Genomic DNA, 68,490 nt, shown 5'->3' with positions numbered 1-68,490 from the left:
AGGTTGGATCAACTAGATCAACTAACCCAACTATCCACCTACCACCAGTATTGCCCACTAAATCGTGCTCCTTAGTACCACATCTCCACTCTCATCTTGCTGTGGGTAAAGGAGGGCGATGAGCAGGGTATAAAGGCATTGATCCTGAGAATGGAGGAACAGGCATCAGTGTGGGGTGAGAGCAGACTGTGCCCAGTTCTGGGCATCTTGAAGCCCATCTGGAGGAGGGTGCAGCTGGGAGGAGCCCCGAGCAAAGCTCCTTCCCTGCTTTGACTCAGGCATGGCATTCTGCCATTCCAGTTCTCCCACACAGCTCCATGGATGCCCTGAAAAACTGACCTGCACCACTCCCCGGCCCCCTCGCCGCTGCCAAACACACCCCTTCACCCTGACCTTCACCAAGGGCCCTGCTCTTCCAGTTCTGCCACAACCTTCTGCCAAAGCATCTCAGTTCACCTATCCTGGGCTGCAACACGGCACGCTGCGCTGGCACTGCCCGCTCATTGCATCCACCCTGGGCAGAGCTCGACCACCACAGCCCCTCCATGTGCTGCAGGGATGAGGAGAATGATGCTTGCCTGTGTGTGCACCCCAATACCATTTGCAGCCTGACTGCAATAAGACAGGTTACCCCCAGCTGTATTTTAGCATGCCAAATTGTGTGCCAGCCAGGTGATGGCACTGCGTGAGCCTGAGTAGCAGCACATCCCCATGCTTTGTTTTCCTTTCCCACCTCCACATTCTCTGTAGGAGGGGGAGATGCCAAGCAGGAGGAGAAAAGGAAGGGGAAGAGACTTCAGATCAGTGGCAAGAAGCAAAACCACAGTGACCATGTGAAAGATGAGGCCATGGAAGCACCCAGCGGTCATGGAAGCAGGTTGGCATCCCCAGAGCTGCAGCACACAGCCTCTGAACCCTGAGGATGTAGGGATCATCCCTGTCCATCACTCCTTGCTTCACTGCTCCAGATCCTATCCACCCTTACACTGAAAAGAGACACAGCATTGCTCTGGCAGACCACACACCCCTTCCCATGGTGGGGAAGGGCAGGAGGGGATTTTACCCACTGAGGAGCTGAACCCACAGCAGCACTGCCATGTGATCCCAACAGGGAGAAGAAGCCCAGCCTGGGTGTGAGCCCTCCATGGGATGAATCAGGATTCTGAAGCAGCAGCCCGGTGTCAGAGCTAAAATCACCCAGAGCACAGATGGGAAACACGAGTGGGATGGCCCCACACAGGGCTGGGGGCAGGTGGAAGGGGGGCACTGGAGGTGGAGACCCTTCCCTAGTTCATAGGAGGGACTGGTCTCTGCTAAGGCAGAGGGAATACAGGACATGGGTGATGCCAGCAGCATCCCCTCGCAGGGGAATGCCTCACATCCTTTCCAATGGTCTGTGCTGCATTAAATCTGGGCAGAGGTTGCATTGAATGCATCCAACAGACACCAGGATGGGCTCAGGGCTCATTCCTGGTCCCAAACAGAAACCCTGAGATCCCCCCACCTGCTCTCACCCATCCATGGGAGGAAACAATGCTTTAAAACATACGAAAGATGGATTTTTGTCTGTCCTCCTTCCCCCAGCTCCACCCCCCCCGCCTCCCCCCAGCATTCACAGTCTGTTCCTGTTTTTAATGGGATTATTACACCCAAACACCTTCCAGGGTTTTCTGCACCCCTTTGCAAAAATCTCCATTTCACGGAAAACAACAATTTCAGCAACTTCTTAAGGGCTGGTATAATCCCTGCACGTTTGGAACCAGATTTACCTGTCGTGCCTATTATGGGCTGCGTTACGCAGACGATAACACAACTGTGGCTGTGCCACACTCGTTCCCCAGCTCTGCCAGAAACAGGAATTTCAGTGTCGGGAACAATATCCCCACTCTTACATTGACTGCATCTCCTTATGGCCATGCACGGTGCTTAGCAGTCAGCCAACAGTGGTGGTTTCCATTATCAGCTGTCTGGGTTTTAAGAACACATAGATACACAGTCAGGCAAAACACATAAATACACCCTGACACACCGTTCTTGTCCATATGTGCCGTAATTAAGGGGTGGGAATGGATGCAGATATTTCCTAAATGTACCTACAAGCAATTTTTTCACACTAAGAAGATTATGCAGGTTGTTTCTCATCCTCGAGCATCTCTTCCATTGGTCGGTAGTTACTGCAAAGCTTTCAGGATTTCATGTTTTTCTGGCAGGGAGGAAATACTCAGCCATTTTCACATGTTGTGACAGCTCAAACCTTACGTGTTTATGTGCACCAGCGGCCCTTATTTTGTGCAAAGAAGGTCTGCAGAGACTGTTTGTGAATCACTTGGTGTCCATCAGGCTGCTGAAAGGGCAGGGGTGGACCAAGTGCTTGAGAAACAATGAGATCCAATGGGAATATCTCAAGCAACCAAAGGTTTTCAATGTGTTGCATGGGGCTGAAGCACAGAAGAGGCTGCCATGGGACAGTCCCTGCTCACTCCAACACCACCCAGGTGAAAAGTGCTGATGTTTGGGATTGTGTCCCTTCTGAGAGTGGGCTGCTCTGCAGCCTTCAATGCTTTGCTTACAGCCATGCTTTCCAGCTTCACAGGGAAAGCATAAGGCTGCTTTTCAGCTGGAGAGCAAAGCAGAATGCTGCTGGTTGGAAAGAAGATGATGGATGAAAAAAGGCAGAATGACGCAGCGCTGCAGAGATATTGCAAAACTGAGTGCTGCCAGAAAGTCAGAGCAGCACAGGACAGCAGAGTCCCCTCCAGGAGCAGTGCCACTGCTTTGCTGCAGAGCACAGAGCATCCAGAGACCAAGGTAGGATCTCCACAAACCACCAACAAGCAGAGACATCCTCCCTCTGCATTAGGAGGTACCCAAGGCTCGCAAATAAATAGAAAACTTCCAGTGCATCCTGCAAGGATGGTGCAGAAAACCTGCGTGCAGGCATGGCACAAGCTGGCATGGGTGTTGGCATGAGTCATGGTACAACCCGTACTAGCACCCATCTCCTGCTGGGCACAGAATCCAACCTCCCCTCCCACTCAGCCCCTGCCCAGCCCATGGATGCTGAAGTGCTGCTTTGTTCCGAGACAACAGAGAGCTCACAGCCACCCTTCCTGTTGTCAACAGGCAGCACCCCAGCTCCACAGCCTCCGCCTGAATATCAGATGCTGCCATTTGTGTTTGGGTTGCTGGCCACATACCAGGGTTTGTCTGGGGTTGGACAGAGCTGAGCAAGGAAGCACTTTGAGTCAGGTTGTGGTGGATGTGGGGCACTGGGGCCCTGCTTGGTTCCAGCAGTATGCCTAGTCCTTGTGATTGCATGGGTGGGATGAGGACATGCAGCACTAGCACTGGAAATACAGGTAGATATGAGTACAGCACCTTGAAACTCCTGCAGTTATGGAAAAGATTGGAAGGACTTGTCCAGAGACCAAGTAGGATTGAAATAGATCTTCATGGAGTTGCAGTTCCCATCTCAACACCTCCTACAGCCCAAAGGGCCTCTTCTTGGCAGAGCTTAAAGTTATCAGCGCCATTGTGGGACTGGAGAGGATGGGCTCAGCACACCCCGAAACCCAAAGCAGCACCCATGGGTGCCCAGGGCACCTCCTGCTGCCCTCTGCTGGGATGCACCAAGGAAATGGGAAGCAGCACCTGGAAATCCTCACTTGAACACATGGAAAATCATAATGCTCCCATCACAAAGCTCAGGCAGAGACCTTGTGTGAGAGCAAGGCTTCCTTGCCTGGCATGTGGGAGCACTGCCTGGATCATGGCTGCCTTCCCTGTGCCAGCATTCCTCTTACTCACAACTTTGGCCTCAGCTCCCCATTATATCTCCCACTGCTGCTCCTAATCTCCTTTTTGCCACCAAGCAAAGTCCGGTGATATAATGGGTCCTTGTGTTGCTGGGCGGTGGTGACATCAATAAAATAATGAGTGATAAAGGAAAGAAGGGAAAATAACAAAGCAAACCTCAGCCCCAAGGTCTGTCTGACAAAGAGGCTTTGTTAGGAAAGGTCAGCCCAAAGCCAGGAGGGTTTCCCCAAGCAATGAGGATGCAAAGACTTAGCAAACAAGGAGAGGATTAAATGCATCTTTGTTACACCACAGACCCAGAGAGCCATCAAGCTCCCATCCAAAGAGCAATACATGCTCAGCATTTAGGTTTGCAGCAAAGCAAAAGGTTTCCCAGGTCAGCGCCTGCCCTCAGCCTCCAGCAGCACAGCATTTTGGGATGATGAAGAAACAAAGAACAAATGCAGAGCTGCACACAGGGGCTGGGAAACCAGCTTCAAACCCACCCTGAGAAGCAGCCATCAAAGCAAAGCCTCTGGCACACATCCTCCAGGATACTCTGCTGGCACAGCAGTAATCCTGCTTGGCACGCCAGCAAGAGCTCTGTGCCCATGAGCAAGGTGCAGCTGCAGGTTTGTATAATGCCCTCTTGTGCAGCCTGGAAAAAAAAAAACCTGGATGAGAACGAACTCAAAGCATCCTGCACAATTCACCCTTTAATGCGAGGCCACAAATAAATCGATTCCCCTTCCCCAGTGGTTCCTTCAGCTTTTGGCAGCTGCGATTTTCCGCCTGTCCCAGGGCGGCATTTCCTTGGTGGCAGAGCAATGGAGCTGCAGGCAGCGAGTCCTGGCTCTGCTCCTTTAGGAGTTATTACTTTTTAATCTGGTTATCAAAAGCGGCCAATTGCTTTCCCACACCGAGAGCCGTTGCCCACCCCTCCCCTCCAAACTCAGAGTTCATATGAATTATGGACTCTTTAATCAGCGCTAATTGCCATCAGAGAGGAAAAGGATATAAACGCTATCAGCTTGCTTTGTTCCAAGGGCATCAAAAAAACACTTGTCGGGTGTTTCACAAAGAAATCCCATAAGAGCACTTAATCAGCAGCTAAAGCCTCCCATTTAAGTGGAGTGTGTAAATATGCACCTATTACCACCGCTGACATCAGCAGGCTTGTTTTCCATACGGCTTTGCCCTTGTTTTTGCCACGGTGACCATCTCATGATTTTGCTTTGGATTTTGAGCAAAAAGCCGCTGCTGAACGTCAGCGCCCCGCAGGCAGCATCCCTGTTCTCCAGTTTACTCATCCCTTCTGTATCATCCAGCCTCAAAATACTCTTTTTTTAAAAAAAAAACATGGAAATAGCAACGCACCCAAAGAACGCATCTTTGCAGCGGCAACCGGCGCATCTCAGCAGCACGAGCTCCCCAGCAGTTCAGCAGAGCAACACATTCTGCGTTAATAAGGCTCTTCCTCACCGCAGCGCACATCCACCCACATCAAAGCGTGCTGCAGGACTGTCTGTAAATGAGACTTCCTTTGGCACTAGCATCACCGAGAGCTGATTAGCTGCTGGGCTTCAGCTTGTGTCATTGCCACTTAGCACTGGTCCTGATGTCTCAGACACAGACCAAAGCAGACGAAATGGGTGTCCGTGGCCTCCAGGAGGGCACAGGAGCTGCAGGTCTGGAGGCGACCATTGCCTCCTACCTCCCTCTGCTCAATTCCTTCTGCACAGGGCTTGAGCACGTGTGGAGTTTGGCAGACAATAAGCCCCATGCATTCTCATTTGTCTTCAGAGGGCTGGGGGTGGCTGGGAGTGGATTCTGAGCAAAGCCCAATTTGGGGCACAGGGGTATCATGGGGGATGGAGGGGACCTCTGGAGACCGTTGAGTTCCCCTCCTGCTAAAAGCAGGTTCACTCCAATAGTTAACACATGAAAGCACTTCAGATGGGTCTTGACTATCTCCAGAGAAGGAGACCCCATCGTTTCTTTGGGCAGCTTGTTCCAGAGCTCTGTCATCCTCACAGGAAGGAAGGTCTTCTGAGTGTTTGTATGGAACTTTCTGTCTTCCAGTTTCTGCCCATTGCCCCTCATCATGTGCCCATCCACACCTCTCACAAGGGCCTGGACCAGGCTGCCCTGGGCCCCATCCAAGTCTGGCCTCAGATCACAGGGATGTTGTGGGAGACAGTGCCAAAAGCCTTGCTGAAGTCAACTATCGTGATTACAGATTCGCAAATAGTGCACTGCCCGATCCATCTAGCCTTGTTCCAGTGGGCTTCTCTCAATCACCCTTAAGGAGTTTGGCCATGCCCAATGAGATCTCTCATGGCTTGATTAGTGAATAATGCATTTTATTAAAGCAACAGAATCCACATTGTTTTTACTGTCAGCAGAGCATGTGAAGTTAACCAAGAACATGAGTAATACGGCTGACTACAATCAATTTAAACCATGGAATAACTCTACAGAGATTTTTAGGTTCTCTGGGGGAAGCACTCAGCATAACTGAGTAAGCAAATCTCACCTAATAGCCTTCCCTATAAGGGTGAAGAGAGCTCAGCCCATTGGCAGGTCCTGGAAGTCAGCAGCGTCCTCCCAGGTTGTACGTCCTTCCAAAATCCCTCTCTTAAGCCATTTTACACCATTTCTTACTTTCAGGTGGAGCTTCAGTGACTCCATTCAAACATACCTTTGTCTTGTGAAGTTTACTTGAGAACGTGTTTTTTGAGTAGGTGGAAAAGTGCTGGCTCAGGGCTGGCTCAGAACAACAAGATAGTTTATCAGTTCCAATGGCCCCATCACGGCCCCATCCCTGCAGCACCTCCACCCGCCCCACGTTTCGTGTTGGCTTTATCTTCTAGTCAGCACACCAGGCTCCCAGGTGTTTGCTAACAGCAAGGTCGCAGGTCATGTTGCTTAGGGAACTATCACAGAATGGATTATCCCCTGCATTCCACCACGGAAGTTTACCTTCTGTTAAGAGATGGACGTAGGAATAAGTCACCTCCAGGAAATGCTCCTGGATTTCATTGAATCATTAAGGCTGGAAAAGACCATTAAGATCACGCATTCTGCACTCACATCATAAAGGAAAGCTCAGCTATGCTGGTTATCCGAAGCAGCACCGATGCTTGGTGCAGGCAAACCTTGCACTGATGCTTGCAAGCAGACAAACCTCCAGTCTGCAGGGCAAGGAGATGGAGCTCTGAGCTCTGAGATGCTGCTCCCCAAGTTTATCACTCTGCATCCCCTGGGGTGGATTGAAAGCCACAGCCAAACATCCCTGGCTGAGCAAACACAGCTTCCCTATCTAAACAAGCAAGTGAATCTCGAGGCATAATTTGTCATCTAATTGCACAAACACACCCAGGATTAATTGTTACATTTGAATGCGAGAAGTTTTGATTTATGGCAAGATCAGGTTTAATCAGCTGGTTAGCAGAGGAGGCTGCCAAGCTGGAAGCTGCACTGCAAACAGCAACAGGAGGACTTCAGGAGGTGTATTTTTGCAAAGCTGAAGGGTTATTGAATCACACACAGCCTGCGAGGGGCACATAGAGACCAAAGGGGTGAAATTAAAGCCTCTAATGCATTTGTTACAGACTCCACTGTGGACTTTTTAACCTGTGCACAAAGGTAAACTTCTCTTGTTAGCTTATATAAGATTTTGATAACATTATGGACAGAAATAGAAAGCCAGTAAGAGAAGGCTGCCAAAGTTTTCCACATATCAAAGCCATTAACCACCACCCCTCTGCCTCAGATAAGAAAGTGGAATTAAACAAGAACCTGCAGCCCTAAATTGGGATTTTGGCTGCAGGCACACAGCCACTGCAGCGAGCCAAGCCCCACAGCCTCACAGCCCCAGGAGCACCCAGCCCCACGCGCAGCTCCCCATGTGCTTTGCACTTGTCCAAATGCAACAGGGAAGCACCCACCTTTCAGTGCGTTGCAGGGCGTCGTGCTGAATGCCCACTGATGCATGGATTCACTCAATAGCGAGGACAGAGCCTCTGACTTGGGCTTCACGTGGCCCCCAGTGACCATCACTTCCCACCGATGAGAAGGAGCAGAGATGCTGTGCAGGAGGTGCCACTGGTGTGGGATACACAGTGGGTGTCCATCTCCCAGCTGTGAGCTCCCTATGGCCCCTGCTTACAGTTCTCCATTAGCTCACCCATCCCTGCTCGGTTTTTGGGTACAAGCAACTTTCTCCTCCCTCTACCAGCTACCAAAATCAATTCCACTTCTCCAGGCTTCCATCCCCATATGGAATGCATGCCCTTGGCCATGACAACCAACAGCATTCCTTTCCATGCATGTGGTCTTTTGGTGCTCGTGGAAGGTGCTCAGGGCTAGGAGAGCAGTGGGAGCTGGGAGATCCAGAGATCTCACCCAGTTTCCTTCTGCTTTGTTGGCACTGAAGGGAGAAAAACTACAGATTCATCCAAAATGGGGATCCACCTTGAGGGTGGATACAGCCTGGGAGTGCTTTTAGGAGGGGCTACACAGCAATGATCCCCCGTTCTTATGGAGTTATGGTTCCCACCCAGCTCATCATAGCCTGCCCCACAGCTCAGCCCCATCTCTGCCCCCTGTTGTACTCCTCCTCCTGGCAGTGAAGGTCAACTGTGAGCAGGAGGCTGCAGCATCAAAGGCAGATACTGGGTTCTGCCCCAAAAAACATGCATGAATGTGAAAAAGGGGCAGCAAAATAAGCCAGGATCCTCAAGAGTTGCCAACATACCTTGCTGGGAACACAGAGTATCTTTTTTAATGGCTTTCCTTTTGCTTTTAAAGAACACTTGTGAAGGAAAACAGGTGAAAAAGTCCGAAACGATGCTGAAACTGAAACCATGACCTCAGGGTCACCCTGAAGGAGATGTTTCAGGTGAAAGCACTGACCCAAGGAGGGCTTTCTGTGCTCTGTTATGCCTTGGCAGCAGCAAGCTCTGACAGAACGGGTATAAAATTGCCTCTAATTGTGGCTGGGGAGGGGGAGGCCAACGGCACCTTCAGCCACAGGGGCAGGGAGAGCACAAAGCTGATTCACGGGGCTCTCTGGTGTGGGTTAGGGGCTGCATAGGGATGGGCTTCCCATTCTCTGCTCTTTTCAGCTGGGTTGGACCCGACATGCTCCCCACAGAGCTGTGTGGAATGGCAGAGGATCCAAGAAGGCGAATCTCAGCCTTTATTCTTTCTTAATCGCAGTAAATCCCTCCAAAATTAACCACTGCTCAGTTTGGCTGAGCCTGCAGCTACAGGATGGGAGTATCGGGGTGGTTTGTTGCTTTTAATGTGCCTTCATGGTCGCCTGCGAGCTTTTGTAAAGGATGCCATCCTCATCCATTCGCTCCAGGCAGGGAGTCCAAGCCCCAGAGCTGCTGGCAGTGTGATATTCAGCAATATTCAGCATGTCTTTGCTGCACTTCAAGCCAAAACTTATTTAGCTTCTGGCCTGATTTTGGACAACCCTATAAGACTGTGTCCCACTGTTCCCATTGGATCCGCATGGCTACTGCTGCTTCTCCCAAAGATGCAGATACCAAAGCTGGTAGATCAATCACATGCTCAGTCCTAGGGGAACTTGATGGGAAAATGCCCTTCTTCAGAGGATGGAAGAGCTGATCCAAGCACCGATGAACCTGAGGTGTGCAATATGGCCCAGGCGTTTTCCCAACCCTCCTTCTTTGCAGGCAAGGTGCAGCAAGCAGGACAAGTGTGTACTTTGAGATCCATGGAGAGATGGTGGCAGCGAGGCAGAGGAAGGGCAGATAGACAAAGGGCAGGCAGAGAGAGGCTGCCACCTGCTGCCCATAAAAACCTCTCCGAGCCCTAAAGAAAGTGCAAAATCCAGATCTGTGCGTGTAACTTAACACACGGCTCTGTGCCCCCACAGTGCCATCGTCCAGCATGGGAGAGACACTCATTGGTGGGCTAAAGATGCCTAGAAAGGGAAGACTATCATAGCAGTTGGACTCAGTGATCCTTATAAGTCCCTTCCACTCGAGACTCTCCATGAATGCGTCCCAAAGGGCCAGAGAAAATTAGCTGTGGAGGGGAGAGGAAGAGTCCCATGGGACACAGCACTCTGACACCTGGAACCCCTGTGGAGAAAACTGAGACACACCATGGAAGCGTTGCATGGACTGAGTTGGATTTCTCTGCACTGCCACAGAAATCTCGTGCCCCTTCCCAGGGGCACCACAAGCAGTGCCACTGAGAGCTAATTTGGTGGCATTAATGAATGTTCCATCCAAGTGATGGGTGGGACATCCGGACCTCTCGTCTGAAGGTTGAGCTAATTAATCTCCTACCTTTCTCCTCTGATGTCAGGCTTCCTCGTAAGGCCATTGCTGGCCCTAATTAAAAGGCTCTTCGAGCTGAGTGTCCCCTGAACACCAGTCGTATTTTGACAGTAATAATAATTACAGAAATCTCTTTGGTAGAATAATAATAACTACCCAACAGTGAGAAGAAAGGTCCCAGAAGAGAGACAGTAAGCAGTGGGGAAGTCAGGGATTTGAGCCTTCATGCCCTGGTGGTGCTGGGTGAGGGAGAAACGTGGCCCATCTCCCTCAGGCCTGCTGTTCTCTGCACCTGTGAAATGGGCACTTGGGCTGAAATGGGCACATTCAGCCCCTGAGCACTGAAACATGAGTTCCTGGGTTCCCCCAATGCTCCCTCAGGAACCCCCGCCCTGGGATGGCCATGGAGCTCAGGGCTGTGTCGGTCAGGGGCTGTCAGCACCCCACAGCTGGCAGCTCTGCTCCCCTCCAGCCTCGTTTCCATGGATTTTAAAGGGATGAGCCCAGCTCTCAGGAGACACCCCAGCAGAATCCATTGTCCTTGTCCTGATGAGTTCCAGATGTTCCCCAGCCCCTGGTCTGAGCCCAGATGTCCCACGGGATAAAGCTCTGGCTCAAATCTGCAGCTGCTTCCACTCACCCCCAATGGGAGAAACGGTGGTGAACGGCCCCATACCTGACCTGGCCTTAAGGGACAGCACTGGGCTTGGATTGAGAGAGGTGTCTGCCCATCTTTGGAGCTCTGAGCCTGAATTTCACCTTGCAGAAAGCAGCAGCGAGTGCTCGTGCACCCAGATGCTTCATTTACTTTTCCACTCCCTTTTATTTTATTTTTTTTCCTCCTTTCATTTTTAATGTTTTCAACTCATACCAAAGGTGTTTGGAAGGGCAGTCCTACAGGCACAGAAATCACCTCCATGTGCACGATGTGCTGTGAAAATGGTGACCGGTGCACCTGGAAGCTTGAAACCCGTGGGTCACTCTGTTGGTCCAAGCTATGAAAGAAAAAAAAAAAAAAAGAAAAAAAAAGAAATTCAAAGATAAGAGAAAAAGAAATGACCAAAAAAATGAAAAGAATAGAAGAAAAAAAAAAAAAAGCAACCTAATCAACTCATTGCTGAAGGCGTAAGCTGAAAAATATGGCAACAACTATATTTTTGCAACGGCCCCTCTTAAAAAATCCTGTAATGATTCATAATGACCCATCCAACTAAAAAGAGGAGCACCGATGACCTACCTGTCAGCTTTTAGCATCCTGCTAACAAGCTTAAAAGCACCAGGAAGGAGTAGAGTTGAGCCACAACCAGCAAAGGAGGGAAATAGGATCTTGCTTTTAGGGGAGCGGTTGTCCTCGCAAGAAGGTAAGTGCCTTTCGCTCCCTTCTTTCCTACCAATCTCTGAAGAAATTAAAGTAATGATTGCCTGATGATAGACCAAAAATCTAATTTTCTGCAAACGAGAGGTGGGGGGGGGAGGGGGGGGGGTGTATTTTAAACCCTCTGAGCCGTGCAGCCCCGTTAGGAAATGTAGAACTCTAATTAGCCAACTCTTTGTAACGCGGCTTCTATGAGCAGCTGGTGGTGGGGAAAGTCCCACAGTATGGTGGTGATGAGTGTGAGGAAGGAATATTGCTGCTGGGTAGGAAGGGGGTGGGGGGTGGCTGGCAGCAGAGTTGAATTTTGTCTTTGGATCCTACAAACCCTGTGTGCCTACAGCCAGGACCGTGTGCTGATGGATAGCGATGGGAATGGGTTTTCAGCTGAGCACCCACCACAATGCTGCCGGCACTCCTGGCAGGGATCTCTTATTCCACATCCATCCTTACCACGTTGGAAGGGTTAGAGGGGTTTCCACAGCGATGGCAAGCTGTACTTTTCTATCCGAATTCCAGGAGGAGAAATGAAGCTCATCCGCTGGCTGTACCTCTCCGGGCTGGTGTTGGCTGTGCTGATCCCAGCAGCGTGGCAGGTGGTTCCGAGGGACACAGGAGATGCACTCAGGTATGGCATTGGGTGGTTGGCTGCAGGCAGGCTGCAGGCTGAGAGCTGAGCCCCTCGCTGTTGAGCTGTGCCTGATCCCTTTGGATTCATCCTTTCTGCCAGCCCGCATTGCCACGTCCCACAGGGGTTTCACGTTGCCCAGACCCAAAGGTTGTGTTGGCAATGTGGCGAGCAGGGCTGGGTGCCTCTCTCCTTCCCATCCCTATGGGGACAAAGGCAACTGCCCCCCCCCCCCCCCGCCCCGAGGCCAAAGGCAGCATGTGTCAGGAGCTGTTAGCTATGGCAGAACACCGCAAAGAGCAGAGATTTCTGCTGCATGGGGAGATGCAGAGGCAGACACCCAGAGCGGTGCTGAGCCCGGCTCCACACTGTGCAGATGGGAAACCCTCTGTGGTCTCTGTGCCAGGAGGGGCTGGCCCTTCAGCTCCCCGTCTGCAGAGGGCTGAGAGCAGCAGTGATGAGATCCCTGGAGCTGAAGGTGTCCATAAAGATGCAGCCAAGTGAGGTCCAGGGCACAGAACAGGACGTCTCATGCACTTAAGGGACAATACTGGCCGGGCTTGTCAGATCCCCACCGTTATTTTTATGTGTTGTTACAGATTTTCTAGACGCTGCTCCGCTCGTTGCAGCATTTTGCAGCCTCCTGCAGGGAGGGCACAGGAGCCCTTCTATTCGATGTGCATTAATCCCTGCATTTTGCCCCATTTTTGCCCTCAGATGGACCTCATACGAAGCACCATCCAACACGAAGCGGCACTCGGAGGGCACCTTCACCAGCGACTTCACACGCTACCTGGACAAGATGAAGGCCAAGGACTTTGTGCATTGGCTCATCAACACCAAACGATACAGGTAGAGGGGAGAGGGGAGCAGGATGATGCAGGGAAACACCCCAGTGCAAAAGGACAACAGTAATAGAATCATAGAATCATGGAATCATTAGGGTTGGATAAGAACTCTAAGATTACCCAGCTCAACCAGCCACCTACCACCAATACTGCTCCCTAAACCAGGGCTCTAAATAAAGACATAGAATCACTGAGATTGGAAAAGACCTCGAAGGTCGTCCAGCCCAACCTCAACCCGTTCCACCATCCCCAGGTGCCACATCTCCATGGTTCATGAGCACCTCCACCACCTCCCTGGGCAGCCTGTGCCAATGCATCACCACTCTTTTGAAGAAAAAACGTCTCCTAACGCCCAACCCAAGCCTCTCCTGATGCAACATGAGGCCAATAATTATCTCTGCTTTTACTGATGCCATTCTCTCAGCAGCCCATATTTTAAATTTTGCCCGTGACCAAAAAAACAAACTTCAAAGTGCTGAAACCCAACAAATACCAGCCACGTTGGATACAGTTGGATTTCTGGCTACACATCCTCCTTCATCCCATTTCCAGAGGCAACGAAAAGCGTTTTATGAAGTCCCCAGCACATTCTCATTGGAGCATCCTCGTGTTGTGGCTGCTATGGCTGTTGTCTTATTTCCACAGCTCCACCAAGAGGTACATGAGGGAGCAGCCCCGCAGCGTCCCCTTCCTGGCCATGCTGCCAGCAGCGTAAGTCATCCAACCCCAAAAAGGATCGTTTCAAAATGCATCCACACACTGGGTGCAAAGCTTCCCAACAACACCTCTTCCTTTTGCTCTCGTGTGGGTTTTATCCAGTGCTTATTGGCAATAGAGGACAATGAGGAAAGTGAAGCAGCTTTCGGGGTGGGGGGGGAGGGGTTAAATAGTTTATGAAATCAAAGAATGATAGAATCATTAAGGTCAGAAAAGACCATCAAGATCATATAACCATCCATGCAGCCCAACCATCAACAATGGGGCAGGAGCGGTTTTGCACTGAGCTGTGCTCAGCCATTTTCACTTTGTGTGTGGGAGAGTTTCTGTTCTGTTAAACTGTTTGGTGCTCAGTTGCTTCCTTCCTTCCTTCCTTCCTTCCTTCCTTCCTTCCTTCCTTCCTTCCTTCCTTCCTTCCTTCCTTCCTTCCTTCCTTCCTTCCTTCCTTCCTTCCTTCCTTCCTTCCTTCCTTCCTTCCTTCCTTCCTTCCTTCCTTCCTTCCTTCCCTTTCTTTCTCTCTCTCTCTCTCTTTCTTTCTCTCTTTCTCTCTCTCTCTCTCTTTCTTTCTCCCTTTCTTTCTTTCTTTCTTGCTTGCTTGCTTTCTCTCTTTCTTTCTCTCTCTCTTTCTCTCTCTCCATTTATTGACTTATTATTTCGTTTTTAAAAGGTACAATTAAACAGCAATCCCAGGCTTTCCAGCGTGCACCCATGGCTGTGGGACCCCTGCATCACCAGCAGCAATCTGACCCTCTGCAGAAGGATTGATCCATGGAACCACTGCACGAGCCCGCATGGTGTTTCCCAATCCCCTGCTGAAATCAGCGCTGCAGCTCAGCATCTCTGCCCAATTTATTTGCTCTTTACCCCCCGTTCCTGCCGTGCTGCCCTTCCTAATTCTGGTTCTGGGTGCTCCAACCCACCCCAGCACCCCATGGGGATCCTGCATGCTGCTGCCTGGGGACTTTGGGAGAACCAATCTCTGACCAGGGGCCCCGTTTTTCTCCAAATTCCTTCAATTTTAGGTAGATGGTAACCAGGGTGCCCCCTCCTGACCCCCCTGAGTATCCCATCTGCTCAGACCTATGGCTCTAAGATTAAATAAAGGAGTATGAAAGACGAGTCGAACATACTTTGTTTAATTCTGCCCTGTTTGTATTGAAAGCAGTACCAAAAGAAAACCTCACACGACAGAGGGACTGCTCTCTCTGGGTGGAGTTTTGCTACAGATCAAGGACACAAAGTGATGTTGCTCAAAAAAAACCCCAATAATGTCACATCTTTCCCACCAGCTCACAAGCCCCAACGGGGATGGATTTCCCCCAGATCAGTGCTGCTCACTCCCCCACCTGTGTGTAACATCCATAAACATCTCCAGGAACACCTCCAACCCTCTCCATCAGCACCACAGCCCTTCAAAAGACACCGGAGCACCACAGAGACACAAACAGATTTTATTGGGTTGTTTTCCCATTGTGGTCAGTGAACGACAGAGAAAAAACCCAGCAGATGGGGCTGGGATGGTGGAACATGTCCATAGCAGCAACAATTTGAGACAGGAACCACGAGACAGCGACACGGAGTGATGGCATTTGGGTTTCACAGAATGAGCCCTAAATAAATCGAATTCTTTAAAAACATATAAATTAAAATTCGGAACTGGGAGACAACACAGATTTGGTCGGATGTTTTCTTTTCCTCCCCGTTTTATTTACAACACTGTGCGTTTCCAAACTAGATCATCTCTTGCAACAAAAATAAATTCATTTCAGTATCTCCGGAACAAAAATAATTCCTCTATTTCTACATTCAGAATGGCAGAAGGGAGAATATACCGGGACAAAACAGAAGTGCCAGCACCAAGCTTATTACCCTCTTACTTTCCTCCCGCCCTTCTTCACTTAGGGCTCTCCATAGGATTCATTTGGGATTTTTTTATCCTATGGGAGAGGGGAGCTTTGCTTTTTGCACTGCTGGTGGTGATCCTTCTTCCTTCTCCTCCTCCTCCTCCTCCTTTTCCTCCTCCTCCTCGCACCCCCAGTGCTTCCAAAGCCCCCTCATGTAACAGAGCCGCCTTTGTGCATGGCCCCAGGAGCTGCTTTAAGGCACCAGAGATGAGGATGAACCCCAGCACCCATCCTGCATCGGGGGAATGGAGTTTGCTGCCAACCGAACCAACACGGCACGTTGCAAGGAAGTGATTTTAATCCCATGCTGATTCCAGGGCTGCCTTTGGGATGCTCCCTGCCCCCTACATGGAAATATCAAATCCTCCCCAAATCGTGGAATCCTTACAATTGGAAAAGACCTCTAAGATCACCAGCCCCAATCAAGTCTGCTCATACAGAGCAATCCATGGGTTGGTGGTGAGCAAACGAAGCAGCAGCACCAAGAACTGCAGCTGCAATTGCAATAGTGGCATTAAGAATTAGAACTCTGCTTCCTTTTAAATAATAACTTAAAATGAAGGAGAGAAGACTAGGCCTGCAAACAGGGGAAAAAGTCATTTCAGATCCGAATGTTTGTGAATCCTGTGCCAGGGCACTCTGAGGAAGCCTGGTTTGCTTTTAACATAAGGAACCAACAATATTTGCCTTCATGGCTGGGACTTTTCTGCTCCTTCAATGCCAGCTGTGGGGCACTGAGTGCATGTAGAAAACAATCCCATCCCCTGGCCCCAGTCCCTTCTGGGGCGAACAGGAGTGGAGACCGACTTTCTGCTCATAATCAGAGGCTAATGGACAGAAAGCAGCTGTCCTGCAGACAGAGGGTGAATAATTCCAAGGTCAGAGCTGCACTGCTCTCGTGCACTGAGCAAACCCAGGCTTTGCAGCTCTTCCTTCCTCCAACTCAAGTTTATTTTCCCCTGCAAGAAGTAAATCCCTTTCTCTTTCTCTGACAGCCACCAGCCACCAAAGCACGGTTTGCAAATCCAAATCAGTGACTTTCTGCCCCGTTTGCTGATGCACCACTGACATCCTTACAGAAGATTATTTTCCCCCATCCATTTATGGGTTCTGGGTTTGTCTGAGGCATGGAAAGGTTGAACCGATGGATGGGACAGCAAATGCGATGAGGAGATGGCAGCAGCTCCAAGTGCCTGGAGCCACTTCACATGGGGATGGGGACAGGACAACTGTCCCTTCTGTGTTCCCTTTCCTCCCAGGCTCCGTGGCCACCCAAGGGAGTCTGTCTCAGGGGTCAGAGCACAGCCCAATGGCTCCCAAAATGTGAGGAGCACATGGGTACCATCCCTGCTCAACAGCATCTTCCTGCAGGGCAGCAGGGAAAGCAAAAAGGAAAAACCTCTTCCTGCTTCCATAGCATCACCGAATGGTTGGGTTGGAAGGGACATTGAAGATAATTCATTTTCCTGATGCTCCATGCTACCTTGAAAGAGAAAAGGCTTTTTGCATGGGGTGGGGGGCAAAGAAAATGAGCAGAGTATTCTTGAGGATGTAAAGCAAGGAAAGCAATGGATGTGGCTGGCTGCTCCCGTGACTACGTGGTTTATTCAAAGCAGTGGGTTTTAGGAGTTTCCTTATATCCAACTCACAGACAGGGACAAGAAGGTGGCATTTCAGCTTTTTAGAATCAAAGCACCACAGAATGGTTTGGGTTGGAAGAGTCCTAAAAAATCATAGAACCTCAGAACGGTTGGCTTGGAAGGGACCTCAAAGATCATGGAATGATATGATGGTGGAAACGATCTCAAAGGCTATAGAATCATAGGAAGACTGTGTTGAAGGGACCTCAAAGATCATAGAAGCAATGATCTTTGAATGATCAATGATCATAGAACAATCCGTTGAGTTGTTAAAGATCACTCAATTCCAAGCCCTTCCATGGGCACCTGCTGATTCTGGGGTCAAAGCAAAAAAATGATGGCAAAACTGGAACAAACACTTCTCCTTTCTCTCTGCACTTCCCACCACAAAGGACATCTCTCCCACACCGGTAAGAGATAGAAGGGAAGAACGAATCCAAGCAGGGACCCCGAACCAAGCCCAAAATCTGGCAGTGACGAAGAAGTGTAGAATGCGTCAAATATAACAGAAAATTCTTTTTTACATTCAGAGTTTATATTTGGACAGAAAAAGGGAAATGAGGGGGGGGGTAGGGGGAGAGATTAGATATTAAAAAAAAAACTAGATAGCACTGAATGACCAAGCGGTAGCTGCCCCTCTACCACCACAGACCGCGACAACACACGCACACACACACGTACACACAGAGGCTGAGCAACACCGAGCTCCCACTGACAGCGAGGTGCACCTCAGATTGCTGGTCTAGAGATACTGAATGCCTGAAGCACACCAAGGATAACTGGAAACGTCTTAAATGGCTTTAATGGGAATCCTGCTACTCGGAGGAGAGAACCAGGGAGGGTGCGTGTTTGCTTCCTCCACCCAGCATAGCTGCACCGGCTCATCCCTGAGTCACGTTCTCGCTCCTCTCCTTCAAAGCCAAGATCCCTAAAGAGGACAACTGAGGGGAGAGAAAAGAAAAAGAGGGAAACAGAATCATTAAAGTTGGAAAGGCCTCTAAAATCATCCATCCTCCAATCTCAATTTCTCCAGTACTTGCTGCCTGATGCTCTTTGGCGCTGTGGCTTGCAGAGCAGCACGGTCGCATTCACCATTACCATTACCTTTTACCTTTTTCCTCCTCGGATTCAGAGTTTCTCTGCATTCATGGTGAGAGCCTTCCACACAGTTGTCTTCGACATTTCATCTGAGATGTTGATCTCAGAAGGGTCAGTCCTGCAATCATAGAACCAGTTTTTACAGTTGGAAAAGACCTCGTGAATCGTCAAGTCCAACCGTTGACCCATCCCCACCAAGCCCACTCACCGAGTCCCTGAATAGAATCACAGAGCACTGAGGTTGGAAATGACCTATAAGATCATCCAGTCCAACCCCAACCCATCCCACCACGCCTGGCATGTGATGGGTCTTTACCTGTCCCTGCTGTTCTGCTTGGGGACACCCACGTAGCTCGTCTTCCCCAGGCTCAGCTGGACTGAGTTTGCAGCAGCAGCTTCCATCATTTGCTGAGACTCCTGCAGCAGAAGGGCAGATCAACCTCCTGTCTTTGAGCAAAAACCCCACACAGACATTGCATGCTGCCCCTCCTGCTCCTCGGCAGCTGTAGCAGGAGCAGGAAGAAAACCTTTCGCTCCAAACATTTTGGGGGTTTAAAGACCCATGATGAGCAAATCTTTCCAATAATAATAATGATCAAAATAACAACAATAAAACAATTTTATTTTAGAAGGCATTTTAAAGTTGTATGATTGTTCAACAGTTAAGCTTAATGTATGTCTGTTCAAGTGATGATTTAGGGTAAAAAAATGTTTGCCAAAAGCCATTGGAATCTCCTTCTGCTTAGTTTCAGACTCCTCACACCGTTTAATGACTGGCTGTGATAGAAATTTCACAGCCCCCAGGCACCCAGTAGCATTACCTCTTCTTCTTTGGCTTCATTTTTGGCATCGTCCAACTTCTTCTTCTTGCTTTCTGGCATGAGGTCATCCAGCCAGCTGAGCTCTCGCTTCGAGAAGCAAAAATCCAGGACTTTCCGGACAAAAACGAGAGCCAAAACCTTCAGAAACAGAAACATAGGATGGTAGGGCTGGAAGGGTCCTTCAAGAATGTAGAACCATAGGATGGTTGGGCTGGAAAAGCCCTTAGAGGTCACAGAACCATGGAATGGTTGGGTTGGAAGGGACTTTAAGGGAAGCCATGGTGAGACCAGAGGCACGACTACACCCCGTTCAATGCTGCAAGCATCTTGTTGAGAGCCACCAACCATCATGGGGAAGACGATGGCCGCACGGGACGCCTTGATGACCCAGAGCAGCACGAGGCAGGTGAGCTGCACCAGGGTGAAGAGGTGCACTTTGCGCAACGGCACGTGCCGCAGGTAGATGAAGTCAGGCTGGTGCTTGGCCGGCATCCCAAACAGCTTCAGGCGGTCAAAGAACTGCAAAACAATGAGGAGATGCCACCGTGGGACTGCAGGGAGTTGCTGGCCTTACTGAGACCTGTAGGAATTTATTAGGGCTCCCACAATAAGCGTTGATCCCTTCCTGTGGGAACATAACCCTGCAGAGCCGTCACCAAACTGCAATTATCCCACGTGATTCTATAATTAACTTTCCTTCGCCTAATGAATCCTCCAGCAACAACTTCCACGAGAGGGAGACATTTCCTTCCTCTTGCATCAAATTCTCCCATCTTCACGTAACAAAGCACTGAGGCCATAACACAGAGAGCACCAAACCCACCCGCTCCTCTCAGCCCTGCAGATCCCCTTCCTCTGCCTCTACCACCTCCAAGCAACAATTTGGGCTCCATGACCCTTATGGGTTCCTTCCAATATGATTCTCTATTTCCATCTCTTGCACTTGAAGAGGCTTTTCTCTTTTCCCCCACTACTGGCTGCAAGACCTTTTTTTCCCCTTCTCTCAGTAAGACGAAATATCAGGGAGCAAACATCTGCGTGGTGCAACAGTCCATACCTGGATTCCTCTGAGCGACGATACACCCATGTAGAGAAAGACACCGTACAGCACAGGCATTGGTATAAACTGCAAAGAGAATGCTATTTTAAGTAAAGCCATTGCATTTTCAATCTTATCCTTTCACTCTGCATAAAGTTGCCCAAAGCCTTCCAGTTCCCACAGGGCTGGAGATGTGTCGAATTTTATCCACTGGACATTTTGTGCATGCATGTGAGAAGCGCTCTGCTTTAGGCAGAACTTCTGAGCGGCTTTTTCATCAGAACAATCCAATTTTCCAGAAAGATTGCAGGAAAATAGGTGATTTCACCCATGCTACCATATGCTGCGCTCTGTGACGGCAGGAAAACAGCTCTGCATATTCCTGTGGCAACATGCAGAGGTGGCGTGCCTGCCTTCAGCCTGGAGATTAAATGACTTTGTGGGAGGAATGTGCACGAGAAGATTGCAGCACATTTAGCCACCAGGAACGGCAGCTCTGAGCACAGTGCAACCTGTCCTCTTACTGCCTGAGAGAAAGAGAGTGGATGTAGTGGTCTGAATGCATGAGGCTGTAGACCATAAACACAGGCCGGTCCAAAAGACAATCAAAAAATGATGTGGCTTGGTGCCCTCAAGTATGCCCAACTGAAGGGTTGGGAAGTGCAAGTGGGGCCAGTTGCTATTATGGGTCCCACCTCAAGGTTTGGGATCACCTCCTGTGCCCCTCGGACCTGGAGAGGGGACTAGAGACTACTTTTGTGCAATCTCCAAAAATCCTCCAGCCTGTTGGGTGCTTTGCATTTTCCTCCTACCTTTAACACAGCAGTCAAGAAGACGGAGCAGCCCATGAGCACAAAGATCATCAGTCCCGTGACCCTCTGCTCTCGTATCCCCAAAAATCTGGGTTGTTCTCCAGGAGCTGAGCAGCCTGACTCCAGTTTGAGGCTGTTCACGTGGGTGATGGAGAGGACGGTCGCGGCCACAAACCAGGGCAGCCCCATCACTGAGCACACCCCGAGCATCACAGCCACCATGAAGAGGTCCAGGTGGTACCCACATCCTTTCTGCAGAACGAGAAACAGAGCATCCCACAGCAGAAGAGCAATGAGCCAAACTCGCAGCTTGCTCGAGCTCGAGTCAACTCTTTGCAAATCTAAAACAATTGGAAACAACTACAGATATGCTCAGGTTTGCACAAGTTCTCCCTGTGAAAATCTGTCCGGAGTTCAGACAAAGCAGACTCTAGGGTGGGTTTTTTTTCAGTACAGCTCCTAACTCTTCAAAAAACATCGATTTTTTCCCATCCTTGCAGCACACTCCCACCACTCACAAGTGAGACGTGACTGGCAGGCTCCTGGCACTGTGTTAAAACTATTCATTCCCCTAAATTTGCTACTGACATTTTAAAACAAAAACACTCCTCCTTATTGTTACAAGGTTAATTTGCTGCCTCTGAAAGGTTTCCTGTACAAACTGCCTTCTTGTTTCCTCCCTGTGACATCATTAGTGCAGAGGAGCATCCTGCCAAGCAGAGCTGTGTTGCCCCAAGCAAATGTGTTTGCATTTTTTAGGGTTGGGGTTGGATTCTCCTCTCGCAACCACTTACCTTCAGCCTGTGCTCCTTCCTGTTCACAATGACGGCGGTGATCTGCTGGTCCATGAATATCAGGATGGTGCAGAGCAGAGCTGGGATGAGTGCAGCCAACACCGTCCACCATGGGTTGGGTCCTATGGGGTTCATGAGCCACCCACGGTCATCCCTGGTGGGCTGGGACAAAGCACCAGCATTAGTGTCACCTGCCAGCTTGGATTTCCCCTCCATCTCCACTTTGAAGCATTCTCAATGCTTTGCATCACTCTCTGCTAAGGGGTTCAGCAGCACTCTTTGCAAGCACCCATAGATATTTCTCCTGTCCATATCAAGTTTTAGGGTTGTTTTCTCGTTTCCAGAGAGAAGTGATGCATTGGAAGGTGGAAGAAAGTCACACCACCACCACTTCCCTCAGGCTCAGCCCTGTCCAGCCCCATTATCAGCAGGTTGATGTCCCCAGCAGCACAGTCACGGGGTGAAGCCAACCCTGTGCCAAAGCTCCCCATTACCTTGAACATATGGGGGACGTGGAGCTTTGGTGATGGGATCCCAATGAGGAAGTCGATGACCACCATGACGACGATGGTGAGGAAAACAGCAAAGTCACTTATCGTAGACCGGACCTATGGGGGCAAGAAATCAGTGCTGAAAGAAAGGGTCATGGCAAACACAGGAGCAGCACGAGATGAAAAAGCTTAGGGATGTGAACAACATGAAGGCTGATTAACAAAACCCCACCACTCTGAGGACGTGAGCTGAATCCCTTGGTTAGAAGCTGCTGCTGTGTTTGTCCCTGTGAGATCTGGTGTCAGATAGAAAAGAAAACAGCTTAATTGAGGGGAAAGGGATGTTTTAGTTCTTTTTATTTTAATCATTATTAAATATTTGGAAATAAACATCTGTCACCACCGCCACTCTCACTGCTGACATGGGAATAAGGCACTGAGGTACATTTGTTCCCTATAGAGAAGAAATATATCTTCTTCTATGGCAGCTCCTCATATGAACCAACCTTCCTCTAGAGTACACAATGGTGAGGGGAAAAAAATAACTTTGGAGGATCTGATTTTCATAGAATCATGTCATCATTTTACACTGCACTGGGACAGGCCTTCAGGCAGGTAGGAAATGCAGAGATCACTGAGCTCACAGAAATGGTAAGGAAAGAGTTGATGGGGATCCCACCCAAACCAATGGAGATCCCACCCAAACCAATGGAGATCCCATCCAAACCAATGGAGATCCCATCCAAATCAATGGAGATCCCATCCAAATCAATGGAGATCCCATCCAAACCAATGGAGATCCCATCCAAGCCAACAGAGATCATGGCCTTCAAGGCTCTTCCATCAGCAGTTCTTGACCCAGTGGTGGCAAATGCTGCAATATTTGAGGCAATGAGTGTGGGGCCTGCTGCTGGCCCCCACCTTCTACCTACTCTGGTTGGGAAGTAGCGGCTGGTTTTAAACATCTTCAGTGAACTCGAGAGGACAAAGGTGGAGAAGAAGAGGATGCAGGACCAGAAGAGGACATTGGGTGTGTAGGGGCCATCGTGTCCACAGGCAGGTCCATGAAATTCTCCATGCAAATGTCGACATTCCTGGAGAAACAGAGCATGAGGACGCAAAAGAGGAACATGTGCTCAAAGGAAATGTTGGGTAACTGGGGCAGGGTTGGGGGCCTGGTCCGAGATCCATGACCTTGTGCCTGCTGCTGGCAGGGGAGGTTTACATCTGAGGAGTAGTGGGAGCTTAACGAGTGACACATCAACAAAGGGGAGAGGGAGAATTGGGCTGTGATGAGGCACAGAGTCATGGCAAGTTCTCCATTTGGACTGCATGCAGCCATGGCTGAAGGCACCACAGGGGGATAAGACGCCCAAAGGGGATTCTTGGGGGCAGAGTAAAGGGAAAAAAGGGAAGGAGGGAGGTGATCACCATGGTAGGAAAGGAGAGACAAAGCACCATCTCCCAGGGCTCATCCCTGGGACACATCAGACAGGCAGACGTGTGCACGCTCAGATATGCAGATACGTGCACGCTTGGACACTAAGACTTATGCATGTAGGTGCAGACAGTGCTGAATAAGAACTAGCCCTGGAGTTACTGAGGGCCAATTAAAGAACCAATTACCACCTTCAGGCATGAACTTAAGACCTCCAACCCCTCCAGTGCTCACACCATCACCGATCTCACTCCCAGCCAGAAATACTGCCCCTGCAGCATGCCTGGGGGTGACAGGCATCACCACTAGAGCTAAGAATATGGTGCACTCCGTCCCAAGACCGCAGGTGGGCACCACACACACCGCACCACAGCAGTGATTTTTCACGTCAGTTTGAAGCACAGCATCACCCGAAGGGCTTTGGCACCGCCTTGACACCAACGGGCACTTACAGATACGGTGAGGTTTTCCCAGGCGATGGCTGCAGGGTTGACCTCATTGCTCTGCCAAAAGTGCAGCGTTTCATTGGTGGGATGGGTGGGAGCTGCACACTTACAGCTGGGAGGAGAGAACCAAGGGGAAGGGAAGGGGGAGCAACGTTGGCGCAGCCCTAAGGTGCTGCCAGTGGGGTGTTTTAGGGGAAAAAAACCCACTAGTAGAGGGTGAGGAAGTCAAGCTGGCTGTGCATGTGCACCGGGTAGGTCTCTCCCAGGCAGATGAGCTTCTCCAGAGCCTCGTAGATGAAGATGATGCAGATGAGGGCGGCGAAGGCTTCCTCGGTGAAGCGGGTGATGTAGCACACCAGGCAGCTGGCATCCGTGGCCACCAGCACCATGCAGAGGAAGGCAGTCCACAGCCCGATGCACGTCCGCAGGGACAGGTAGGAGAGCGCGTAGTCCCTGAGATGGGAGGGAAAGCGAACGGGTTTTCCCTCAGGGAAAATCCAGAGAGATGTAGGAACGTGCCAAGGAATGTGGTTTGCGTGTACTACAGACAGCCGCGGGGCTGCAGGGCCCATGGGTGGAGAGGCCAATGAGGTAATTAGCATTATTTAACAGTGATGCGGTGTCAGTATCTCAGAGGGTAACTGAGGTCAGGTCTTTGTAGGGGAGCACATTGTGTTCACCCATCACCCTATGCCAACACCAAAACCCTCTGGTTGGGCATCCAGCACCAGCTGCCTGAATGATGTGAGTGATTAATTGCAGCAAGGGTGGCTAATCACTGTCATCACAGCCATCACGGCAATGGCTGTCACAGAAAGTTTGCATTTGGCATGAAAAGCTCCTGCTTCCTCAACAAAATCATCAAATCTCAAAATATTTCAGCAGAAGGGAAAATTGTTTGGCTGTTTGGGCAAAATGTATTTCTGCTTTTGGAAAAAAAACTTGCTTCTGTGGCTGAGAGCAAAGCAAATCTTCCTTCATGCTCCCAAAACAGAGTGATTTGTCTCCTCTCACTCATGCATCCCATCTTGGACATCTCTATATATGTGATTTCTCCTCATCCTGTTTTGCCTCAACCCCACAAACTCTGCACAAACCCTTGCATCCTGGAGGTAGGAACATGCAATGCACTCGGCGCATGCCACAGTAGCCAACTCCGATCATCTCCAATCTCACAGCTACCATTAAGAAAAATAACAGAAAAAAAAAATCTCAGCCTTCAGAAAGCTCCATGCAGCCAATCTTACTTGCAGAACTTGTAGAGGATCTTCTCGAACACGAGGACAGGGCCGGTGCTGCCAAGGATGGTGAGAGGTTGGCCAGCAAAGAGGGAATAGACAACGCCAGTCATGGATGCGCCCAGCAGCGACTCCATGGCGCTCTGCCCGGGGAAGAGAAGAGCAATTAAGTCACGTGGGAAAGCATTTGTGGATGAAAAAAGAGTGGAAAAAAAAAGTGAGAAAAGCATTATTGTAGGAAAAATAAAAAAGAAAGTAAATTTGCAATTGAAAATAGAAATACAGAAATAGTAAATAGAAACATGGCGTCATTTAGGTTGGAAAAGACTTAGAAGATCATCAAGCCCAACTGCCAACCCAGCAAGTCCCATCATGCTGTGTCCCATTGTGTCATGGTCATGCACACCTCCCCATCACCCCACACACCTCCCCATCACCCCACACTCACTATGTGGCCATCGGTCGCCTCCCCCAGCAGCCCCCCGAAGGTGATGACAGGGGACATGCAGGCACAGTAGAGGAAGAGGAAGGATGCCAGGCACTGCAGACTCAGCGCATCCCGAAAGTCACTCCAGAACCACGGTGCTTTCCGCTTCACGTCCAGGATCAAACCTCCAAAGAGTCTGGAGGAGGGACAAGAAAATAGATAGGGCAGGCAGAATGGAGAATTTTGTGCAACTATGGGCATAGAGCAGCTTCCATAGCTAAAAAGCAGTGTCCCTCTCCCATTTTACACATACCAAAAAAACCCTCCAACAATGAAAAGGAGCTACCCTGAGACCCCATCATAGAACCACATAGAACCATAAAACCACAGTATGGCTTGGTTTGGAAGGGAGCTCAAAGATCACAGAACCAGAGAATGGTTGGGTTGGAAGAGTCCTTTGAGATCGTAGAACCACAGGGTGGTTAGGTTGGAAGGGTCCTTCAAGATCACAGAACCATAGGATGGTTGAGTTGTAAGGGTTCTCAAAGCCCCTCCAGCTTCACCACCTGCCCTGGGTTGGTCCCACTCCTCCATCAGCTGTCCAGAGCCCCATCTATATCCTTGAGCATCTCCAGGGATGGGGCACCCACACTTCTATGGGCAGAAGTGGTTTCACTGCCCTCTGGGTAAAGAATTTCCACCCCAAATCTCACCCAAATCTCCCCTTTTTTTCTAAATAAGAATATTGAACCTCCCACCTTCCCGTCCGCTCCAGTTCAGGGCCGCTATGTTTTTCAGGCTTTCTGTGAGAAGCGTTGTCATCCAGAGCTCCGGGCACCTTCCTTTTTTTCTGTACAAACAGAGAGATGGATTTATTCCCAAGTCTCCCACCCACCCCCTCACACCTCCCTCCACACCCACCTGAGAAGGGACGTTTTTGGGGGGCTCGATGCGGATCGATGGGTCCCACTCCCCTGGTGGCAGAACTGTGACCTGATCCAGGAACTCATCGATGCCAGCCACCAGGTCAGCCCGGTTCTTGGCTTTGTAGGCAACGTCATGAAAAACCTGCAGGTAGGGGACAACTGGTGAGGGGACAATGCAGCACTGTTGTCCCAACCAGCGCAATAAACTCCCAGATAAACGCGGAAGAGTTTTCCCCCAAGTTCCCCCAAAAGGAAAAATTTGTGCATCGTGGGATTTGGGGTCATTTCCTCCCATCCTTCAGTCATCTTAAAGAGGTTTCGCATGTTGGGGATTCTGGAGAGCAGGATGAGGTGCAGGATTGTAACCAGGATGGGAATGTGGGCTCTGGGACAGAATCATAGAATAATTAACATTAGAAAAGAGCACTACAGTCATCCAGTCTAATTGTCAACTCATCTCCACCATGCCCTCCATACGGGGCGATGCAGACCCCTGGTGTTGGCTTTAGGTGCAAAATTTGGGAGCTTTCAGGTCTCCAGATCTGCTTCCTTGCTACAGTGGAGGTGATCCGAAATCCTCACTGCAGTGGAGATGGGGAGAGAGGAAGAAAGCCAAAAACGACCCTGGGATCTGAATTATCTCATCACACCTCATCCGTCATGAGCGTGGCCATGGACCTGCCGATCTCGTGGTACTGATGGGCTTTTCCTTCTGGTCCCAACAACACAAACAGAAACCTGAGTGAGGAAAACCAAACAAGAGAGAAGAACAGGTCCTTGCTTAAGGAGCGCCCAAAGAAATGCCAGCAGCTTCCAGGCCAGAGCACAACATGAGACTGGGCACACAGGTGATGGATTTTAAACTCATCAAAACCCATCACCTTTGACAACTGACCATTCAAGCTGACTTTCATTAAAGTTGGGCAGTTCTTAACTTTTGGGTTGATGTTCATTACAATTGGCCAGTGCATTTTATAATTTTGGGGTTGATGCTCACTGCCATCGGCCAGTGCCCTTAGAAACCACAGCAGGGAAGGGAGAAACGAAGGTGGAGAATGAGAGATGGGGGAAATGTGCTTGCAGACTCGCTCCTGCTGGCCTCATTCTCTCAGGATGAATTTAGATGTTGGTTTTTGTTGTTATTTTTAAAGAAGAACCTTGTGCTTCTCCTTCAGACCTGGTTGGGATGGGGACTTCTGTCATGCCCGAGAGGAGGACAGCCGGGGTGAGGCGGGCGAAGGCCATGATGGGCTGCTGAAGGAAATCCAGCTCTCCCACCAGCACGTTTGCTGCTTCAGCCCCAGTGGGAATTTTCTTCATGAAGTGCAGCTCTGCCTGTGCACATCAAACGAAGGGCTTTTCAGGCTCTTACCCCAAAGTGGAAGCCCACAGCACTCTGCTGTAGACGCATTTGCAGGAGCAAAACCAGCCCTAAGAAAGCTACAGGATCTCACCTTGCTTAAATCCATGGGGCTGGTGTCGTGGCTTACCCCATTTTTAGCTTCTATGGTGGTGGGAGGAGGATGGGGGATGAGCGTTTGGGCTGGGAGGAGAAAGAAAGACTCAGAAAGACAGACAAGGAGCAATTGGGACACAAATCCTTGTGCAGGGCAAGTCCAATGGGGCCGGATCCCACAAGAGCCTTCACCTGGTGCCAAACCCTACAGGAACCTTCACCCAGTGCCTGGCCCTATAGGACCCTTCACCTGGCTTGTCAGCGAAGGAGAGGACGATGGGGAGGAGGTTGTTTCTCTTCTTCTCGTTCTGGTGGTGGTGCTTTTTGAGAAGGACCTCGCGGACCTTCTCCCGCATGCTCTCATCAAACTCACTGGAGTGGTTCTGCTGGTCCAGGATCATATCTGAGGGTGGGAAAGGGATGTGAGAGCAGAACCCCTGCAGAACCCAAGAGGGACGCAGCACAGCTCAGCTTTACTCCATGAGGTATTTTTAATGCAACTGAGCTTTTGCAACAAAAGCAAGCATTTTCTTTTGCTAAAAAACAGCATCAAAGTGCTTATTCATTGCTCAACTATGGTAATTATTTCTCCTTCTAAATAATGCAATTTCCTAGCCTGGTCTGGTCTTTCAGTGCTGCTCCACGTATCCAATCAAATTAAAAGCAACCCACAGCACAGACCTTCCCTGAGTTCCCTCCACCAAATGACTGCAATTTGCTGAGAAATGTGCTGAGAATGGCTGTGACTCCCCTGCCTCCTGAAAGGGCTGAATGGGGACCACCAGTCAACCATCATTTCTCCAAAGCTGCTTTTCCAATTAACTTCTATTATCTTCCTCCTCCCCTCACCCCGAAACAAACTGCCTGGTCATCTTCCAGATAAACTCTGCCTTCAAAGCTCCCAAATCCTCAGTGTTAAGGCAAAAGGGAAAAAAGAACATGAGGAAATAGCTGGTAATAACTAATTTACTTAACGAAGCTCAGCCCTTATGCAGACTGTGTTCATTTCTAAGAGGTTCAGCTCTATGCAAAGCTCCATGCTTCCATGAGCAGACTGCTGAGCCCTGATCGCAAACGCCTGCTTTGGATGGAAAATATTCTCCAAGTTGTTTCTCCAGCCCCAGAAATGGCTCTCAGAAGGGTCCCACGTTGCAAGAAAACGCTCAGCCTGCCGCCAGGCCAAAGCAAAGCCCAACAAACCTTTGAGACACAAAACTGCAACGGGATTTCTGAAGGATGGGATGCCTGGGGGTAAGGTTTGAAGTGCACAGTCCCACCCCGACACCGAGCGGTACCTGCGATCTCCTCGGTGCTGTTGGCACACATATCCAGCAGCACTGTGCCTTTGATGATGCAGTTCCTCAGCTCAAAGAGGCTGTGCAAGGAGAGTGTGGCCACGTAGGGTTTGCTCCAGCGCTCGCCGCCGTCTTCCACATCCTCCTCGAATTTCAGCCACCTGCAGGCACCGCTCGGGGTCAGCCCCACGGCACTGCGGACAGCCCTGATGCAGGAGGAGCTGCCATTTACCTCGCTGTCTCCTTCCATTCTGTGCCCTCGCCTTCTTTCACGCGGATCTCATCCAGTTCGGTGAACAGATCATGAGGGACGTGCTGCTCGTCCTCCTCGGTGCTGAGGATGAACTGCACCCGCTGGGATGGCGTGTCTATGGGAGAAGCACAGAGCCAAACGCGCCATGTTGGGGCCAGGTCAACCATAAACATCCATTAAAGGCAAAGCTTGAGTTGGAAAAAACCTCTAAGATCACCAAGTGCAACCATCAGTCCATCCCCACCATGCCCCCTAACCACATCCCTAACAGAATGAACAGAATCATAGAATCATATGAACAGAATCCCTATGAACAGAATCATAGAATCACAGAACCATTAAAGTTGAAAGAGACCTCTGAGATCACCCAGTCTGACCCCAACCCATCCCACCATGCCCAATGACCTCTTCTCCAGGTGTCACACCTCCACGGTTCTTGAACACCTCTGGGGATGGTGATCCCACTGCTTCCCTGGGCCACCAGCCTGTGCCACTGCATCACCACTCCTTTGGAAAATAAGCTTTTCCCCCCTCCAATCCCTCCCAGTCTCCTCCAATCTATTCTACATCCTCCAATAAATGTGACTTTCCCACATGAAGACAGACTCCCTAAGATGAGCCTATGTGTTTAATTGTCTGGGAAAAAAAAAAATCCCAAGAAAAGTTTGCAAACAGAGGCTCTTGCTCTCAATAATGCAATTTTCCCCCAAAACAGCAGCTGGCCGGGCATCAAATCAGCACGAGAATCATAGAATCATAAAGGTTGGAAAAGACATCCATAAGATCACCAAATCCAACCACCCCCCACCACGCTCAATCAATACAGGAATCACAGAATCATGGCGGTTGGAGAAGACCTCCAGCATCACCGAATCCAACCATCAACCCATCCCCTCCATGCCCAGTAACATCCCTACCTCCCACAGCTCCCCATCTCCAGCTCTGCAAATAGAGACCCTTGCTCAGCAATGCAATTTTGACCCCAAATAGCAGCTATAGCCCTCGAGGCCGCCCCACAGAGCCAGACCCCCCCAGCCTCAAGGCTCCTCATCCCCAGGACTCACAGTGGTAGCCCTGCTCTTCGGGGGCTGCCTCCTTCGCCCGTTCGCGCTTCCGATGCTTCTGGCTGCGGGGCCGGTGGTGCCGATGGCTCTGCCTCACCAGGGGCATCTGCACACCCACATACAGGGTCCGGTGTCCTGTGGGTGAGCAGCACCGTGACACAGTGGGCTTATTTTTACTTGAGTTTTGCTACAACACAACAACAAAAAGCCATGGCTCCCGATTCTTTAAAATTAACACCAGAGGGTTGAATCTCTTCTTCAACTCAAGCTTTGCCTGGACAAAGCTCAGAGTTGTTCATTCCGAAATGGGATTATCCTTAAAATGAGGACAAGGTGGTGAAATGATCAGGTCACCCTCCTGATACTGAGCTAAAGAACAAGAGGAAAACAAAGAATTGAAGCCCTGTCTGCAATTCTCATCCAGTCAGGAGCAGCCTCATTGAGAAAGGGAGCTGTGATGCTGGAAGAAAAGGAGGTTATCAGAGGCAGTCAGCATGGGTTCACTGAGGGAAAATCATTCTCAACCTGGGGAGGAATAAGGGCAGGTTGGGGGCTGAGCTGCTGGAAAAGAGCTCTGCAGAGAAGGACCTGGGGGTCCCGGTGGCCAACAAGGTGACCATGAGCCAGCAGCATGCACAAGACAGTCAATGGTGGCCAACAGGTTGACCAAGAGTTGACCAAGGGTCGATCAACAGGGTGACCATGAGCCAGCAGTGTGCCTTGTTGGCCAAAGGTTCCCTGTGGGGCACTGCACAGAGCACAGCCAGCAGGGCAGGGAGGTGTTTCCTGCTCTGCTCTGCACTGGGGAGAAGCCATTTGGAGCACTGGGCTCCCAGTTCAGGGCAGACAGGGAACTGCTGCAATGAGCAACGTGGAGGGTGCAGAGCTACTGGGGGCCTGGAGTCCCTCCTGGTGGGGACAGGCTGAGAGGGCTGCTCACCTGGGGGGCAAAAGGGGAGGGGGTCCTGAGCAGTGCAGATCAACATCTAAAGGAGGAACCCAGAAGGATGGGGCTGGGATCTGCTTGGTGCTGCCCAGAGCCAGGACAAGGGCATGGAGCCCATAGAGTTCTGTCTGAGCAGGAGGAACCCAAAGGTTCTTTCCAGCTCTACTGTTCTGGGATTCACCCTGCCTTCCTCCATTAAATGAAATAATAATATGAAAATTGTGAAAGGGAGCATGTTTCTTGGTTAACAGGCACAGCAGGTTCTGCTATCGCCTAACGGAATCATCAAGGTGGGAAAAGATCATCCAGTCCAACCTCTCACCTTCCAGCTCCTCCTTCTCATAGTGGATATTGACAACGTTGCTCGTTCCTCCTTGGTCAACCACTGCCTCTTCATCGGGTCCCTGCTGGGCAAGGAGCAGGATTACATTTTATTCTTGTGCTTTTGTAGAAATTGAGGCTGCCAGTATTTACTGCAGGAGGGGAGGGTAGCGTGTGTTAGATGCCCTCAAAGACAAAACCCGTACTTCTTTGCTTTTGCAGCTTTCTAGAACAAACAGAGGCTGTGGATGCCCCGTCCATCCCTGCAGGTGTTCAAGGCCAGGTTGGATGGAGCCCTGAGCAGCCTGGTTTAGTATTAAATGTGGAGGTTGGCAGCCCTGCCTGCATCAGGGGGGTTGGAGCTGGATGATCCTTGAGGTCCCTTCAACCCAAACCCTTTTCTGATTCTATTAAATAAATGGATTTCAAGCCGGGGGGGGGGAATGCATTTTCCATTCCTGAAGATGCAGTGCAGCTGTGCGGGATGGAGATCCCCGCAGGGCTCGCTAGGTGGCACTTGGCCACAGGACACGGCCGTCACCAACTCCAAAAGCAGAGACCTACAAGGGCAGCTCCATCTCCAGCACGGTGGGAGCACGGTCAGCCCTGGTTGCCCTCTATGGAAAACGTGATTTTTCCCCTTGCAAAAGAGCCGATGCATTCCTGGGCTGAGATACCATTGCTGCATCAGGAGAGCATTTGTGCATCACAAGCCGAAAATCTATTCCTCCATTCGCATCCACTCAGGGACAGGAATTCAACCACAACGACCGCAGTGCTTTCACCAATGCAAAGAGAAACTGCGACCTCCAAATGAGCACCATTGTGTTTCCACTGGTTTCCAAATTATTCCTCCATGAAGGGGGATGACAAAGGGCTGGAAGCTGTGAATTCCCATTCACCATACCTGACATCACAGCCACCAGAAGATTGTGGGCTGTTCCAACAGACGATAATGGTGCACTTTCTGTTGGAGATTTGCAGCTGAAATTGATGCTGCAGAGGTGCTCAGGAGGATGCTCACCCCCCGATCTGTGGTTATGTGTTGGGAAGGGGAATGGGGGTCCCTCCGCACCGCTGCTCTCCAGATTGATGTGTTGGACAGCAGGGCTGCTCTTGGGGTTGACCTGATGCTCCCATGGCCAAAGCAGCGCTCATGGCTCCCTTATTTGCTCACCTGCAGCCCATCTTAGCAGCAAATTCAGCTCCCCCAGCCCAGATTTGTACAAAACAACCTCAGTAAAAGCACAGGATGAAAGCACAGAACAAAATCACTGCCAACTTGCAAGCTTGGGTGTGTTCAGTGGGTACCACAAATCAGCACCGCCCTGCCCAGCACAAACCATCTCCCCAGAGCACCACCTCTGGCTGCTGTGCAAGGAGCTCTGGCAGTGCTACCTGCAGCTTCTCCACAAGAGTTATCTTGCAGCTGCTCTCTGGCTCAGCCCCATGTTGGACATCACCTTTGAGGGCAGGTGGAGCCTCTGGGTCCTGCATTTAGCCAGGCTCCTCCGGGACATCTGAGTGGATCCTGCCCCCCCCCCCCCCCCCCCCCCCCCCAGCAGAGCTGTCCCCACCAGGAGGAACCCAGTGACGCCCCCAGTCCCAACAAACACGGGTGGGTTTTCTGGAACCAGAATTCATGGGGCACGGCCAATGAGGTTAATTAAAGACACGCAGTCCGAAACTGGGAGATGCTCACCAACACGGTGTCCCCACCAACGTGATGGTCCCATCAAAATGAAGGTCTCATGAACGTGATGGCCCCATCAACATGATGATCCCATCAATACAATGGTCTCACTAACTATGTCCCCACAAAAATGGTGATCCCACCAACACTGCGTCCCCACCAGCATGACAGTCCCATCAAAACGATGCTGCCATGAACATGATGCCCCCACCAGTACGATGGCCCCACCAAAATGATGCTCCCACCAACATGATGCTCCCATCACCAACACCATATCCCCACCAACACGATGTCCCCACCAACACGATGTCCCCACCAACCCTTCCACCAGCCAGTGCCCTCCAAGCCCTGGGGCTGCTCCAAAATCCCGATCCCCACATCCCACAGGAACTGAGGTCATGGCCAAAATACTGCTGGAGTTCCATGGGGATGAGGGATTTGGTTGAGCCAAGGGCAGCGGTGCCCAAAGTGCTCCAGGTTGGAGCCCATCTGTTAACGGGGCTGAAAAATGGAGCGGCTGAAGGTCGTTTGGGCATTTAAAATCTGAGCTGCTGACGTGTGAACTGTCAGGAAAACCAATATTATGGGATGGCACTGGGTTTTGTGGCAATTTCCTGTGCAAACTGCAGGAAGGTCTCACTTTGGCACGACTTCCATTAGCCCCTTATTAGTCAAACTGAGCCCTAACATGGGACTGAAGGTGGTGAAGGATTAAAAAAGCTTCCAAATTTTCAACGCAAGGCAACCTATTTCTAACCAGCAGAACCTCCTCCCAGGTTGAGGATGCAGCAAAGCGGAGCCCCGTGCAAAGGTTTCTTATTTCCATCCCCTGCAGCTTTGCACCCCACGTTGGTGAAACCACTGCCCACAACCCTTGTGGGACACAAGAACTTGGGACCCCTCCGGGTGACCACCTCCTCTCTTCCCCAGCTCTCCACTGCCCTGCCTTACGTCCCGCTCTGAGCTCATCCCTCTGTGCTGCACATTTCCCTCCTGCTATCCGCTCAGGACGGAGGTGAAGCACTGGCCCTGAAAGGTGAGGCAGCTGTAAGACAACACGGCGAGGGAAGCCGACACCGAGCTCTGCTCAACACAAATCCCATCGGGATCCAAGCTCCAATCCTGCTGCTTTTGTATTATTCAAGCATTCGGTGCAACTACAGAAAATGGGGGGCACCTCCTTGTGCCAAACCCACAGTCTGACTGGGGTCTGAGCAGCCCATCCCTGTTTGAAGCATCGTGTAATGGTGCCAGCAAAGTAAACAGCCCTGAGGAAACACTCTGTCCCTTAAGGCATGGACCCCCAGTGTTTATTTCTCTGGGGAAATGGGAAGATCTCATGGTTTCAGAGAAAACACCCAATTGTCACAATATGGGAAAGGGGACTCCGAGTTTCGAGGGTTTGTTTGTAGCCCTGGAGCAGCAGCAGCTGTTCCACGTTGCTGTTTGCTGAGCAAAAACTTCTCTTTTATTTTCATGTTGCAGTAGGGATTTATGGGTGCCCTGCCTCAGTTTCCCTGCCTCATTGCAGCTTTTCCAGTTAAAAAAGCACTTTGTGAGCCCCATCCCCACTGTCCCACCCCACACAAGCAGAGCTGCAGAGATGGGAGCACGGGGTCTGTGAGGGTCCCTGAGCCAATGGGAGGGGATTAATTGCACCCAAATGGAATGAATAAGTCTGATCTTGGGGTTCTTATGGGATGAGGACAGCTGCCTGCATGGAGCCAATCTGGGAAGGAGGCAGAGGGGCTCTGAGAGCAGTCCCTGCTCCATCCCCATCCCCACATCTTTATCTCCCCCCATTTCAGGGAAGGTGAATTCATTCCCATACCCACATCTGGCAATGAGGGCAGCTGCTCCAGACATGAGGGGGGACCCCGGGCTGCTGTGGGGTCCCTTGGGTGCATGGGTTTCCATAGAGGCTGCAGGATCCCATGGGTGCATGTGTCCCATGTGGGGTCCAGGGTGTCAGGGGGTGCAAGATCCCATGGGGTTTGTGGAGTCCCATGAGGGACATGGGGACCAATGGATGCATGTGGTCCCACGGCGGGTGCAGAGGGTCAGAGGAGGTGCAGGATCCTACAGAGGGAGCAGGGTCCAATGGACATCTGGGGTCTCACTGGGGGTTCATGGAGTCCCATGGAGGGTGCATAGGGTCCCATGAGGGGTGCATGGTGTCCAGAGAGGGATCCATAGGGTCCTATGAGGGATGTAGGAGGTCCCATGGGGTGCAGGATCCCACAGAGGGTGCAGGGTGCAATGGAGGCATGCTGTCCAGTGAGGGGCGCAGGCTTCCCTGAGGTGCAGGGTCGAATGAATGGGATTCTACGGGGTCGGTTGGGTTTGATGGGTTGTATGGAGTCCCATGGGAGATGCCAGGTCCCATGGGGTGCTGGGTCCCATGGATGCTCAATAGATGGGTGCAACGGGGCCAGGAGGTGCTCCCTGGGGACAGCCCAGACAAGATGATGCTAAAATGGGGGGGGAGGGGGGGGAACCTCCCTGCTGCTCCCTGCTGCACTTAACCCCTCCCAGGACTGAGTGCTGTGGGGCTTTTGTCCCCGCTCCGATGGGCTGTGGCCACACAAAGGGGACGCGTCCAGGTGTGGAGGGGACGGGAGGGGGGGACAAGGGAGGTGCCACCAGCCAGAGACCCCCCCACCCCCATACGCCCTCTGTGCCCCTCCCAGGCAGGCGCCTTTCACCTCTCTTTGCATCCACCTTGTGCATCCCCCCGTGTCCCCTTACCTCCACCCTTCGGCCTTACATCTGCCTCCTCTCTGCACCCCCATTTCAGAGCCTGCACCCCCCCTCCCCTCCCCTCCACTCGTTCCTTATGCCTCATTTTACAGATTCCCTCCCCATCCCTTCCAACCCCCGCTGCAGACCAATCGCACACCCCCCTCTTTGCAGACACATTGCCCCCAACCTAGCAGACGCCCTGCATGCCCCCCATCCTGCATCCTCTCCCCCCCCCCCCCCCCCCCCGCCGCTGGAAATGCCGCAGTGAGCAGCCACAGAGCATCCTCCGGCCGCACCGGGTACCCCCCCCCCATGCACCCCCCACCTGATAGCTGAGGATGCCATCGGGCTCGGTGCTGCCCGCGGGCATAGCTGGGCTGGGGGGGGGGCCGGGCTCCCCCCGGGGCTCGGGGCCAGGGGGGGCCGCAGCCGCTCTGCACCCCGATCCGCTCACATCGGCTCCACCATCTCCGGAGCGGGAACAGACCCCGCCCAGGGCCGGGAGGGGGCGGGGGAAGGAGGCAGAGCCCGTTGGGGGGGCATCGGGGGGACACTGGGGGGGCAGCTGACAGCCTCCCTTCTTCCCCCCGCATAGATCCCCTTCGGCACGGCCCCTACGCTCCCCGGCATCGCCCCTCGAGGCCCCCATCATCATCACCCCCATGTCTCTGTGCCACCAGCATTCCCTTCCTGCCCCCCACCCCTTCAGCAGCAGCCCCACAGCACTCAGACAGCACCCCCCCCTGCTCCCTCCAGCTTCAGCCCCACACCATCACCACCCTCAGCACCAACCTCCTCTCCAGCATCATCCCCCAGTTCACCCCTGTGCAGCATCACCCTCAATTCCTCCTCAGCACCACCTCCTCTCCTGCATCACCCCACAATTCCCCCCCAACATCACCCCCTCTGTAGCATCACCCCCACCTCCAGCATCACCTCAATTTCACCTCAGTTTCACCACCTTTCTAACATCACCTCCAATTCCCCTCCAACATCACCCCCATCTCCAGCATCGTTCCCACAGCATCACCCCCTGAATCCCCTCCAGCATAATTCCCTTCCCAGTATCACTCTGCTCCCCCTCCAGCATCCCCCAGGCTCCCCTCAGAATCACCCCCAGGCTCCCTCCAAACATCCCCCTCCCCCCTTCCATCCTCACCCTCTGTTGGCCCTCCATCCTCATGCCCAGCTCCCTGCCCCTTCCTGGCCTCTTTCAGCATCCTCCCCTCAACTTACCACCCCCAACACTCCCTTCATTCCCCAGGGACAGGACCAGTCCCCCCTGGAGGCCCCATTTCCCCAGCAGAAAGTGGTCAGAAGCACAGGGGGCTGGCAGACACTTCCCCCTCTGATGGGCATTTTGCAGAAGTGTTGGCAAAAACCTCAAAAACTGCTTTTCCCCAAATGTTTTGGGAGCTTGACATCCTCCACGACCCCCAAACGCAGTGTTTTCAAGGGAATCCAAGCCCTAAAAGATCCTCAAATCACACCCAAGGCTCACCCTGCTGCAGGGACTGCACTGTTACTCCCTTTTGCTGCTCCCTGCTTTATTTTCAGTGGCAAATCCTAAAGTCAAAAGCCCCTTCCCAAATCCCCTGCCCAAGACACGGCTCTCAGCCCTCACAGTAACACTCTGCTGGTGGTAATGCTCTGATGTTATTATGTGATTGGAAACGCCCTTTGTTCCGTGTCCCAGCTTCAGACTCCTTGAGCTCATGTCTGGGATAAGGAAAACATTTCTCTTCTATTAATGGGAGATGTAAACAGAGGATCAGTTATTAATTAACAGAGACAGTAGCAGTTTCCTACCCTCTCTGGAAGCGCAGGTGTGTTCCTGCTGTGGGTTGTGGGGTGGTGAACCCCTTCCCCTGGGGATGGGGAGCAGCTGGGGGGGGGATTGGGCACAAGTGCAGCTTCCTTCCTTCAAGAAATATTGCTGCTGATGGAGGAAATGTAAATATTTCACCACATTCCCCATTAGAGGTATTGCATTCCCCCTCCTGTGTCCGGTGGGATCCTGATTGCTTTTGGGTCCTGTAAAAATGTGGTCGTAATGTTTCTGATACTGGATGATTGCGCTCGGCCAGGACGCCCGTGTCCCCTTTTCCCTCCCCACAGCCCAGCATTCTTCATTAGAAAACCCAACAACTGGACGTTTCCCACCCTGATCTGTTTTCCAGCTGCAGTTTCAAAGTTTGGTTTCCATTGGGAAATGGTGGCATCGCCTTCACCCAGCCCTGCTTTGAAACCAAGAGCCACAGGAGGACGCGCTGACCCCCAACCCAAGGCATTGCACCCAGCAGCAAGAAATAAAACAGGCGTAATTCTGCTTGATTTTCCAATCCAGCCTTGATTTTTCCAATTTCTCCTTACTGGAAACTGCCACCAATCTGCCATTCCTTTCCAGAAACGACAACACCGCAGACCCGGTGAGCAGACCTGGGGAAAACAATAACACCGCCCACCCTGCAGCTAAAACAAACACCCTATACTTAAGGTTATTTGGGAAGCAGAAGCATGCTCACACCAATGGAAAGTGTGGGATTAAAAAAAGAAACTCCTGTGTCACCGTGGACCATCTGGCTGGGAGGGGGGTGACTAATTGCACCGTACAACTCAACATCTAAAAATACAACGAAGCACGTTGAGAAAGTTCATGCAGGGAAGTTAGATGGTGGTAGAACCTCTACAGCTCAGCCCCAGCCTGAGTCACCAGGAAAGGAGCACAGGCAGAGCATCACACCAAAACTCGAGGTCTGGGTGGCCCTAAATGAGCCCAGAGTGATTTGTCACACAATCCCAAAACCCCTCCAGTGCAGAGCAGAGGGGAGGAGCACCTCCCTGCCCTGCTGGCCACGCTCTGTGCAGCCAACAGTGGGCCTTCTTGGCCTCCAGGGAACGCTGTTGGCTTGAGGTCCATCTTTGGTCAACTGTTGGTCAACCATTTGTCCACTGCTGGTCAACCACTCATCTACCACTGGCCTTCACCACCAAGGCACACTGCTGGCCCATAGTCAATGGTTGGTCAATTGCTGGTCAGCTGTTGGTCAACCAGATTACCACTGGCCTTCTTGGCCACCAGGGCACACTGCAGGTTCGTGGCCAACCCTTGGTCAACCTGTTGGCCACCATTGGCCATCTTGGCCACCAGGGCACACTGCTGGCTCACAATCACCCTGTCAGCCACCAGGACCCACAGGTCCTTCTCCACGGAGCTCCCTTCCAGCAGCTCAGCCCTTGACCTGCACCGGTGCATGCAGTTGTCCCTCTTTGGGTGTAGGGCTCTACACTCACACTATTCCCGTTAATTTGAACTGTGCCATGCAAACACACCTGCATCTCATCACAAAACGCATCTCTCAGAAGTCGGCCCTCTGCCACGACTGCTTTGACTCTTGAGAAAAGCCATCTGTGCTCACAGTTTTTAAATTAAATTTATTGGACTTGCTCTCAGAGCAGGAGGAACTGGGTTGGTTTTCTTCCTTCTGGCAAATTCTGGATGGCTGTTACAATATTATGCCAAATGAATTTATGGCCCTTCTTGATGCAGAGCGCTGTCAGAGCTGGTGCTTCTAGCAACTCTGCAAGCTGCAAACTGATATTTTCTTCCAGGCCCTATAGAAGAGCAGAAAACACCATAGAATTATGCCACTGCCTAATTAAATCAGGGAGCCACAGGAGGCAGCTTGGAGCTGTTGGAGATGCCAATGGGAAGGCAGCACTGTAAGAAACCCCAACCAAGTCAAGGTCTTGTCCATGCTCAGGGTGAGGAGCAGCTCCAGAATCTGCATGGAAGGAACTGAGCCCAGAGATGCAGCTCTAAGAGAGCTGAGGGCTCCATCCTGGAAAATGGTTCCCAGACTGCAAACCCCAAATCTGCAGATCCCAAACTGCCAGGACCCGGTGCTGCCCCATGCAAGTCAGTCCCTGCCCTCGGGACACACAGATGTTCATCATCAGCTCCATTGCTTCATAATGCAGCTACGCTTCTGGGAAGAGCCTCGAGTCATTGCTGTTATCTGTGCTGCTGAAGATGAGATTCTGGAGCTGGAGACGGGAATTAATCTCGATCCATGGAAGCAGAGACGCCGGACGTCGATTTAAACGCAAGTTGCCTCAGAGATGCGATGCCAGATCCGTTTCAGAGCTACTTGTTAAGCGTAAAGGTCTGAGATAAGGCTTTTCCAAAGGAAAGAAAAAGAACAAAACACGATGATTTGGAGCTAATCTGCGTTTTGCCCTGCTGTTTCCTCAGCTCTGCAGGTGAATTCCTCCACAAAGCGCATGGGTGCGTATTGAGAGAAAGCATTATAGAACAGCAGCATCACGTGTGCTGTTAATGGAAGAGTGCAATCTTCATTCTGGGTTTGCAGATGGCTCTCCAGCTAGAAGGGATATGGCAGAATAACACCATGTGCCCACCTGGCTGCTGCACGGCAGGAACTCCTTCCTGTTCTGCTGTTCCCTACACCCATCAGCCCACCCCACATCTATGGGCTTCGAGCAGCCTCCTCCCACCTGGATAGTAATTAAACTCCCAGGAGCTAACGAGCCAGAGCTGATGGGGTTTTAATGAGGAGGGGTCTCAGTTGTGCCCCTCATAGGGATGGGAGCTTTGCATTGCTGCAGGGTGGGTGGCATCGTGCATGCGGCGCTGGCGCCCTCTCCAAAAGCGAGTTCAGATTTAGTGCCATGAAAACATGGTGATCCCCCCTCCTGTGTTCTTGGAAAAAGCAACAATGCAGCTTTCAAATGTCTCTATTCAAGGAAAAAAAAAAATTAAAAATTCAGCATTTTCCAGTTACAGAGAACTTTGGAAAAAAAACGTCCACTTCCCATTAAGCTGCAGCTCCCCAAACCTCCTACACGCATCTGGAGCTCAGCACAGAAGCAGTTTTGATACCCATGAAGCTCAATGAGCCGAAACACACCCAGAACCCCCGCTGAGCCCCCAGGCAGCACAGCAGGAACCGATCCGGGTGGCAAAGAACGGAACTGCAGCCTGAGCTGCCCCAGCAGCCGCATCTCATGCAGGTCCGGAGCCCGTTGTGCCGCTCACAGCTGCACACCCATGGCTTTCTGAGCACAAAGTCCTAAAGCCCTACTTCATGTGGGTTAAGACGTGCTTTAAATAGTCAGCCTGAGCTGCGGTGTCTGCAGGGAAGGTCGCCTGGCAAATGTCACACATCTGAGCAGCCGCAGCTGCGCCGGGTCCAAGCGCGGCGTCCTCCAGCATCCATCCAGGTGTCCAGGACGTCTGCAGGGAGCAAAGGGGAAAGAGATCAGTGGGAACACAGACACAGCCTCTCGTCGAGCCCTCAGACCCCCCGCATCCACTGCAGGATCCCGGAAGGGTCTTCCCATCGCCTGTTGTTTCCCCCGGGGCAGAGTGTGAGAAAAGGAGCCAAATGGGGAGCAGCATTTATTTCCTCCTGTGCCATTACCATCGGAGTGCTGATAAGGCACATTAGGACTTCAGCAGACAGACAGTGCTTCTACTTCTTTCCTTCTTCTCCTTCTTCTTAAGAAGAAAACAGCTTCTAAATATAACCCAGGCCAAAAATCAATAGCTTTCCCCACGGATGCGTCACCACAGCAGCCATGAAATAATTTCTAAGGGTCTCATTTAGGAAAAGAAATTAAAGGAGAATAGTTTGGCATTTCAGAGACCCTCAGTGGCCAGCCCAGTGTTGGTGCCCCACACATAACACACACTGAAGGCTGAGCAAGAATGAGGGGATGCATCTCAGGATGTATTTTGGAATCCGTGTTTGGGGGCGTATGAATCAGAGAGACTGAAGGAAATAATTCAGAGCTGATTTAATTTGCAGATCCAACAGAGGTCGATACAGGCTGCCTCAAGGATCCCTCAGCTGGGAAGGGTCACTGGGGTTCTCCCAAAGCACACCAGGTGCTGGAATGGAGTTTTCATGGACCTGACTCCACTTGAAATCAGTTTCAGGGCGTAACCACAACCACAGCTCCCCACCCTACAGGAAGGGTGAAGGAGAGAATGATGATGAGATGGACAGGTGCCCTTACACCAGGAAGAGCAGACAGAAACCTCTGACCCCTTCATGTTTACCTTCAGAGGTCCCCGGATTTCCACTGGCACCTTTTCTGCAGCAGACAAAGCGCTGTCGCTGGGAGCAGCCTCCCTCCCAAGAGCTTCTGGGGCTTCATAGAGGTCCAGGATAGTCAGAAAGGAGTGCTCAGCCTCGCTGCTCGGTGTCACAAATTCCTGTGGGCTGCAGCAAGCTGTTGCTCCTTCCTCAGGGCTGTTGGTGGTAGGAGTCCTCCTACAGTCCTCCAGCCATGTGTCTACCAGCATCTTCTCCTTTCTCCCCGCCTGGCTGCTGCCAAAAGCCCCTGGGAGGGTGGCTCTCCCAGCCCCGAGGTCACTGCAAGCTGGGTACCAACCACTGGCACCAGGCAGTGTGTGGGCAGCATTTGGTGGGGCCAGAGGGTGGGCAGAGCCCTGCGGGGCCTTGGGGTGCACCTGGGGGCTGGCTGCTAGCTGCTCCCCTCCCTCTGTCCAAGCGTCCTCTGTGCACTGGATGGGCAGAGACATGGGGATGTCTTGGAAAGAAAGCAAGCCAGAGAGGTCAGTCTTGGGGCTCTGTGCTTTCATAGGGGATCACTAAGACGTCCCAGACCATCCAGTCCAACCCCAACCCACCCCACATCCCCACGTGCCACATCTCTGCAGTTTCTTGAACACCCCCAGGGATGCTGGCCCAGCACCTGGCTGGGCAGCCCGTGCCAATGCATCACCACTTTCCCAGAGGAGAAACTGTTCCTAACACCCAACCTGACCCCCTCAGTGCAATGGGAGGCCATCACCTCTCATCCTATCACTGGGAGCCTCTTCCATCCAGCGATGACCACAAGATACGCAATTAAGGGAAAGCAGCCTAAAAAGATCGTTAAATATAGCGACACATTACAGCAAGCTGACTAATTTTTCTACCCCCACCACAAATAACTAAATTAGCATCCAAACTGAGACAATTTCCTTTTCTGCCTTTTGGTGCCAACTCATCCAGCACTCACAAAACTCACTCATCCTAACAACCCCCATCTCGTACCAGAGAGGTCCTTTGGAACCAAAAGACATTGCACCAAGGGCTGGGTGAGTTTGGGCTGCATCCCATCTACATTTTTTTCCCTTCCTGTTGCTTCATTCTCTGTCTGTGCTATAGTGAAAAAGCCCAGTGTTATCTCCTTTGTGGCAAGCAAAGCTCGCTGCCCCCACAGAAAAGGGATGGCAAGAAATACGAGGCTGGGCCAGCATGAAACTGCAGATGGAGAGAGATAGAGAAGGCTGAGAGCTGGAGGAAGAGCATCAGCTGCCCCACCAGGGGAGATGATGAGATATCTCTGCGTCCTCGCGTGATGGCATTGGTCCGCGTGCTGCTTGGAGATGTTTATCTGCGTTCCAGCCCCATGCAGAAGACGTGCAGAGGGCCATGCTGCAGGCTCACCCTCTTCACTGTGGGGAAATGAGGCGGCCACAGGGCTGAAAGAGCACGTGGCAGCTCTTTGCTTGGGCAAAGACCTTCTGACTGCATGAAACAGCCTGTAAGGTTGGGAAAAGCTTGCAGGACCCTGCAGGATTCATTACTTGGAGTGCTGGAGGGGAGCAGATGAGCACCCAGAGCACGGTGGGGAATAGGAGGGCCATGGCTTGGATAGCCATGCAGGCTGCTGGGGTGGGCGAGAGCATTTGCATGGGCAACGTGCAGCCCTTGGAGGCCACACCACCGCCATGCCTGCTTCCCATAAAGTCTCCAGGCCATCAGCACCATCTGGCACAGCTCCTCCCTGCTTTTACCAGAGTAAATCACAGCCTGGGGTGGCTTAGCGTGGCTCTCAGCAGACTCACACGTGTGGCCATGCATTGGATTGCAAAGGCAAAGCCCAAACACCGTGACAGCCAGCACAGGGAGCTGTGCCTGCAGCCAGCTTCCTCATTACACCCATTTTGGCAGCAAACCTCTCAGCAGCATGAGGTTAAAGGCTGAAATCCCCTGCGATCAGCCTGTATCTGCTCTTTGCAGTGAAGGAGCAATTCAGCACGACCTCCCCCCGTCCCCAGCCCCACTGCTCACCCACAACGGGGCCCTTCCTGGCGCTCAGTTTCTGCAGCAGCTCGCTCTGCCTGGAGCACAGCTCCCGCAGCCTGGCCACCTCCTGGCACAGCTGGAGGAAAACTTCACCCATTTCCATCACACCTGGTCAGGGAGGAAGCAAGGCAGCAAGGAGGGGACGTGGCGATGGGGAGCACGGTGCTCCGTCCTGCTGCGGGATCTCTGGAGATGTCGGTGTTTCACTGTGATGGAAAGAAGTCATGGTTGCAGTTTTCTTGCAATTTAAAAGAAAAAAAAAAGCTGAAAAGGGAAGTGATGCTGTCCAAAGCAGGGGATAACCCAACTGCTGAGCTGGACTTCTCCATCTCTCAGCCAACAGTAGAGAGAAGTTCAAGGCCTCCTGATGGAGGGATTGGACCTGTCCGGAGCAGGGAGAGGGCTGGGGGGCTGTGAGCACCCTTCCAAAGCAACGATCCTACGGTTCTATGATCTGAAGGACCCTTCCGACCCAATCATCTCAAGGTTCTGAGATCTGTAAGTTCTCTCCCAGTACAACCATCTCATGGTTCTGTGATCTTTCAGGTCCCTTCCGACCCAACCATCCTATGGTTCTGTGATCTTTAAGAGCCCTTCCAGCCCCAGATAAGCTGTGATTCCATGATTTGGAGAAATAACTTCTTTTTTTTGTTGTTTGTTTGTTTGCAGCAGTGTGAGAGCAAACAAACTCCTGGCAATGAACCCCAAAGGGGAAAGAGGTCCAAGCATGGGGGCACAACTCCCATTTCTTCAGTCACTCAGCCCTGAGCTGCCCTATTCTGCTCCTGAAAACACCCCACATGAAAATCCAGCTCGTGCCCACAAGGTTTGCTTTAGCCAAATATTGTCACCACGAAAAATAACCTCTCCATGTTGTGTTCAGCGCATTTCTCCTCGCTTTAACAGCTGTATTGTGGATTAGGCTTTCCAGTTTTACCATATTGCACCAATTATTACCAGTCTGAAAGATAATAAATAAAGCCAAAGCGTGGTGTAAATCTGCAAGCCATCTGCAACGCACGCTTTGATTTGAAAGATTTGTGCGATCGCAATTAGCATAAACATGCAAATCAGCTTTGCTTCCTGTTTCCAGCTTCGCCACCGCTCAGCGCTGCGAATTTCAGCCCCGGTGCTGTAATTAAAGGCTCAGCTGATGGCTTTGGGGACAACTCCTCCGCCACCCAGAGCAACGTGGGAACCCAAGAGGGATGAAGGGCAAAAATCCCAGTGGAGCTGAAGGGAACGCTCCAAGCACCAAGAGAACTGCAGACACCGCGGCAAGGTCGCCTTCAGCACTGGGCTCCCTGTGCTCCTCACCCCAAAACGAGCTGTGATGGGAGCTGCGCCGCGCTCTCAGCTCTTTGGGCCCCCGCTGGTTCTTGAAAACCAAGCACACAAAACCTGCAAAGCAGCTAACTAATTAAAGATTAAGAGGATATATTTTGTCTAGGAGTTATATATAACCGTGCCAATTAATTATTAAGACGTGTGTGACTCGGAGCTGCCATTCCCAACAAGCCCATATTGATTTTGAACGAGCCCTGCTGGTTTCTCAGTAGTTAACCACGTCTTAATTTCCCCCCAAATTACCACTTTGTCATTAAGGGGACGGGAGATCTTAACCTCCTGTGTAACCCGGAGAAGCATTTCCCAAATTGCAATTAAAGAAGCAACTGGGGACTCAGATGATCAGGGCTCAGAGGGGCACGACCCACGTTCTCCCCCGGTGCTGGGGAATGGGGTTGCTTTAACACAGCAAAAATCCCGACCCCCACCCCACACCTCTCCATATAACCCAACGGGGACCCGGTGAAGCCCTGGGGCTGCAATTTGGGGAGCACACTTACAGTGGTGGGGGGCTCTCCTGCCCCAATCCTGGTGGCCACAGCTCAGAATCGGCCTCTGGGCGCAACTGAAAAAGTTTCTCTAACAGAAAAATCCGGGGCAGGGAATTTCCCTTCAGTTTTTCAGTGCTCAGAGTGAAACCTCAGCGCGGCAGAGAGACAGGAAATATAGCAGCAGTGAATTACAGGCAGCAAACCCAGGGCTTTAAAATTAGCTCTCAAGAATCCGGGAGGCGATGCTGAAGGCCGACGGCGGTGAGTTTGGGCTCTCCTCTGCTCCGTGCCAGGTAAGCCGTCGTCTGTTCTGTGCCTCGGTTTCCCCCTGCCCTTCTCAAGGAACGTGTTGGTGCTTTAATGTGTTGGGGATTTGCACATCTGCCTCAAAGCCTTGCCCGACTTATCCTCCATAAGGCAGCTAATATTCAACCTCACATCCCAATAATCCAAAGTAATTCTCACTCCACCCCAGCTCAAATCCCTCAAATCCCCCATACAGCATGGGAGCCAACACAAAATGCTCAGCAGGAGATTAAAACCCTCCCAGCATTCGTGCCTCCTGCCTTCAGGAGCCTGGAGAGGCCCCTGGGGTTTCCCCACTGGCATTTCCCTCGCGCTCCTCTGCCCTTCTGTGCATCTCAACCACTGCTGGGATGCACAGAAGACTCGGGAGGTTCTCATCCTCTGCTTCGTCTGAAAAAGCAGCCAAGCATTGGCACCGGCTGCCCAGGGAGGTGGTGGGCTGTGGGGGTGGTCAGTGAGCGTGGTGGGATGGGTTGGAGCTGGGCTGGATGGTCTTAGGGGACGTTTTCAGTTCTGTGATTCTATGATTTTTTTCCACGCATCGGAATCCATTGCTGATGGGGCTGCCTGTGCCTACACCTGCCATGTTGTTCAAACCACATCCTCCAGAGGGGCTGCAAACAATTCTTTCACACCATCTCTACCACAGAATCATAGAATCACAGCATGGCTTAGGGTTGGAAGAGTCCTTAAAGATTATAGAACCATTGAAGGGCTCGGGTTGGAAGAGTCCTTAAAGATCACAGGACCACTGAAGGGCTCTGGTTGGAAGGGACCTTAAAGCCAATTCAGCTTTAACGTGGAGTCCTCAGTACAGCAGAGACTTTCCCTGCCATAGCAGCCACCCGCCCTCAGCTGGAATCTTCATGGTGATACCACCACCTAGTGTTAAACGTGGGGCTGGAGGATAAGGACATGGGGTGCTCAGAGCTGGGGCTGTGCTCCATCCCAGGCTGCAGGGACAAGCAGCCCTGCAGCAGCACAGCTGGAGAGCAGCAAAGTGATGCCATCAGGAGTTCAGCGGGAAGACAGAGGCTGAATAGGGATGACAGAGATGGGAGCAATTAGCAAATCCCAGCCTCGATGGTCTGTGTGTCCAGCCACCCAAAGAAGCATTGCCAGCAGTTATCACAGCCTGATAAAAATGACCTTAAGTTCACACTGCTGCACAGTGCAACCACTGAGCTACGGGTGAGGGAGGCTTTGGAGAGCCAGAGTAATTAACAGTGAGAATAATAACAAATATGAGGTGGGACGAGGACTGAGCACGAGTAGGGAGGGCACACCTGGGCTCAGAGCTTCGCTGGGTCTCAGCACCCCACATTGGCCCCTATGGCCCACACAAGCACCTATAGGTCCCTATGGCCTCTATAAGTCTCTATCAGTCCCCTATGGCCTCTATAGGCACCTATGGCCTCTCCAGGCCCCTACCTATAGGTCCCTATGGTATCAATAGGTCCCTTTGGCTTCTATAGGCCCCTATGGACTCTATAGGCATCTATGGACTCTCCAGGCCCCTGCTGACCTCTATAGGTCCCTATGGCCTCTATAGGTCTCTATCAGTCCCCTATGACCTCTATAGGTCTCTGTGGCCTCTATAGGCACCTATGACCTCTCCAGGCCCCTATGGCCTCTCCAGGCTGGTAATTCCCAGCACGCTGGTGCCAAGCTATGATAGGCCCTGTGGCCTCTATAGGACTCAATGACCTCGACCAGCCTCTCACTCCCAGCACACGGCTGTAAGGTCACTATGGGTCCTATTCAAAGAATCACAGAATGGCTTGGGTTGGAAGGGACCCCAAAGACCATCATGTTCCAACCCCCCAGCCACAGGCAGGGCCAGCACCCTCCAGATCTGACACCAGCCCAGGTTGTCCAGGGCCCCATCCAACCTGCTCTCGAACATCTCCAGGGATGGAGTATCCACAGCCTCTCTGAGCAGCTGTTCCAGCACCTCACCACTCTCATAGTAAAGAACTTCTCCCCAACATCCAATCTAACCCCATTCCCCCTTGTCCTATCGCTGCCTACCCTTGCAAAACATCAATTCCCTTCCTTTTTATCATCCCCTTTTAAATACTGGAAGGTTGCAATGAGGTTCCCTTGCAGCCTTCTCGTCCCCAGGCTGAACAAGCCCAGATCCCTTATTCTGTCTTTATAGGGGAGGTGCTCCAGCCCTCTGAGCATCTTCATGGTCCTCTCCTCATCCTCTGGACCCTCTCCAACAGCTCTCTGTCTTTCTTTTACTGGGGCCTCCAGACCTAGATGCAATGCTGCAGATTGGGCCTCACGAGGGCAGAGTAGTGGGGGATGATCCCCTCCCTGTCCCACTGCCACCCCCCTGCTGATGGAGCATAGGATCCCATTCTGAGGGATCACTGCCCTTCTGAGCTGCAAGAGCAACCTGCTGCCTCATGTTCAGTCTTTTACCTACCAGGACCCCCAGGTCCTTCTCTGCAGGGAGTCTCTACGTATATCAGGGACAGGGAGGCGATCGTCCCCCTCTGCTCTGCTCTTGTGAGGCCCCATCTGCAGCACGGCATCCAGGGCTGGAGCCCCCAGGACAGGAAAGGCAGGGAGCTGTTGGAGAGGGTCCAGAGGAGCTGGAGATGAGCAGGGGCTGCAACACCTCCCTGCAAAGCCAGGCTGAGGGAGCTGGGCTCATTCAGCATGGAGAAGGCTGGGGGTGAGCTGAGTGCAGCCTGCAGTGCCTGAAGGGAGCCTGCAGACAGGAGGGGAGGCAGCTCTGTGAAAGGGGAGATGACAGCAGGACGAGGGGAAATGAAGCTGAGGGAGGGCAGCTGGAGGTTGGATGTCAAGGGAAGTTGTGTGCTGTGAGAGCGGTGAGGGGCTGAACAGCTGCCCAGAGAGGCTGCGATGCCCCGTCCATCCCTGGAGGTGTTGGAGGCCAGGCTGGATGGGGCCCTGGGCAGCCTGGGCTGCTGTGAAACGTGGAGGTTGGTGGCCCTGCATGGCACAGGGGGGTTGGAGCTCCGTGATCCTGGAGCTCCCTTCCAACCCAACCGTCCTGTGACTCTGTGATTCTGTATCTGGGATTATTCCATCCCAAGTGCAAAACCCCGTGTTGTCCCCTTCACATCCCCTTCATTCTCCACACCTCCCATATCACTCCCTTAGAGGACACCAGCCACTCCCAGCACCCTGATGTCAACCCACCCTAATCCCTACCACCCCCCAGCATCCCAGTCTCTCCCCAATCCCCCCCCCCAGCGCCTCACCTCGACCCCATCCCCCATTATATCCCCTATAAACCCCCACCAACCTCCGGACTCCCACCACCAGCCTTTGGATCCCTTACGATCCCCGTTCCTCCGTTGCTGAGGACGGCGTTAGGACCTGGCGGTGCTCACCTGAGCCCCGGGGCGAGGCAGGTACCGGCTGCATCCCCGCCCCCCGCCCCGCCCCCCGGACGGCACCTGCGGCCCCGAACCCGCGGCCGCCGCCGCTCCGGAGCGGGTGAGTGGGGGTCGTTTGGGGCTGTTTGTGGGTTTCGGTTTTCGTGTTTTTGGTGTCGGTTTGGAATCTCCGTCCCGCTCTTGAGTCCGGCTCGCTCGGTCCCGATTTTCGGTCTTTGTTTCGGGTTCCGGTCTCAGATCCTCTGTGCTCGGTCCGGGTCTTGGGTTCCCGGATTTCGGTTCCTCGTTCCAGAATTCGGTCCTGGTCCCAGTCTCAGTCTTGGGTCTTCAGTCCCGGTCCTGGCTTGGATCTCAGTTTTTTGTCTCTGATCCTGTCCCCGGTCTTTGGGGTCTCCTGTGTCCGTAGTCTTTGGGGTCCCCAGTCTTTGGGGTCCCCCAGGTCTCCCATCCTTGGGGTCCCCAGTTTTTCGAGTCCTCTTGGGTCCCCAGTGTTTGGGGTCTGAACTTTTTGGGACATTCCTGAGTCCTGGTCTTTGGGGTCCCTGGTCTTTGGGGTCCCCCTGGATCCCCAGTGTTTGGGGTCTGAACTTTTTGGGACTTTCCTGAGTCCTGGTCTTTGGGGTCCCCTGTCTTTGGGATCCCCCTGAGTCCCGGTCTTTGGGGTCTCCCAGGTCTCCCATCCATGGGGTCCCCAGTCTTTCAGGTCCCCCTGGGATCCCAGCTTTTGGGGCCCTCGGTCTTTTGGATCCTCAGAGTTCTTTGGTCTTTGGGGTCCTCTGGGTCTCCCTAGTTCCAGTCTTTGGGGTCCTCAGCCTTTGGGGTGCCCCAAGTCCCACTCTTTGGAGTCCCCCAGGTCCTTGGTCTTTGGTATCCACAGTCTTTGGGGTCTCCCTGGTCCCAATCTTTGGAGTCTACTGGGTCCCTAGTCTGGAGTCCTCAGTCTTTGAGGTCCCTCCTGGGTCCCTGGTCTTTGGGGTCCTCAGTCTTCAGGGTTCCCCTGATCCTGATCTTTGGGGTCCCCCCTGGGTCTCTGCTATTTGGTTCCCCCAGTCTTTCAGGTCCCCAGTTCCCAGTTTTTGGGGTATCCTGGGTCCCTGGTCTTTGGGGTTCCATCAGGCCCATAATCTTTTGATACCCCAGGTCCCCAGTCTAGTCTTTGGGTCCCCCAGGAACCTGGTCTTTGAGACCCCCAGTTTCTTCCTTTGTGCTCCTGATCTTCAGGTCCCATTCCCTGGTCCCAGACCTCGGTGCTCAGTTCCTTTTCTGATCATCAATCCCATTCCTGGTCCTGATCTTAACTCTCTGGTCATGGGTCCCATTCCCTGATCCTCAGATCCCTGTCTCAATCCCTTGTCCCCATTCTCTGGTCTTGAGTCCAGGTCCTGGTCTCAGCCTTTAGTCTTCTTTCCCAGTACTGGGTCCCCAGCCTTCATGCCCCATTCCCTGATCCCAGTCCCATTTCCACCCTATTGCATCTTTGGGGTCTCCCACAGCACTCACGCCCTCTCCTACCCCCCAGCATCGCTCCCTTTTTCCCAATCTGCTCAAAATTAAAGATGTTCCATTGCACTCCCATGATGATGTGGGGAAAGGGGAAATCCCACAGGTGTGGGGCTGCTGCATCTCTTGGCTTTTTGCCTTCCCAAACACCCTTGGCACCCCAACCAACGTGGCTGTGCTGCCACGTGGAGCCGAGGGTGGTGTCAGGTGAGGCCGTGCTCTGTGCTGCGTTGATGCCTCTGCCTTTTTATTTACCTTCTGTGATCATCGTCATCGTTTTGCTGTTCTCCCACTATTGCTTATTTCTGGGAGGGGGGGGAAGGGAGAGAACATCTCTAGTTCAGCCTCTGGGGTTCCTCCCTCTGTCACCAAGGAGGAAGCAGCTGTCCCATCACATGGGCACTGTCCTGCTGCCACCCGTGGCTGTGACCGTGCTGGTGACCCTTTGCCCTAAATCCCTTTTTATTCCCCCGTTTATTTCTTCTTTCTCTCTTTTATTTTGTTTTTTGTTTGTTTGTTTGTTTGTTTTCCTTCCTTTAAAACCTCTTTTGAATGCAACAGGCTCAATAACTCTCTCTGAACAGCTTGCACGTGTCGCTCTTGCTGCGTGCATCCTGGGGACGGTTTTGGGGTGGTCTAGGGAGTTTTTGGGGTTGCGGTGGCCAAGGGAGGCTCTGGGAGGGGAGAGAGGGGGGTCGGTGGTGGCTCTGAACCTTGGGAAGGGGCTGTGCGGTGCTGGGCTGGAAATGTCCTCGTGGCAATGCCCACCCCCGAGACGCGCCCTGCGGGTGACTCAGCCCTGCGGGAGTTTGTCACGATGTCACCGCGCTCCTATGGGACACGGGGAGGGGAAGCGGGGGGGGAGGACGGGACGTCCCACGTTTCAGTGCGGTTCCTACGGAGGCCCCGTGAAAACCCCCCTTCCCCGCCCAAACGCGTTCGGGACTTTAGTGGGAAAGGAAGGGAGAGTTTTGGGAAAGGGCTGCTGTGAGATGTCAGCGCCGAGGGGGCGGATGGCTGCTTTGGGGGTGGGGGGGGAGGGGGCTTCTCTTTTCGGCTTTTAGGGAAGGAGATGGGGCGGTGGTTTAGGGTAGGACCCCTTCTTGCCCCCTTTCCCCTCCCCCCCCTCCCCCGAGGGATGGACCTTTTGGGGCTGAAGCTGCTGTGCACCTTCCCCAGGGTGCTGCGCTGAGGTTCGTTAGCAGATAACGAGGTGCTCGTTAGCGCGATCAAGGCAATGGGGCCAGCAGAGGATTGGGGAGGGTGGAATTGGGGTTCCTCCTCTGCACCGACGCTGCCTTCACCTCATTGCACAGAGCTCCAGGAACATTGAAGGTGAAGCTGTGGGGGGAGGGAGCTCAGATTAGAAACAATGTATGAGCAGAGATCCGGGGGGCTGAGGGGGGGGTTGAGCGGAGATTGATTTTTATTTTTTGGTCTCCCCCTTCATTCTGCTTTTTTTCCTTTCACGTCGGGCAATAAAGCGCTGTCTGATCGCCGGCGTTGTGATCCCGCAGCCCTACGGGCACTGAAAGCGCTGACCCGGAGGCGGAGTGTCCCCCTCCCCTATAGCGCATCGCTGCTCTCCCCCCGCCCCTAAACCTCATGGGGCCGTGGAAGAATGGGGACCCCGCACTGAGCTCCCTGCCCTTGAAGTTGACAGCGGGGTGCTGGGGGGGGAAGGGGGGACTGAGCAGCTTCCAAAGCATTTTAAGAAAGAAAAAAAAAAAAGAGGGAGGGGGAGGGAGAGGAGGAGGCGGGGGGGGGGGGTTGATCCTGAGGAGGAGGAGGAGGAGGAGATGGCGGTGAATGGCTCCCGCGGAGCTTCTCCATGCTCCGGTGGCAGCGGCTCACAAAGAGCAGCGGGGAGGAATGGTCGGCGGATGGGGCAGAGCCCCGGGTGCTGGGATTGCTGCTCCCAGATAGCACAGCTCGGAGAGATCTGCACTCATCCTCCTTCCCAGGCAGAAGTGCCCGAGGGAAGGCACTGTCCTTGCATCCCAAGTGTTGGAGTAAACTTTTTTTTGATGTTTTAGCTTTGTCGCACACCGCGTTGATTCTTCTGCTGCCTGCAGGGCTTGCAGGGTCGCACCGCTGGGGCTGGCGGTTTGGTTTGCGTCTTGCAGCCTCCTTTCAGCCCATTTCAGCTGTTCCAGGGGGCTTTGCTGGGTGCAGGTGATGAGAAGAGCTCTGGGAGAGGCGCTGCTCTCCGATGACGCCGGGCTGCTCCGCTGACAGCTTTGCAGGTTGCATGGGGGGGTGAATTAACCCCTTGTGCGTTTCTCCCCTCCAGGTTAACGGAGCCATGAAGCCCCCACGGACCCCCCGACCCTGAGCCGTGCGCCGCAGCTCCTGCAGACAGCATGAGGCTGCTCCGCCGCCGCTACAGCCCGCTGAAGGTGGCCCTGGTGGGCGCCGTCTTCCTCCTCTTCCTCTTCATCCTACAGAGGGACGTCGGGGACGGCGACCCGCGTGAGGAGCCCTGGTTGAAGAACATCGTCGATGGGAAGGACCAGGTCATCGACCTGATGCTGGGCGCCGTGCACAACCTCCGTGACTCCATGCCCAAGCTGCAGATCGGGGCCCCGGTGCCCCCCGAGGAGCCGCCCCACAGCTCCCGCTCCTGTCCTCCCGGCTTCTACACGGCAGCAGAGCTGCGCCCGCTGCTGGAACGACCCCCCCAGGACCCCTCCGGGCCCGGGGCTGATGGCAAAGCCTTCAAGAAAGAGCAGTGGACGGCAGAGGAGAGCAAGGAGAAGGAGCGGGGCTACGAGAAGCACTGCTTCAATGCCTTCGCCAGTGACCGCATCTCCCTGCAGCGTGCGCTGGGACCCGACAGCCGCCCTCCGGAGTAAGAGCCCCCTCCTCCCAAAAGTGTGCCGGCCTCCTCGGCTCCGTTCAGGCGAAGTTAAGAGGAAATCAAAGCAGAGTTGGGCCTGCAGCTCGTGCCCTCGCTCTGCAGCAGCATACTGCAGGAGCTCCATGCGCTCTCCGTGCAGCAGTCCAGCACAGAAGCTTCACAATTTTGCTCTGCAGCAGCATATTGCAGGAGCTCTGTGGATGCTTTATGCAGCAGCCTGGTGCAAGAGCTCCATGCAGCTCCCCATTGCATGAGATCCGTGACTTTGCTCTGTAGCTGCCCATAGCATGAGCTCCATGCACTCTCCGTGCAGCTGCCTGTTGCAGGAGCTCCGTGCCCTCGTGCTGCAGCAGCCCTGTGCACCACCAGGTGCATCAGCCCAGCAAAGAGGCTGCAAACCACTTCTGGGTGGGCCTGGCACCTTGGGAATACCCAATTTCTTCTCGATTTCTGTCTGCTTTATGCTTGATTTGTAATTGCAGCGGGTGAAATGGCACAGCAGCTCTTTGTGTACCTGCTCCAGGCTCCAGCATCTCCCCCCTTCCCCTCCTTTCTTCCAGCCCAGCCCTAAGCTGACTTTTTCTTTTCTTAGCAGAGTGGAACAGCCCCAGGCAGGGGGTGAAGGAAGCGGCTTCAGCACCGCCCGCCCGGATTAGAGCGTGCCCCCAACCCCTGCCTGGTCGGGGGTGGGTTTGGGGGGGGGGATCCTGGAGAAAAAAAAGCTCTGAATAGGAGGGAGAAGCCGCGCCGGCCGGCAATTATCCGTGCCTAGCAGGTGTAGCGGTCACAAAGGGGGAACACCGGGTCGGGGTGGGATGGGAATGTCATTCACTGGACCGGAGGCGACGGGGGCAAAAGGAGGGGGAGGAAAGAGGTAAACCCAATGGAAATCAAAGAGGCAGAGCTGCGGGGGCTGCCGGTGCCGCTGCCCCCCTGTGCGAAACACCGCGGTGGGGGACGGCGGCGTTTTGTTCCGGCACGCCAACCCCGCTGCTTCTTCATGCCTGGTGCATAGCCGCGATAAATTCTGCTTTTTCTTCCCTTTTATTGTTTTGGGGTTTTTTTATCCTCCCCTCCCCTAGGTGCATCGACCAGAAGTTCAAGCGCTGCCCTCCCCTCCCCACCACCAGTGTCGTCATCGTGTTCCACAACGAAGCATGGTCCACGCTGCTGCGCACGGTGTACAGCGTCCTGCACGCCTCGCCTGCTGCCCTGCTCAGGGAGATCATCCTGGTGGACGACGCCAGCACGGACGGTGTGTGGGGCTGTTATAGGGCTGTTATGGGGCTGTTATGGGGCTGCAAGATGGGGAGCAAAACGCTCCTGGGCTTTTCTGAATCATTTCCTACGGCCTGGAGCCGTCGTTGGGTTTTTTATTCCATCTGGATGAAGCCCAGCTGCTCATCCCACGTCATACCTTGTTACATGGCTCGCTAATGAGTTCCACCCAAAGCAAACGAATGGCACGGCGAGGTGCTGGGAGAGGAGCAGACTTTACCCTCGTGCTCTGCTTCCGCCTCCCAGGGTGCGTGAAGCTGTGTGTGCTGCACCTGGAAAATAAAGGGATTTCTTGCACCTGAAGCATCTCCTGGGGCAGGGCGACGCGTTGCTCAGCGTGCAGCGTCCCAGGGAGAGGTGTGGTGGTGCTTTCTCACACAGCACTGCTCTCTGCTGGGTTTTCTGCCCTGAGCACTGCTCATCCCCATGCACTCACGGTGCGGGGTGACCTGGGTGGCGGTTCCCATTCTGCCCCAGTGAGATCCGGGTTGTGTTTTGGCCAAGAAGTTGTGGCCAGGCTGTGTGCAGGCATGGGCGGGGCGGGAGATGCTAGGAGAAATCCTTGGAAAAGCCAAGCGTGGAGCCAGGAACTTTGTGATGGGGACACGGTTTGGGTGCCCCTGAGATTTTGGGTCTCTTCTGGGGTGTCCAGCTCTCTGCCGAACACTTTGGGTATCCCTTCCCAAACCCCTCCTTTGGTTAGGTGGATCTGCTCCAAACCTGAGCCCAGGACAGCCCTCCTCATCCATTCCTCAGTGATGAAATTCTGTGTAGTCATACTGGAGCTTTAACCACAGAGCCAAGAGCCCTTTTTCCCCCCATCACTCCTTGGTGGGGGCAAAATTGCAAACTTCATTTGGTGGGCATGGTGGGGTTTGGTTGGTGGTTGGACTGGATGACCTTCGAGGTCTTTTCCAACCTTTATGATTTGATTTAAGAACGTGGTTTAGAGGACACGGTGGGGATGGGCTGATGGTTGGACTGGATGGTCATAAAGATCTTTTTTTGGTCATAATGGTTCTTTTTTTAGCAACCAAAAACCTCTCAGGCTCCGGGAATGGGGAGGACTTGTGTCACCCCCACCTTGTTGCAGGGTGCAAATGAGAGCAGGGACGCCCCTTCCCTCACTGTGGGGACCCCGATGTGCTGGCGGGGGTGAGGAGCAGGGGCTGAGCTCACCCTGAGGCTGTCCACCCTCTTCTGTTCCCCCAGAATATCTGAAGGACGAGTTGGACCGCTACGTGAAGCAGCTGCAGATTGTGCGGGTGGTGCGGCAGGCGGAGAGGAAGGGGCTGATCACGGCCCGGTTGCTGGGAGCCAGCGTGGCGAGCGGCGAGGTGCTCACCTTCCTGGATGCACACTGTGAGTGTCCACCTCCCCACCACCCTCTGGGTGCCCCTGGGGTCGGGATGCAGCCCCCAGTCCTGGCGCATCCCATTGAAGTGATGCCGGTGAGGTCGGTTCACCCTTCCCTGTGCTCCAGGTGAGTGCTTCCATGGGTGGTTGGAGCCCCTCCTGTCCCGCATCGCCGAGGAGCCCACGGCTGTCGTCAGTCCTGACATCACCACCATAGACCTCAACACCTTCGAGTTCTCCAAGCCAGTGCAGTATGGCAAGCAGCACAGCCGGGGCAACTTCGATTGGAGTCTCACCTTTGGATGGGAGGTCGTGCCACCCCGTGAGAGGCAGAGGAGGAAGGACGAGACTGTCCCCATCAAGTAAGCCTGAGCATGGGGTGTTTCATCCTCCCTGTAGAGCCCTACACCTGAGGAGGAACAACTGCACATACCAGTGAGGGCCAAGGGCTGAGCTGCTGGAAAGGAGCTCTGCAGAGAAGGACCTTGGGGTCCTGGCTGGCCAACAGGGTGACCATGAGTGAGCAGTCTGCCCTGGTAGCCAAGATGGCCAGTGGAGTTCTCTTTGACCAAGGGTTGACAAACGGGGTGATCGTGAGCTAGCAGCGTGCCCCAGTGGCCGAGAACTCCAATGATGTCCTGGTTGACTGATGGTTGGCCAACAGTTGGCCAGTGGTTGACCACGAGCCAGCCCCAGTGGCCAAGAGGGCCCATGGTTCCCTGTGGGGCACTGCACAGAGCATGGCCAGCAGGGTGAAGGAGGTGCTCCCTGCTCTGCTCTGCACTGGGGAGACCCCATCTGGAGCACTGGACCCAGTTCAAGCCGGCAGGGAACTGTTGGGTGAGCCCCCCATGGAGGTTCCAGGGATGGTGGGGGCCTGGAGCTGTCATTTTTCTTGCTGCTTTGTGACTTTTTACATTCCCAGCACAGTTTCCCCATGGGTTCTGGGGCCAGGAGCTCTCTGGCAGCTGATGCTTGGGCAGGGAGGGAAACCTCAGCGTAGGTTTGGTGAATCTACAGACACAAATGTAGGATAGCACTCCTCAGTTGCTTCCAGATCCAGCTAAATCTCAGTTCTTGCAAAGTCTCTCGTTAAGGGATTAATTGCTGCCTTTTCTCTTCTTGCACTCAGAGCCCACTACCTGGGCATGGGGTGGTGCTGAGCTGGCAGAGCGGTGAGCAGGATGCTACCTGTGGGTTGGGCTGCACTGGTTTTCTTTCTTTTTTTTTTTCCTTCCCTTCCAACCCAATTTTGCAAGCAAAGAAGCCCCCCAGCACCAAAGCACGCTGCCCTGTTTGCAGGCTACAGTGGGTGAGCACGGCTGCAGAGCTCCCTGCTCCCCATGGGGTTGTGCAGCAAAAACAAACCCTTTGCTGGGTGTGCTGGGGCTGTTTGCAGCAGATTTGCTGCATTGGCTGCAGGCAGCAAGCTGAGCCCACAGGAAGCAGACAGGGACACCAGCAGGTGCAGGAAGGATGCTTGAGGTGTTGTTTGTGCCCCCCGAAGTCGATCTGTTGTTCACCCCACCATTGCTCCGTGCAGCTGGTGGTTAAGCTGTGAAAACACCGACAGTGCCACGGAGCTGCGTGCTGCAGGAGCTGACAGAAAGCATCCAGAAAAACGGGCTTTCTCCTAGGAAAAATGAAATAAAAACTAAAAATAATAATAACAGAACTGCCCACTGACAGCCTCGGCTCTGGGAGCCCGGTGTCCCTGCATTGGCAATGGGGTTCCTCTGGCTGCTGAGCCCCTCAGCCGTGTGGGGATACCTGACACTGTGTTTGGCTGCGCTGCATCCTGTCCAGCAGGACTGGCTTTGTGCAGAGGTCACCCGGGAGACGTCCTGGCCCCAATAAAGGTCCCTTTCTCTGTGAGCTGTGCTGGCTCCCAGCAGCGTCTCATCTCTCCCCGCTCCTCTCTGCAGGAACGTGGCTGTTCAGCGAGCTCCTTTTTGTCCTCATATTTTATTATTTTTTTTCTTCCCCCTTGAATAAAAGCAAGTTTCTGTTCCAGCCTCCCTCTTCTAAAGATCAGATGGAGCAGATTAGAAAAGCCAGAGGAGTGAATGGGATGCCTGGTCACCGAGCTAATCTCTGCCTTTCTTTGCTGCGATAGGTTTTCTGTAATCAAATCCACCGTGCTTTGCCCTGGATCCTGAGGCGACAGAGTGAGGCCCCTCGGTGCCGTGCTGCCCTGTGTTCCTGCTGTCCCCTGCTGGCAGTGGCTCCGTCCTCGTGGTGCCCTCTGCTGTGGCCATGGGAGCACGAGGGATCACATCTGGGGCTGGCACACAGCTGGTTGAGGGGAGGCTGCTGCTGCCCAGTGCCACCCTCCGTGGTGTCCCCTGAAATTCAGATCTGCGTTCTGGTGTTTCCTTAACCTGTTCTGCAGATGGAGGCCCTCCAGCCTTATGTTTTCTCCCTGTCCTGTAGGTCCCCGACCTTCGCCGGTGGTCTCTTTGCCATCTCCAGGTCATACTTTGAGCACATCGGTTCCTACGACGACCAGATGGAGATCTGGGGGGGAGAGAACGTGGAAATGTCTTTCAGGGTGAGGCTGAGGGGGCACAGAATTCAGAGCACTGCTTTGGGGGACGTCCTCGATCCCGGGGCTGCTCAGCCCCCACGTCTCATCTCTGCAGGTCTGGCAGTGTGGGGGTCAGCTGGAAATCATCCCCTGCTCTGTCGTGGGCCACGTCTTCCGCTCCAAGAGCCCCCACACCTTCCCCAAGGGCACGCAGGTCATCTCCAGGAACCAGGTCCGCTTGGCTGAGGTCTGGATGGATGACTACAAAGAGATCTTCTACAGGAGGAACCAACAGGCTGCACAGATGGCCAGAGAGGTACCTGCACACCGGCAGTGGTCTCGCTGTCATAGAATCCTTGGGTGGCTTGGGTGGGAAGGGACCTTAAAGAGTGTAGAATTTGTAGGATGGTTTGAGTTGGAAGAGTCCTTGAAGATCACTGAACTTTGGGTCCTTAAGGATCATAGAACCATAGGATATTTGGGTTGGAAGGGTCCTTAAAGATCATAGAGCCATAGGATAGTTGGGTTGGAAGGGTCCTTAAAGGTCATGAAGCCATGGGTTGATTGGATTGGGAGGGACTTTGTAGATCACTGAACTGTAGGATGGTCAGGTTAAAAGGGTCCTTGAAGATCATAGAGCCATAGGATATTGGAATGGTTGGGTTGGGAGGGTCCTTAAAGATCTTAGAACCATTGAATGTTGAAATTGTTGGGTTGGAATAGTCCTTAAAGATCATAGAGCCATAGTTGGGTTGGAAGGGTCCTGAAAGGTCATAGAGCCATAGGATAGTTGGGTTGGAAAGGTCCTTAAAACCCATCCAGCTCCAGCCCCTCCTGTGGGATCCTGAGGTCTGAGCTCCTGCCCAGAACTTGGGTCTGATCAACAGGAGGTGCAAAAGCTCTGCAGGCTCAGCTTAGAGCAATGAAATCAAATGCAGATGGGAAAATGCAACCAAGGAAAATAAATCCTTTGGGCCGTAACGCTTTCTAGCCACGTTTTTTTTTTAACCCCAACAAAATGTTTTGCCACAGCTCAGCTTTGCTCTGGTGCCCATTGGGGTCCTGCAATGGGGGGGAGGACGGAGCTTTTGGCCTTGGAGGGGGATGAGGGGTTGGAGGGGGGGATTTCCTGCCGGCTCCGGAGGTCAGTTTAATTTTCTCACGTGCCTTTGCCGATAGAAGACGTATGGTGACATTACAGAACGGCGCAGGCTGAGGGAGCGGCTGCACTGCAGGAACTTCACCTGGTACCTGCAGAACGTCTACCCCGAGATGTTTGTCCCCGACCTCAACCCCACCTTCTACGGAGCAGTAAGTGCAGAAGGCGGCGGGTTTTTGCTTCAGCTGGGAGCTGGAATCCAGCAGAGCTGGTTTGGGGGCCCCCAGGGACGTCGTGTGGCCTCAATGGGGAGGAAGAGGCGAGCGCTCCGCGGAGCTCCGTGCCATCGCTGCGCACAGCCGGGCATCGGCGTCCCGCTGCTGGCGCTGACGGCTGGGCTCAGCTCCGCCTCTGCGCCCGCTTCTGTTTTTCTCCGCTTCCATTTCCTCCACCTTTGCTCCCCTCCCGCCGTTGGGAGGCGTCGCTCCGGGCGTTTCGCAGCGCGGCCTGGAAAGGAGCGGAGCCAAAGCAGCGCCGGGCTGCGGTCCGAGCGGGACCCAGAGCGCGGGAAACCTTGGTGGGGCTGCTTTGAGGGTTTGGGGGCGTTGGGTTTTTTGTTATTAATTTTTTTTAATTATTTCTTAATATTTTTTTCCTTTTTTTTTTTAATTTTATGCTTTTTAAAAGTTTTTTTAAAATTTTTAAATTTTATGCGTTTTCTCGGGTTTTTTAATTTTATTTTTTTATTTCACATTATTTTATTTTGTATTTTTTAATTTTTTTATTTTAGATTTTTTTTGAGATTTTTAGATTTTTTTGTGATTTTTTTTGGTAATTTTTCGATTTTTTTAACCTTTTTTAATTATACTTTTTATATATTTCTATTTTCTGCTTCCTTTTTTATTTTTTTTTAATTTTATTTTTATATTTTATGCATTTTCTGTTATATTTTATTTTTAATTTTTTTTAGCTTTATGCATTTTCTATTACATTTTATTTTTATTTTATATATGTTTATTTTTATTTTTATTTTATTTTTAATTTTATATATTTTTAATTTCATTTTTTTTATTTTTTAATTTTATTTGTTATATATTTTCTAATTTTATTTTATTTTTAATTTTATGCATATTGTTTTATTTTTATTTTTTTAATTCACAAATATATTTTTTCCTTTTCGATTTTCTTTCATTTTAAATTGTACATTTTTTTTTATTTTTCATTTTTTTAATTTCCTTTAATTGTACGCTTTTTATTTTTTAAACTTTTTTTAATTGTAGACTTAAAAGAAAAAAACTTTTTAATTTTTAAAAATACTTTTTTTTCTTTTTTTCTTTTATATATTTTAATTATTTATAACTAAATATATAAATACATATTATAAATATATATCTTAATAAATATATATAATATATATGTATATATATATAATACATTATTATATGTATTTATTATATATATATTTATTATATATATATATATTTATACATATATATTTTAATAAATATATATAAATATATAAATAATAAATATTCATAATATATATTTTAATAAATATTAAAATAAATAATAATAAAGAGTTAATAATAATAAAAAATAATTAATAATTAAAATTAAAATATATATTATAAATATATATGTTATTGTTGTTATTTATTATTATTATTATGTATGTTAATAAATCTATATAATAAATATACATTTTTAATAAAACATATTTATTATCATATCTTCTATTTTACTTTTTTACTTTCACAGATTCCATCGATTTTATGCCTTTTATTTTTTTTTAATCTTTCGATGATTTTTTTTTTTTTCTTTTTCATTTTAATTTTTTTAATTGGAACAAAAAAAAAATTATGAGTATTATTGTTAATTATTAATTCTTCTTATTTTTTCCCATGCAGATTAAGAACGAGGGCACCAACAGCTGCCTGGACGTCGGGGAGAACAACCATGGCGGGAAGCCGCTCATCACGTATCCCTGCCACGGGATGGGGGGCAACCAGGTGGGCCCAGCGCTGCCCCCTCAGCTCTTCGTTGCTCCCCTGCCCCCAAGCCGCCACCTGAGGGCCGTTTTATCACCACCCCCCAGTGCTCTTTTATCCCTTCATCCCCCCCCCCCGGGGTCGTTTTACCCCTTCTTTCCCCCCCCTCCCCCCCAATCTCTTTCCTGTCTCTTCCCATCCGGGCTCTGAGAGCTGCTTTATCCATTCCCCCTCCCTTTCCCCCCCCCGAGGTTTATTTCATTGCATTTCCCCACACAATGAGGGTTCTTTCAGCTGCTCCCACTTTGAAGGCACTCATCCCTTCCCATCCCAGAGCTATTTTCTCTTCTTCCCCCCCCCCAAGGACTATTTTATCATTATTTCCCCCCCTCTGAATGGTTCCTCACCCCTACAGGCTATTTTTTTCCCCCCCTCGCCCCAAAAAGGTCTCCTTTATTGAGCGTTCCCCTGCCCCGAGGGCTCATCCCTGCCTCTCACATGGCTGCTGAGCCCCCCTCCTCCATTTCTGCTCTCTCCCCCTGCAGTATTTTGAGTACACAACTCAGCGGGACCTGCGGCACAACGTGGGCAAACAGCTGTGCCTGCGGGCGGGCGCTGGGCCGGTGCAGCTCGGGGAGTGCAGCTTCCGTGGGCAGCCCATGCGTGTGCCCCCCGATGAGGAGTGGGAGCTGACGCAGGTGAGCAGCACTGCAAACATCCCCTGTGCTCAGAGCGTCCCCAAGCTGTGCACTCAGTGCATCCCAGCACCATGATGCACTCAGAGCATCCCAACACCATAGTGCACCCCAGCACCATGTTGCACCCCAGCACCGTGATGCACTCAGAGCACTCCAGCACCATGATACATCCCAGCACCATGCACTCAGAGCATCCCAGCACCACTGTGCATCCCAGCACTGCAATGCATCCCAGCACCGTAATGCACTCCAGCACCATGCACTCAGGGCATCCCAAGCACCATCATGCACCCCAGCACCAGGGTGCACCCCAGCACCATGCACTCAATGCATCCCAGCTCCATGATGCACCCCAGCACCGTGATGCACTCAGAGCATCCCAGCACCACAGTGCATCCCAGCCCATCCCAGCACCATGATGCACTCAATGCACCCCAGCACCATGATGCACTCAGAGCACCCCAGCACTGCAATGCATTCCAGCACCATATTGCACCCCAGCACCATAACGTGCTCAGAGCACTCCAGCACCATGATGCACTCCAGCACCATGCACTCAGAGCATCCCAGCACATCCCAGCACTGCAATGCACCCCAGCACCATAACACACTCAGTGCATCCCAGCACTGTGCACTCAGTGCACCCCAGCACCATATTGCACCTCAGCACCATGATGCACCCAGTGCAACCCAGCACCATATTGCACTCCAGCACCATGATGCGCTCAGAGCATCCCAGCACTGCAATGCATCCCAGCACCACATTGCACCCTAGCACCATAATGCACTCATTGCATCCCAGCACCATGATGCACTCAGAGCACTCCAGCACCGTGATGCATCCCAGCACCGTGCACTCAGTGCACCCCAGCACCAAGCACTCAATGTGCCCCTGCGCTGTGGTTCTGCACTCTGGCACCCAATGCCATCTTGCACTGCGCACTCCATGCTGCATCCACACACGGAACAAGTGGTGCTGCAACTCTGGGCAGCACATCCTTGTTGTGCGCTGTGTGTTGCATTCCCACACTGTGCACTTGATGCTGCATCCCTGCACTGTGTGCTTGGAACCTCCCTGTGCTGTGCATTTGGTGCTGCATTACCTGCACGGTGCCTTGCACTCGGGGCTGCATCCCACCACCATGCGCTTGGAGCATCCCTGCATTGGGTGCTTGCTGCTGCATGCTGGCACTGCACGTTTGGTGCTGCACCCCAGCACCATGCACTTGCTGCACCCCATTGCTGCACATAGGGTGCTGCATCCCTGCTCCATGCGCCCGGTGCTGCAGCTCTGTGCAGTGCCTTGTGCTCAGTGCTGTGTCCCCTTGCTTTGCTCTTGATTGCAGCCCTGCACTCCCTGCTGCATCCCTGGGCCATGCACGATTGCATCCCAGCACCGTGCACTTGATGCCACAGCACTGTGCACTCCGTGCTGCGTTCCTTGCACTATTGCTCAGTGCTACAAACCCACACAGCGCGTTTGTTGCTGCATCTCCATGCTGTGCTCTCAGTGCTGCATCCCCACACCATGCACTCAGTGCTGGAGCCCTGCACCGTGTGCTCGCTGCTGCATCCCCTCACTGCACACTTGCAACATCCCTGTACCATGCACTGCTGCATCCCCACACAGCACTTGGTGCTGCATCCTTCTGTTGTGCTATTGATGCTCGCATCCTTAGGGCCGAGCTGAGCTGGACTCTGTTTTTCTCTCTCTCAATTCAGGAGCACCTCATTAAGAACCACGCATCCCGGATGTGTCTGACAGCACGTGGCAAGCACCCGGCCATGGCCCCCTGCGACCCCTCGGACCTCCACCAGCTCTGGTCCTTCACCTAATGGCAGCACACCGGGACCCAGCCATGCTCAGGGCACTGGCAGCCAACTCTTTCCCCTCCTTATTATTATTATTTTTTTTAATATTATCATCTTTTTTTAATTTAAAAGAAGCAAAACGCCTTAAATATGCTGCAATTCACGTCTGGCCTTGAACTCAGCCCTATGCCTTTTGCAAACCCCGTGGAGACGGGGTGATAATGTGAGAAGCTCCAAAGTGGGGTCATGGAGGAACCCTAAAAGGGGCCATGGAGGAGCCCAGTGCTGCATTTTAGTGCCTGGATGGGAGAGATGATGCTGGACTCATGCTGGGCTCATCAAAGAGACTCCAAACTTGCCCTTGGGGCATTCCAGAAGCTGTCACAGCTGCCCCACATGTGCTCCTTCCCCATACCTGAGGAGGGCAGTGGGGTTGGGCCCGGCTGTGGGAGATGGACCAGGGGCTCAGCCCCATAGGGAGGAGCTGGGATGTATGGGGTGGCTGCCGGGACTCAGCCCCACACCAGCATCCAGTGGCTCCACTCACGGTAGGGGAGAGGGACCTCAGGCAGCTCTGTGGGGCCACCTGCCTTAAATCCCAGCCTTGATTGTAGGGGAAACATTAGAGGGTTGTTATTGCTATTATTTTGGTCATTATGATGTTGTTGTTTCTTGGGGTGGTTCCATTGGTCCTCGTGCTGAGCAGGAGGAAGGGGCAGGGCTGTGGGGTGCTCCTGGGTGCTATGCTGGGGCCTCCCAACCACAGTCCCTGCTGTTCCCCAGCCCCACTTCTCCCCCCACCCCAATTTTGGTACCGTTTCATTGATAGTTGGGGAAAACTCCTTCTGGAAATGGAGGGGGAGGGTCCACCTTTGGGTACGTGACCTGAAATAAAGAGATGATTTATTTTACAGACCCCATGTCGGCTCTGTTTCCTCTCCCAGAACTGCCCCCGAGTCCCCAGCCCTGCTCTGATTCCATTGCCCTGGAAGTCCTCTTCATTATCTGCAGCTCAAATGCTCCCTTCGAACCCCATTCTGGCAATAAGGTGTTGACTTCTGGAGGCTCAGGTTTTCCATGGGTAGAACTAGGTTGTGCCTCTGCTGTGTGTGCCCTTCTGTGCTGATAAAAACGAAGAGGTGATTAAGCAGAGACAATTTTTCCCCATGAAACCTCATGTTTTCTACAGTGACAAGATAAGAAATGTAACAGCTGTGTTCTTTTCTTTCCTATTTCTTTTTTTTTATCTTGTGCCCATGGAATATGGGACGTGTGCCCACTGCTGTTTTCCTGTGGCCACTCTGTTGGAGGAGCAAAACCTGAGTGCTGCTACTCCCATAGAATAGAAATAGAGGATGGTTGGGTTGGAAGGGTCCTGAAAGGTCATGGAACCATAGAATAGTGGGGTTGGAAGGGTCCTGAAAGGTCACGGAACCATAGAATAGTGGGGTTGGAAGGGTCCTGAAAGGTCACGGAACCATAGGATAGTTGGGTTGGAAGGGTCCTGAAAGGTCATGGAACCATAGGATAGTGGGGTTGGAAGGGTCCTGAAAGGTCATGGAACCATAGGATGGGTGGGGTTGGAATGTTCCTGAAAGGTCATGGAACCATAGAATAGTGGGGTTGGAAGGGTCCAGAAGGGTCACAGAAGCATAGAATAGTGGGGTTGGAAGGGTCCTGAAAGGTCACGGAACCATAGAATAGTTGGGTTGGAAGGGTCGTGAAAGGTCACGGAACCATAGGATAGTTTTGTTGGAAGGGTCCTGAAAGGTCATGGAACCATAGAATAGTGGGGTTGGAAGGGTCCTGAAAGGTCATGGAACCATAGGATAGTTGGGTTGGAAGGGTCCTGAAAGGTCACGGAACAATAGGATAGTGGGGTTGGAAAGGTCCTGAAAGGTCATGGAACCATAGGATAGGTGGGGTTGGAAGGCTCCTGAAAGGTCAAGGAACCATAGAATAGTTGGGTTGGAATGTTCCTGAAAGGTCATGGAACCATAGGATGGGTGGGGTTGGAAGGGTCCTGAAAGGTCACGGAACCATAGGATGGGTGGGGTTGGAAGGGTCCTGAAAGGTCACGGAACCATAGAATAGTGGGGTTGGAAGGGTCCTGAAAGGTCACGGAACCATAGGATAGTTGGGTTGGAAGGGTCCTGAAAGGTCATGGAACCATAGGATGGGTGGGGTTGGAAGGGTCCTGAAAGGTCACGGAACCATAGGATAGTGGGGTTGGAAGGGTCCTGAAAGGTCATGGAACCATAGAATAGTGGGGTTGGAAGGGTCCTGAAAGGTCACGGAACCATAGGATAGTTGGGTTGGAAGGGTCCTGAAAGGTCACGGAACCATAGGATAGTTGGGTTGGAAGGGTCCTGAAAGGTCATGGAACCATAGGATGGGTGGGGTTGGAAGGGTCCTGAAAGGTCACGGAACCATAGGATGGGTGGGGTTGGAATGTTCCTGAAAGGTCACGGAACCATAGGATGGGTGGGGTTGGAATGTTCCTGAAAGGTCATGGAACCATAGAATGGTGGGGTTGGAAGGGTCCTGAAAGGTCAAGGAACCATAGGATGGCTGTGGTTGGAAGGGTCCTGAAAGGTCATGGAACCATAGAATAGTGAGGTTGGAAGGGTCCTGAAAGGTCATGGAACCATAGGATGGGGGTGGTTGGAAGGGTCCTGAAAGGTCACGGAACCATAGAATAGTGGGGTTGGAAGGGTCCTGAAAGGTCATGGAACCATAGAATAGTGGGATTGGAAGGGTCCTGAAAGGTCACGGAAGCATAGAATAGTGGGGTTGGAAGGGTCCTGAAAGGTCATGAAACCATAGAATAGTGGGGTTGGAAGGGTCCTGAAAGGTCATGGAACCATAGGATGGGTGGGGTTGGAAAGGTCCTGAAAGGTCATGGAACCATAGGATAGTGGGGTTGGAAGGGTCCTGAAAGGTCACGGAAGCATAGAATAGTGGGGTTGGAAGGGTCCTGAAAGGTAATGGAACCATAGGATGGGTGGGGTTGGAAGGGTCCTGAAAGGTCACGGAACCATAGAATGGTTGGGTTGGAAGGGTCCTGAAAGGTCATGGAACCATAGGATGGGTGGGGTTGGAAGGGTCCTGAAAGGTCATGGAACCATAGGATGGGTGGGGTTGGAAGGGTCCTGAAAGGTCACGGAACCATACGATAGTGGGGTTGGAAGGGTCCTGAAA

The 68,490-nt window shown here is 52.2% G+C and overlaps 4 protein-coding genes across 8 annotated transcripts; 2 read left to right on the top strand and 2 right to left on the bottom strand.

Annotated features, from left to right (window-relative positions):
- Nucleotides 1-12,014: 12,014 nt before the first annotated feature.
- Nucleotides 12,015-13,678, top strand: LOC125685377 (pro-glucagon-like). The gene is made up of 3 exons (XM_048928370.1): nt 12,015-12,115; nt 12,833-12,967; nt 13,609-13,678. Exons 1-3 carry the CDS (start codon nt 12,015-12,017, stop codon nt 13,676-13,678), a joined length of 306 nt encoding a protein of 101 aa, XP_048784327.1.
- Nucleotides 13,679-15,115: 1,437 nt separating this feature from the next.
- On the bottom strand, nt 15,116-37,021 carry SLC4A8 (solute carrier family 4 member 8). 3 transcript variants are annotated; one of them, XM_048928458.1, is made up of 25 exons: nt 36,850-37,021; nt 32,091-32,175; nt 30,823-30,957; nt 29,738-29,873; nt 29,506-29,666; nt 28,461-28,613; nt 28,209-28,297; nt 27,932-28,089; nt 27,405-27,492; nt 26,750-26,896; nt 26,587-26,678; nt 25,850-26,024; nt 25,411-25,544; nt 24,371-24,616; nt 24,170-24,275; nt 23,212-23,373; nt 22,283-22,396; nt 21,789-21,950; nt 20,995-21,246; nt 20,201-20,269; nt 19,489-19,662; nt 19,144-19,281; nt 18,639-18,739; nt 18,329-18,440; nt 15,116-18,165 (listed from the first exon to the last, which is right to left on the bottom strand). In XM_048928458.1, exons 1-24 carry the CDS (start codon nt 36,892-36,894, stop codon nt 18,353-18,355), a joined length of 3,210 nt encoding a protein of 1,069 aa, XP_048784415.1. In that variant the 5' UTR covers nt 36,895-37,021; the 3' UTR covers nt 15,116-18,165; nt 18,329-18,352. The 3 variants fall into 3 exon arrangements, with proteins under 3 accessions (XP_048784415.1, XP_048784416.1, XP_048784417.1); XM_048928459.1 differs by having other exon boundaries at nt 18,336-18,440; XM_048928460.1 differs by having other exon boundaries at nt 32,091-32,172.
- A 2,354-nt stretch (nt 37,022-39,375) lies between these two features.
- Nucleotides 39,376-50,144, bottom strand: LOC125685462 (uncharacterized). Of its 2 annotated transcripts, none has more exons than XM_048928528.1 (4): nt 50,078-50,144; nt 44,636-44,856; nt 42,610-43,103; nt 39,376-41,781 (listed from the first exon to the last, which is right to left on the bottom strand). In XM_048928528.1, the coding sequence occupies exons 2-4, from the start codon at nt 44,751-44,753 to the stop codon at nt 41,626-41,628; spliced, it is 768 nt and encodes a 255-aa protein (XP_048784485.1). In that variant the 5' UTR covers nt 44,754-44,856; nt 50,078-50,144; the 3' UTR covers nt 39,376-41,625. The 2 variants fall into 2 exon arrangements, with proteins under 2 accessions (XP_048784485.1, XP_048784484.1); XM_048928527.1 differs by lacking the exon at nt 50,078-50,144 and adding an exon at nt 46,498-46,609.
- GALNT6 (polypeptide N-acetylgalactosaminyltransferase 6) lies at nt 46,655-66,191 on the top strand. 2 transcript variants are annotated; one of them, XM_048928487.1, is made up of 11 exons: nt 46,655-46,781; nt 53,965-54,522; nt 55,614-55,786; nt 57,022-57,171; nt 57,293-57,527; nt 59,599-59,716; nt 59,808-60,008; nt 60,872-61,003; nt 62,699-62,800; nt 63,325-63,477; nt 65,200-66,191. In XM_048928487.1, the coding sequence occupies exons 2-11, from the start codon at nt 54,035-54,037 to the stop codon at nt 65,311-65,313; spliced, it is 1,866 nt and encodes a 621-aa protein (XP_048784444.1). In that variant the 5' UTR covers nt 46,655-46,781; nt 53,965-54,034; the 3' UTR covers nt 65,314-66,191. The 2 variants fall into 2 exon arrangements, with proteins under 2 accessions (XP_048784444.1, XP_048784445.1); XM_048928488.1 differs by lacking the exon at nt 46,655-46,781 and adding an exon at nt 50,159-50,271.
- The last annotated feature ends 2,299 nt before the right edge of the window (nt 66,192-68,490 follow it).

This window comes from Lagopus muta, chromosome 28, assembly GCF_023343835.1.
Source record: "Lagopus muta isolate bLagMut1 chromosome 28, bLagMut1 primary, whole genome shotgun sequence".
NCBI lineage: Eukaryota > Metazoa > Chordata > Aves > Galliformes > Phasianidae > Lagopus > Lagopus muta.
This window is presented reverse-complemented; position numbering and strand designations above follow the sequence as displayed.

Bases quoted from the DNA above. Each gene is read 5' to 3' on its own strand.
- LOC125685462 (XM_048928528.1), bottom strand. From the start codon at position 44,753: ATGGAAATGGGTGAAGTTTTCCTCCAGCTGTGCCAGGAGGTGGCCAGG. The intron at 43,104-44,635 runs GTGAGCAGTGGG...TTTCTTTCCAAG, and splicing joins CAGGAAGGGCCCCGTTGTGG to ACATCCCCATGTCTCTGCCC. The intron at 41,782-42,609 runs GTAAACATGAAG...TGCTCCCTGCAG, and splicing joins AAATCCGGGGACCTCTGAAG to ACGTCCTGGACACCTGGATG.
- GALNT6 (XM_048928487.1), top strand. From the start codon at position 54,035: ATGAGGCTGCTCCGCCGCCGCTACAGCCCGCTGAAGGTGGCCCTGGTG. The intron at 57,528-59,598 runs GTAAGCCTGAGC...CCTGTCCTGTAG, and splicing joins GACGAGACTGTCCCCATCAA to GTCCCCGACCTTCGCCGGTG. The intron at 60,009-60,871 runs GTACCTGCACAC...CTTTGCCGATAG, and splicing joins CTGCACAGATGGCCAGAGAG to AAGACGTATGGTGACATTAC.
- SLC4A8 (XM_048928458.1), bottom strand. From the start codon at position 36,894: ATGCCCGCGGGCAGCACCGAGCCCGATGGCATCCTCAGCTATCAG. The intron at 29,874-30,822 runs GTGAGTCCTGGG...CTTCTCCCATAG, and splicing joins CGAAGAGCAGGGCTACCACT to ACACGCCATCCCAGCGGGTG. The intron at 25,545-25,849 runs GTGAGTGTGGGG...TTCCCCGGGCAG, and splicing joins AGGCGACCGATGGCCACATA to AGCGCCATGGAGTCGCTGCT.
- LOC125685377 (XM_048928370.1), top strand. From the start codon at position 12,015: ATGAAGCTCATCCGCTGGCTGTACCTCTCCGGGCTGGTGTTGGCTGTG. The intron at 12,116-12,832 runs GTATGGCATTGG...TTTTGCCCTCAG, and splicing joins GACACAGGAGATGCACTCAG to ATGGACCTCATACGAAGCAC. The intron at 12,968-13,608 runs GTAGAGGGGAGA...TTATTTCCACAG, and splicing joins ATCAACACCAAACGATACAG to CTCCACCAAGAGGTACATGA.